At 37.0% G+C, this 71,785-nt stretch overlaps 5 protein-coding genes across 5 annotated transcripts; 3 read left to right on the forward strand and 2 right to left on the reverse strand.

Annotated features, from left to right (window-relative positions):
• The first annotated feature begins 5,492 nt into the window (after positions 1-5,492).
• On the forward strand, positions 5,493-8,399 carry LOC137717466 (serine/threonine-protein kinase SAPK2). Its single transcript, XM_068456852.2, has 9 exons — positions 5,493-5,849; positions 5,959-6,033; positions 6,473-6,574; positions 6,744-6,797; positions 6,904-6,996; positions 7,087-7,176; positions 7,255-7,359; positions 7,479-7,577; positions 7,790-8,399. Exons 1-9 carry the CDS (start codon positions 5,730-5,732, stop codon positions 8,066-8,068), a joined length of 1,017 nt encoding a protein of 338 aa, XP_068312953.1. The 5' UTR covers positions 5,493-5,729; the 3' UTR covers positions 8,069-8,399.
• Positions 8,400-9,475: 1,076 nt separating this feature from the next.
• On the forward strand, positions 9,476-14,844 carry LOC137717707 (annexin D5). The gene is made up of 2 exons (XM_088698951.1): positions 9,476-9,855; positions 13,571-14,844. The coding sequence occupies exon 2, from the start codon at positions 13,584-13,586 to the stop codon at positions 14,535-14,537; it is 954 nt and encodes a 317-aa protein (XP_088555077.1). The 5' UTR covers positions 9,476-9,855; positions 13,571-13,583; the 3' UTR covers positions 14,538-14,844.
• A 3,488-nt stretch (positions 14,845-18,332) lies between these two features.
• On the forward strand, positions 18,333-20,506 carry LOC137717342 (small ribosomal subunit protein eS6). The gene is made up of 6 exons (XM_068456666.2): positions 18,333-18,471; positions 18,578-18,642; positions 19,068-19,125; positions 19,209-19,317; positions 19,422-19,694; positions 20,071-20,506. Exons 1-6 carry the CDS (start codon positions 18,466-18,468, stop codon positions 20,307-20,309), a joined length of 750 nt encoding a protein of 249 aa, XP_068312767.1. The 5' UTR covers positions 18,333-18,465; the 3' UTR covers positions 20,310-20,506.
• A 1,825-nt stretch (positions 20,507-22,331) lies between these two features.
• LOC137717140 (lysine-specific demethylase JMJ21) lies at positions 22,332-30,978 on the reverse strand. Its single transcript, XM_088698952.1, has 16 exons — positions 30,414-30,978; positions 30,157-30,267; positions 30,009-30,064; positions 29,743-29,885; positions 28,589-28,786; positions 28,299-28,498; positions 27,645-27,744; positions 26,983-27,543; positions 26,610-26,732; positions 25,702-25,782; positions 25,301-25,632; positions 24,920-25,177; positions 24,014-24,098; positions 23,659-23,884; positions 23,150-23,318; positions 22,332-22,651 (listed from the first exon to the last, which is right to left on the reverse strand). Exons 1-16 carry the CDS (start codon positions 30,560-30,562, stop codon positions 22,498-22,500), a joined length of 2,946 nt encoding a protein of 981 aa, XP_088555078.1. The 5' UTR covers positions 30,563-30,978; the 3' UTR covers positions 22,332-22,497.
• Positions 30,979-36,605: 5,627 nt separating this feature from the next.
• LOC137717261 (phospho-2-dehydro-3-deoxyheptonate aldolase 1, chloroplastic) lies at positions 36,606-40,584 on the reverse strand. Its single transcript, XM_068456568.2, has 5 exons — positions 39,833-40,584; positions 39,357-39,634; positions 38,309-38,585; positions 37,977-38,222; positions 36,606-37,058 (listed from the first exon to the last, which is right to left on the reverse strand). Exons 1-5 carry the CDS (start codon positions 40,382-40,384, stop codon positions 36,792-36,794), a joined length of 1,620 nt encoding a protein of 539 aa, XP_068312669.2. The 5' UTR covers positions 40,385-40,584; the 3' UTR covers positions 36,606-36,791.
• Positions 40,585-71,785: the final 31,201 nt, after the last annotated feature.

The raw sequence follows: 71,785 nt of genomic DNA on the forward strand, positions 1-71,785 counted from the left end.
GCGAGACACTAAAGATTTTGGGTTTTGCAACAGCCTCCATCCTTGTTTGGCAAGGAGAGCATGTCGGAAACCAAGTCCACCATCATCCTTCGATCGACACATGATTACCCACAAAAACCAGTGTATCAGACGGCTATCATCACTGTTTCCCTACTAGAAGCGGCATAAAATGCGTTGCAAATCCTCACAAAAGGTCTTGGAAATGAGAAAACAATTCATCGAATAAGTGGGAAGTGACTGGTCAACCACCTTAATAAGTATTTCCTTTCCCACAACATTGAGAAGCTTGTCTTTCATCCCTTTAATTTTTTCCAGAAACGGTTCTTAATTTTGAAAAACCACTCTGTTTGATTATGCCCTAGAACGATAGAAAGACCAAGATAGCGATCCTACACATCCACCCTTCTCACGCCCAAGAAAGCATCCAGTTGGTCTTGAATATGCCGTCTAATGTTAGGCAAAAACGATACCACACATATCTGAAAATTGATGCATTGTCCCGAAGCCAACTCATAAGACCTCAAAATTTGTTTTAGATGCCAACATTCCTGAAAATAAGCTCGTAAGAACATGAAGTTGTCATCCGCAAAAAGCAAATGGGAGATGTTAGGTGCTCCACGGCAAATAGATACACTGTGTATACGACCGAGTTGTTCTTGTCAAGCAATCAAACTCGTTAACCCTTCAGCACATAGAAGAAATAAATAGGGAGACAGAGGGTCCCCTTGCCTGAGCCCGAGTGATGGGGCAATATATCCGGTAATCTCACCATTTACCAGAAAGGAAATATCAGTCCATCGAGGATCAAATCCAAGTTTCAACATGATCGTCTTTAAAAAAACTCCACTCCACATAGTCGTATGCCTTACTCATGTCGAGTTTTAGAGCTAAAAACCCATGCTTCCCCCATTGAAGATTGTGGAGATAATGTCCCACTTTAGAAGTAACAAGAGAGTTACCCCAAATTAAACGCCCAGGCATAAAGCTCATTGCTGATTGGAAATAATTGCATCCATCATACCTTTTAGACGATTCACGATAACTTTGGCACCAATTTTATATAGTACATTGCACAAGGCAATTGGTTGAAGCTGAGTCATATCTTGCGATTTAGCAACCTTAGGAATGAGTAAGACCAAAGTGTAGTTAAGTTGCTTCAGGATATGATCAGAAGTGAGAAAAGATCTCAAAGCAGCAACCACATCAACACTAACAATATCCCAAAACTTTTGAAAAAAAAAATTAGGACATACCATCCGGGCCCGGAGCAGTGGTAGATCCATTTGGAAGATAGCCTCTTTAATTTCAGCATCAGAGCAAGCGGCACATAGGCTGTGGTTCATTGCGACCACGAACTGAATCCAAAATCTTATCATATGATGTGTTGCCATTAAGAGTGAACATATTAGTGAAGTACTCAACCATAACATGCTCAACATCCTTAGAACTAGTCTACCAGACACCATTCACATTCACCTTTATGTTGTTTTTTCTAAGCCAATTCGAAGCTTTTTGATGGAAGTAACGAGTGTTCCAATCACCATCCTCAACCAGGCTACTTTAGATCGCATCTTCCAGTGAAACTCTTCCTAATTCAACAAAGACTTAAGCTTACTGTGCAAATTGCTCCCAAGGTCCCATTCCACCGAGTCTGAAGGGTGTAAGAATAAAACTTTCAGCTGATCACACACAACCTTGATTTCATTCTAAACAGATGCCAATGAACGTTTCCATTTCAAAAGTTCTACTTGAGCTGCCTTAATCTTCTCACAAACACGAAAAAATAGTGTTCTGAAAACCTGTTTAGACCACCCAGTAGCGACAACTTAGTGCAATCTTCCTGCTGTAGCCAAGCCTCTTCAAAGCGAAAATGTTTGTGTGTTGCGACTGTTTTGCTCAGGACCTTATATGACTTGAAGAAGAATCAGGATGTGATTTGAGGTGAGCGGGGGAAGGTGAAGGACTTGCAAGTATCTGAAGAGAGAACATCATCCCAAATTTGCTAAACAACGATCTAAACGACACTTCGTAATTGAATTCACCCATGTGAAAACATCACTGTGAAAGCCCAAATCGCCGAGGTTACACGCACCAACCATATCTCGAAACCCCTACATTTGTAAACCGCTAAGGACTCTCCCTCCAAATTTTTCAGATGCTAGCAGAACCTTATTGAAATCACTAAATATAAGCCAAAGGAGAGAACTGATAGAATGCAGATGCCGAATAAAGTCCCAAGAGTTGTGTCGTTCAGAGGTCCCAGTTAAGCTATAAAAACATGTGATACGTCAGTGGAAAGAGTCACCAGAAGCCCCAACTTCCGCATTAATGTAATGGGCCGAAGAATTGAGGGCCACATCATCAGCCCAAAAAAAGGCAATACCACCTGATCTACCATTACTAGGAACATAAAAAACAATTATTGAAACGAAGACGAAATTTAAGGTAATCAATTAGCTTTAAATCACATTTAGTTTCACTAAGAAATAAAATTTAGGGAACTTGCTAGGAAATAAGAATTTCCAGCGCTTGAACTACTGGGTCGTTCCACAGGCCACGGCAGTTCCAGGCTATGCAATTCATGGCGACCGGCAGGGCTGTCCAGGTACAGCTGCCGCCGATGAAGTTGGAGCAGGGGAAACAGATGACAATATATGAGGACGTTTAGATCGTACTAAACCATCAGCCACATAGGGACCAGTAGAACGTTTATCTCCATATTGGTAGTGGGATATTGCAAGCCACCGTGAATTAGAGCTCCGGTGCTTGCCATGACTGTCGCGCCCAAACAACAGCGAGCGAGATGCAGAAACATCAATGCCAGAGCTTAGAACCTGGCGAATTAAATGACTAAGATTAAATGGGTCTGAGCCGGAGGAAACATTAAGGCCCAAATGAGTCATGGACCTCTCATCACTAAACATACGTGGACTATTTAAAACTAGGTCATTCAGATCAACAATAAAATTGGGCTATTCCCAACTTTTGCAGGTGACACTGGGTCTGCCACTTGCTCAATAGTTGGAGGTTCCACACTAACAGGTGGATTGAGCACCCCGTCACCACGAAGTTGAGAATTAAAAATAAGGTTTAAATCCAAAATAATTGGCGGCAAGTCAGTGTGAAGATTTTCCTTATTCAAATTACCTTCTTCAAGAACCAAATCCCAAAACTCAAGGGGCAAGACATGGTCATCAATCTTGCAGTCACCTGAAGTTTCCAAACTCATCACACCCAAATCAAGATCTATCCCCGTACTAGGGTTTGCAGGCGGTCCGTTCGCCAGCGGTTACTCATCATCGGAGTTCACAAACATATGATCATCACTCAGGCCAAACCAACCCCCTCCCAAATTACGCCTGGTTGCACGCTTAACTTTAGCTTGAAGCCAAGACCCATAGGGGGATGTTGAATCAATACTTTCACCAAAATAACGATAACAACCGAGACCAACATGGTTGAAACATTCACAAAGAAAGTAATAAGCAGGCAGCCTCTCGTATAGCAGATCCACATCCACTCGACCCTCACTAGGGAGATGCACTTTGAGAAACCTTCATAATGATTGAAACACATTAATAACACAACCACTCTGATATGTAGGTAGTCACCCAAGCAATATGATTATTCTGCTCAACTAATAACACATAACTCAGATCTTGACCAATTATCTTCCTCATTTCCATAGTTATATAAGTTAAAGGAATACCAAGTGCTTGAACCCAAAAAGTTTGACTCTGCAAAGGGATTTGCTGAGGACTATCCCCTTCTTTCACAATAGCAAGAATCAACATCTTTTTAAAATTCCATGGACCTCCGTATAGTACAGACTTACAATCACTCTCAAATTGAAGGGCAAAAAGAAATCTATATCCACTCAAAGGGCGAATAAAAGCACAGGCTTTCGGGCGCCATAGTTTTTTGAAGAAAGACATAAATGCTTCCTTGTTGTAATTCTTGTGAGCCAGTAATTTACCCATCATGAAGCAACTGGAGATATGAACTTGAGAATCTTCTTTGACTACCACTTCACACTCCTCCTCCTATTCCGTTTACCAAAATCGCAAAGCAAAGGAATGAACGACATCATCCATGGTTTGAAAGAGGCGAAAAAAAGCACACCCAGACTTAATCAACTCACCCTAAATTGTAGACCACCACAGTATGGACATACAACAGGGTAGCGATTGAATCTCTGTAAAACCCTAGAATGCTACCAGGAATATAGAGAAAAAATGAGAACCCTCACACGAAGGGACCATATATATGATTCAATGTGAGGTTTTGATTTTAATAATACAATTCAAGTCTTTCTCCTCATAGTATTATTTCATTAGGGTGGGAAGTCATGGTAATGACGAACGTGTTCTTTGCAAATTTCTTTCATCACTAGTCAGTCAATGCTGATTGTGATTTTATCTTTTGTCTCTATCTTTAAAATCTATAATCAAGAAACTGTTGTAAAGGTGGATGGCATTATGGACTTTCATGTACAAACAAAGTCAAGAAAAGTCGGTGGGTGAAGATGCACACAATTTCCAGGATTTTTATCAATCCTCCTATGCAGCACATCTCACAATTTCTATATAAGAGCCTAATAGCTCACAAATGTAAGACAATTAGTAGAAGAGAAGATATACAATCTATTGTTTCCATTGCTTTTGTAATTTCAATTTATTAATGAGAGAGATTACTGCTACTACCCAAGGACGTAAACACACTTGTCAAATCTCGTAAATATTGTGTATTTTTTTTAGTAAACAATATTATTTACACTAAGGGAAATGGGGTGAGTTTAGTCTCACAAAAAGTTAGCAATAATATTTTTTAGTAAAATTGTGTTTTATTTATTTTATATTTCACTGCATTCATATTATTAATTTCACAACAAAATCAAATAAAAGTGTCATACTTTCACACTTAAGCTGAGCTCATAATTCACTTTCCAATCTTTTCTACGTAAGGAAAATCATCCTCACTTTCTTTTTCTTTTAGTGCACTCTTCTTTTGTTTTTGTCATTTGATTCTTAATTGACAAAACGAAAAAAAGCAAAGCTGACAAAAATAGGATGTGAAAATTAATTTTACACTTAAGAACCGTCAATTTTTATGTACTTTTTATCCTTTGGTAAAGAAAATCCAAAATCATTTTAGTATCTCATAAAGATGATTCGAATTTAAGTACAAAGTACAAGAAGTCGGTTACAGCGCCCTTAACTCATATACAAACCCATGCCCTCCTTTTTTTTACTTTATTTTTTTTGAATATACGATATTATCTATAATAAAAGGGTAGGAGAGTGGACTAAGCTTCGTAATGAACTAGTAATAATTTGGTTCAAATTTGTATTTGACGATAATCGAATCCAAAATCTCTTACTTACAAGTAAAAAGGAATATCACTATTATTTTTTATTTTTTTATTATTTTTATTATTTTATTATTTTTATTTTTTTACACAAAGACTGCATCTACAAAACATACAGTCAAATACCGCGAGGCGGCCTCTCATGTTCTGCGAAGACTTTTTATTGATTAAGTCTCACGCACCAACACATTATTCCACACGTCCTCCTAAACCCTCCAAAATCTGTCAGTGCCTTACCCACCTCCAACCCTTTTCAGTTTCATCCCAGTTGATGTCTCATGATCTGGTTTGTCAACTCTGTCAAATTACAAGAGGAAGAAGAGTGCAAATTTAGGGTTTAGGAATTAGTTGGTGTAATAGTATGGAGAGGTATGAGATTGTGAAGGATATTGGGTCTGGGAATTTTGGGGTGGCAAGGCTGGTAAGAGACAAGCTCAGCAGAGAACTCTTTGCTGTCAAGTTCATTGAGAGAGGACACAAGGTTCTGTCTTCTTCAACTCTTATGTCTTCCCTTCTTCTGAATTCTCTTTTTTCCTCATCCGGTGAATTTTATATTGTTTTTTTAACGTTTAATTTCTTTGGTGATGCAGATAGATGAACATGTTCAAAGGGAAATCATGAACCACAGATCACTGAAGCATCCGAATATCGTTCGGTTCAAAGAGGTCTGTGATCGTAAACTATTTTCATTTTGTTTTTTTTTGTTTTAAGAGAATGAATTTGGGAAGTTCTGTTTCAATTTTGGATGGGGTTGGGTGGCTGAAGGCAGAAGATGCTAAATTTGGCCTTTAATGTGCTTAAACTGGTAGGGATGATCAGAATTGATGTTTTTGTTTATTAAAACGCGGTATTTATTCTCTAAACTCCACCAAGGGGACGGGGGATGGTTAGAACTTTTGAACCCGGGATGCAGTGGGACTAAGAGAGAAATGCTCTACACACCCTACACACCGGGGCAATCCACCACTTGCCGAATTGTTGTTAAAACACCTCTGCTTAAAATATGAGCTTTACTTCCTGCACTTTATACATTTGCTTATGTGTGATAATTGATAACGAGGTTTGTGTTTAGGACTTGAGAGTAGTGTGGTCTCTTTCTTGCAGGTCCTGCTGACACCAACTCATCTGGCCATAGTGATGGAGTACGCGGCTGGGGGAGAACTCTTCGGGAGAATATGCAGTGCTGGCAGATTTGGTGAGGATGAGGTAAAGTAGTTTTGAAGGCAGAGGAAATTTCATTGGATATGTTTTTAGTGTAGATTCTGAAATATGGGATCTCTGAATGTCCCCTGAAATGGAGTCCATCTCGCTTCAGTCAGTCATAATATAACTAGAACTTACATACTTTTTCGATTTAATTGTTGTTTTGCATCAGGCAAGGTTTTTCTTCCAGCAGTTGATATCAGGAGTTAGTTACTGTCATTTGATGGTATGTAGTGTGGCGCTTGTCTGTTAACGTGTTGTATACTGTTATTTCGTTCTCATTTGATATTGGAAGTGCTGGTTGTAGTAAAGGAATAATTCGTTTGTTGCAGCAAATCTGTCATAGAGACCTTAAGCTTGAAAACACGCTCTTAGACGACAGTCCAGCACCCCGTGTAAAAATATGCGATTTTGGATACTCAAAGGTAATGCACAAACCCTAGAGTACGGATCGACATTGGGGATTCAAGTTAATTAGACTTTGAGTGATTAATTTGTTCACTTTGTTTTTGTAGTCATTATTGCATTCTCAGCCTAAATCTACTGTAGGAACACCGGCTTATATAGCACCTGAAGTCCTATCTAAAAAACAATACGATGGAAAGGTAAGTCCACTTCCTGCGCCCTTTCGCTCGACGCTAAAACTTGTTATAGCATCTTTCGGTCTAATCTTGATATTATAGATTGCAGATGTTTGGTCTTGTGGAGTCACCTTATATGTGATGATAGTTGGAGCATATCCCTTTGAAGATCCTGAAGACCCTAGAAACTTTAGAAAAACAATTGGGGTAAGTTGCATCCGCAAATTTTTCATCGATAAAATGGAACAGAAATCAAACATCGTATATATCAAAACTTGCTAATTCGTTTTTGAGTTGTCATTAACACACTATGTGTCATATTGCAGCGGATTCTTAGTGTGCAGTACGCAGTTCCAGATTATGTCCGAGTTTCAATTGAATGTAGACATCTCTTATCTCGTATCTTTGTAGAAAACCCCGAAAAGGTAACGTAGTTTTTAATTTGGTGCTGAAAGTATTAGATGACTAGTGTTTTGATAATCTTGTAACCTATTTGGTAGCAGCATGAAGAGTTTCCTTGAAGTTTGTTTTTCCTTCAAATTATTGCAAATATCTGGTTTTCGTTACACGTTTCATTTTGAAATTGATCTGTTCGGCTTAGCCTTCTCACCAGTCTCTGCTTAATATCTCTTTGCAGAGAATAACCATCCCAGAAATCAAAAACCACCCTTGGTTTCTAAAGAACTTACCCGTGGAAATGATGGAAGGAGGAAGTTGGCAGTGCAAAGACATAAATAATCCATCGCAAAGCGTTGAAGAAGTGCTGTCCATAATACAAGAGGCAAGAAAACCAATAAGCGTCCCGAATGCCAGTAGGCCTCTCATCGGAAGCAGCAGTATGGATGTTGATGATCTTGAAGATGTTGAAGATATTGAAACAAGTGGTGATTTTGTGTTGCCAAATGGGAGTAATTAGAGTACAGATACATATCATACTAGTGAATTTGTGTGTGTTGGGATGTTGTTAGGCTTTTGGGGGCCTTCTTGAGATGTGATATGATACATGGCCCTTGATGTATGTATCATTTTGGGTTTACTCTTGTTGTAAGGTTCTCTCTTTTTAGAGAAAAAAAAAAAAAAAAAAAAAAAGCATAACTTTTTCGTGTATGACGTGTTCACTTATCTGGAGCCACAATTGGGGAGTAATGGAATAGAGGACTTAAAATCCGAATTCTCATTGGAGTTGTTTACTAAACGATCTAGAACGGAGTAAGCCTGGTATTGATTCTAAAAAAGTTATTTGCTAATTTACTAGTTCAATTATTTTTTTTTATGCTAATGGGTTAATGTTTGTTGAGTTATAGTGAATGGACAAACTTGAATTTAAGATATCATGTGAGGACACAATGGCCAAAAATAATAAAATTTTGCAATTTTTCTTTGAGAGTACAAATCACGAGTGGCTCGGAAAATTAACGGTTAGGCTTTGCATATAGGGGTTTAATGGATCTTCAATGGTTAGATGTTGCATAAAACATGTACTATTAAGTGAGATGTATCATTGTAGCTGAACTTGAAATTTTGATGTGTTTTTTTTTTTTCCTGAAGCCATAATACCACTAAAATTATGTTTATGTGAGAATTTTTTTTATATGAGTTTGCTCATAATTTTTAATCCTTGGAGAGTAAAAAAAAAAAAACTAATATTTCCTAGTTCTAATTACGAAAAAGTCGAAAAGGAAATGTATCTTACGAGGAGGAAAGCTTGGCTTCTTAAAATTGAGGAGTTCATGCTCAAGATATTTTGTAATTAGTTCACGAAACTTTGTGCTTATGATCACAATTGTTCAAAGTAAGATCATTTAGTCAAGTAATCATAGGAAATAGATAGACAGTTGGTAATATTTTTACCATATTTGGCCATTTGTTTTTGTACAATTTGATGATTAAACAATCTCATATTTTATTGATTGTTTACACAAATGATCTTTACAGAGTGAATTATAAGAATAGTGCCGATCATAAACACAAAGTCTCGTGAATCAAAAATAAAATATCTTGAGGAGGGACTCCTCTCATCCATCCATTGAGGAACGTATCTTACTAATTACAATCATTTACGATTAATCCAATTCTTCTAAATCGAAATATTAAATTCCTCATTTAGTATGGGTCCAAACAAACACAAATAGTTCGCAATCGGAATCTTTCTTGTCAAACCATTTTCTTAAGGTGATTTCTTGTCAAAGCTTAAAACAATACGAAAGTTCTAGGAAAGTTACTCCTTTACTAAGAAGGCAAAATAATGGGAATGTTAATGTGTGCGACCGTTACAAACTATGCCAAAACCTCTATATAAAAAGGTGGGGGAAGCCATTAAACCACACTGAGAAGTTTTCCATCACCCAATTTTCGTGATTTAAGGAGATTGGTGTAAGTCTTTTCCTTGTTGTGAACTTCTTGATTTAAGAAGATTAGCGTATGGTCTCTAGACTCCTTGATTAGCGTATGGTCTTTTCCTTGTTGACGTAAGACCACTAGACTAGCCTTTGTGGGATGTTTCAAGGAGTTTTCCTGGATGTCTACGTGCATTGCAATGTGCACCCAATCTTTCTCCTTAAATATATCTTCCTCTTTTTTGTAACCTTATGATTTTACTTTGCAATACAAGATAGAACTACACTTAAAAGTCAATAGTTTGTGCTCGCACCCGTAGAGGCTCGTAACAAGAAGTAATCTTCTACTTTGGGGCGATTTAGCCAGGTATACTCTAAACTCGATTGCATGAAGTTTATATATATCTACTGATCACGTTTATAGAATATGAAAAGAGATTCAAAGTTTAATCTTGAATTTTGATGATAGATTTCACATTTGGTAAGATTTGACTATAATACTTACAAATACTTAATAATATCACTCTCGGACGATCAGATATACTGTAATAACATTAAAGGACCGTATACGTACACTAGCTGTAAGATTTCTTCTTCTTTTGAAAACCAAAGGGCCGGTCAATAAGAGCAGATCCACCCCACAGAAATCTGCCCAGCACCCAGTCAAATTACCAGCCCAGCACCCAGTCCACACCCTCCAGCCCGTGAAACAGCCCGGCACCCAGCCCACGCCAGGCAGCAGCCCAGCCCAAAATGGACAGACCCAGAGGCCGGTCCGTTTGTTGGCGCGTGCACAACACGCGGGGGAGATGGCGAGTAGCCGACAGCTACTGCAGGCAGTGGGGCCAGCGGTGCAGGGCAAGTGGGTGAGTCTGTCACAGGGCTACGTGGCCCTCCTCAGAGCCGTTGGATTTCCAACGGCTATTTTTTGTAGACCGTTGGATTTCCAACGGTAAAAAAAATTTAAATTTAAATTTTAAATTAGACCGTCCGATCACAGATCAACGGTCCACGTTTATTTGACCAAAAATTAAAAAAAAAAAAAAAAAAAAGGCCCAACGGTCAGAAATTTGACCGTTGGCCACGTGGCAGCGTGTTGGCTGTTGGATTTGATTATTTTTCAAATCCAACGGTCCAGATTAATTACAACATTAAAAGTTATTAAAAATTAATTAAAAAATGTCAAAATTTTTTTAAAAAATACAGAAAAATTTTAAAAAATTAATTTTTTTTTCTATAAATACCTAACCCTCATCTTCCACCTTACACCACATTTCAATATTTTCTACACTTTCTACATTTGAATATTTTGTACACTTTGAGAGAAAAAAATGACTTCGTGGAAACTCATTGAAGATGTTACGTTGTGTGAATGTTGGGTTAAAAATCTTATCGACATCTTGCCTAAATTATTGTAAACAGGAAGTGACACGTGGGTTGTCGGGATTGGTTGAAAATCTTAGCGGAAATCTATTAAAAAAATAGTACGTTCGGATAATGACACGTGGCGTGACGAGATTGGTTAAAAATCCTATCCGAAATTAAAACTATTTTTTTTTAATTTTATAAAAAAATTATTTAATATTTTAAATGGACTGGGTGCCAGCGCATTTTGTAGGGGTGGAGATCGTTTGTGCCAGCGCATTTTTTTTGGGGTGGAGATGCTTTGGCCTATTACTGTTCATTGAGTCTATTACTGTTCAATTAAGCGGATAAATGCGCTGAGTACTAGCGCAAAGTGGATAGGGGTGAAGTTGCTCTAAGAGAAGTCCTCTGCCTTTTCAATTATTAAGAGACAACCAACCCACATTGCATTAATATTACCAACAAGTGGAAGCTGACAAGGTGCAATTATTGACGTGGTCCTTTGCTCTATTCTGTATACACGTGGTGAGAAAACTGGCGTGTGCTTTTATCTATTCTGTATAAGGTGCAATTTTTAACTACTTCTTTACCTTATTATATTTGCTTTTTAAGACAAAATTCTTCTCACGATGAGTTATGCTATAGTCAATTGCGATTTTAAAAATGTGTTATGATCCTTTATAATTTCTAGCTATTGATGCACGGATGATCAGAAATCTTCTTGGTCGACTTGATGTTAGCAAAATGCAAATTTTCATATTTAATTAGATTACTGAAAAGTTTTTAAAATGACTGTTATGTAGTATTATCAATTCATTTACGTTATATAAAATATAGGTTTAAATTTTTAACATATTGTTGTTTGCCTTGTACGGGCATGCCTATAACGAATTTCAAGCATGATTAAATTGCACGTTAAACTGCCACATTGCCTGGGATGGATTTTATATATTGAATGCTAAATTAAATTAAGGGTAATTTCTAACTTACTATTCTTAAGTTTCCGAAAATTTTACTTTAGCTATAAAAGTGAGACAAAAAAATAGTTAATTACATTACCTCCTTAAGTTTGAGGTCGATTTCAACTTCTTACAATATCTTTAAAACATTTTAATTTCATATATTTACTTATCATTTTATTTTAATTTTATACATATGTTAGAAAATCCGTTAAGTAAATTCCAAAAAAACCCTGATTATTTTCAAAACAGTAGGGTAGCACTTCCCCAAACGTCCTACAAAACAGTCAAACCATCTGAAAAATATCAGATCGGAATTCCAAACTGGCCGATAATCGATAATCCGACACTCAACCGGCTCGATCGGAGCCGATTTTCCGGTGGATCGACATTCGAACAAAAAACAACAGAAATCGAAATCGGAAAACGGTGCCGTTTCGGTCTGCGAGAGAGACTGTACCTTCAAAGCTTATAGTTGGTTGGTGAGTTAAATGTAAATCCTAGTAGCAGCAGTGATGGAGTGGCACGGGGAGAGCACAAAACCCCAAAAAACCCAGATTATTTGTACCCAAAATCCAGATTTTTTGGTTGCGGGGGAGGTGGGTGTGGGTTTTTTGGATGGGGAGGGGAGGTGGAGAGAATGGAGGAGAGGGAGAAGGTGTCAGGGAAGATGGGTTTCATTTTTTAAAATTTTTTAATAGGCTAAATTATTATATTTTAAATGCATAATTTTTTTTTTTTTTTGTCATTAGCACAAATTTGTCAACTACGTCAGCACAAATGTGGATCTCATAGTTACCACGTCATCACTTAACGGATTTTCTAACGGATGTATGAAATTGAAATAAAATGATAAGTAAATGTATGAAAGTAAAATGTTTTAAAGATGTTGTAAGAAGTTGAAATCGATCTCAAACTTAAAAAGGTAAAATGTAATTTACCCCAAAAAAAAAGTGTATTATTGTACTATTTTTGTGAAACTTGAGTAGTAAAAGAAAATACATTAAAATTTTATCCAAGTTCGTACTTGCACCTCGTTTGTAAGTAATTTTAAATTAAATAAAAATATGTTTGGTGGAAATGTTTTTGAATTTCAAAAGCATTTGAAATGGTTTTGGTTGTATTATTTATGACTATGCTCGTTTGTAAGTAATTTTAAATTAAATAAAAATATGTTTGGTGGAAATGTTTTTGGATTTCAAAAGTATTTGAAATGGCTCCAGTAAAAAGCACTAGTTATGAACTTCTCAAAAATGACTTCAAATAATTTTCCAAGATTTATTATTTCCTGCTCCATGACCTACTTCCCAATGCAATATGATCCTATTCGGATTCTCTTTCTGAGCATCCTGAAGATCACTTTATCGTATCTATTCATATGTTATTTTACGATCATAAATTATTTTAAAATTTTTATTTAATATTAAACGCAACCTGACGAAAATTTAATGCACGACAAGTAAAATGATTCTGGGTCCTCACAAACGGGACTCTTCTCAGCTACGGAGCTACCCTTTATTTGTCCGATTAAGATTTGTTTCAACTTTCAATCCACTGTCCGTTACTTCTCAGCTACCTTTCCTTGTCTCGGATTAAATACGTTTGAAATTTCAATCCTATCCACTCCACTTTCCGAACTTTTCAATCTTTTCAATTAACGTCCATTTATTTGGCGGATCAGCTCTTCATGATATCTCGGTATTTTCCAATTTAATCCCACAATTCTAAAACTTGGTCTGAAAATTTCTTCAATTGTAGTTGCTGAACAACAATGGCCTCTGTGACCATACCGCCGGTGCTTACAACCCCCAGAGACGACGCAATCAGCCTCCACCGCGCCTTCAAAGGGTTGGGCTGCGACACATCCGCCGTCATCAACATCCTCGCCCACCGCGACGCCACCCAGCGAGCCTACCTCCAACAGGAGTACAAAACCATGTACCACGAGGACCTCACCAAGCGCCTCTCCTCCGAGCTCAGCGGCAACAACAAGAAGGCCGTACTCCTCTGGATGCACGACCCCCCAACCCGCGACGCCACCATCATCCGCCAGGCTCTGGCCGCAGAAGGCATCGTGGACCTCAGAGCCGCCACCGAAGTCATCTGCTCAAGAACCCCATCTCAGATCCTCCACTTCAAGAATCTCTACTTCTCCACATTTGGGGTTTACCTCGAGCAGGACATCGAGTTCCACGCCACCGGAGACCACAAAAAGCTCCTGCTTGCTTACGTGGCAACGCCGCGGTACGAGGGTTTGGAGGTGGACAGGGCGGCGGCGGAGCATGACGCTAAGGCTCTCTTCCGGGCCGGTGAAAAGAAACTGGGAACTGATGAGAAGGTGTTTGTGCAGATATTCAGCGGGCGGAGCAGCGCCCACTTGGCTGCCGTGAGCGCCGCCTACCACAACATGTACGGTAGCTCGTTGAAGAAGGCTGTGAAGAAGGAGACTTCTGGGAACTTTGAGCACGCACTTTTGACCATTCTGCAGTGCGCCGAACATCCCGGGAGGTACTTTGCGAAGGTTTTGCACGGGGCGATGAAGGGTTTGGGGACCGATGACAGTACTCTGCTGAGGGTGATCGTTTCGAGGGCGGAAATCGATATGCAGTTTATAAAGGCGGAGTATATGAAGAAGTACGGGAAGACGTTGAACGATGCTGTGCATTCGGAGACTTCTGGGAATTACAGGGCGTTTCTGCTGGCGCTTTTAGGCCCCAATCATTAGGTAATATAAAAAGATTTGGGGAAGATGGTAAGGTTTGATGAACTCTCTGGTTGTTAATTACTTACGTTTTAGGTATTTTCAGAAGCTATAATTTGGGAAAGTTATGTGTTGAGCATGATCTAGAACTTTGGCATAAGCACTTATGCAGCAAGTTATTTCTTTGTTTGAAATGCTTAGTACTGCTTCTTGGCTGATGATTGCCTATCGAGCTCCAACAATTTCTCAATGTTGCTTTTCTGTGTGTAGGTTTGATTTGCAATGATTTGGTACAAAAAATGGACACCATATGCGTTTGTTGTGGTGGTGACTGTGGTTTTTGAGTGCTTGTCAAGTTTGATTATCCTTCCAGTGTTATATTTCGTCACCTGGTTAATCCGAACACGATCCAATTAGAAACGGACTGGATCGTTATAGAGTCATCTGATACGATTAATTAAATAAGTTGGATTAGGAAACAAATTTCAAATTTCTTGTTTAGAACCTGTTTGAATTGCATGAATTATGAGAATCCTTGAGAAGAACCCCTTCGGTTCTAGGGTTTCCCCATTGGCGTTCGCCGGAAGAAGGAATCTTGATTGGTCCTTGAGAGACTGGCTGTAGTTCATATCCTGCTCATTGTTTTGTGCAATGTGTTTGTTGAAACATTTGATCTCTGCTTCTTGCTGAACCTTCATATTTGGGTGCTGAACCTTCATATTTGGGGGTTGCATTGTGCACACCATAATTTATTTGTCTTTTTTTAATTTTTTTTATACAACTACCTGCAAAAGTCAAAGTCGTCTTTGATTTATTCAAGTTTAGTACTATTCTACGCTCTCGTCCTTAGTGTAAATAATATCGTTTGTTAAAAAAAAAAAAAAAAAAAAAAGATTTGTGGAGACGGAGGAGGGTAGACAATTGTCTTTAGTAACCCTCTTACAAAACCACTATCCCTTCTCGCCCAAAGTGCCTCTAACTTACATACCCTTCAATACCACGATACAATAACCACACATATTGATGCAATATGTGTACTCTTTGCTAAGTTTTTTAGAGGCAAATTTGTGTATTCCTTGTGCATCCTTGTTATTGCAAAATTAGGGATTATAGTTGTTATTCAATTAGGGCTTGTTTGCATATGTGGTTTTGTTTTATGCCTTTGTGTTTTGTCGGTGCTGACTGTAAATTGACTGACCTAAGTGGCGTATTGGTGAGGTGAGTGATGTTTGTGACAAAGATGACTTGTGTCGATGACTAAAGTCTACTTGGGTCATCATGTGCTTTGTATGGGCGTCCATGTCTAGTGGTTCTATTTTTTTTATTATTTTTATTATTTTTTTATTTTTTAAAGTCTTGATACATTAACAAAGTTATAATGATACTAATATTGGGAATATTTTAAGACAATATGGATAGCAGTATCGAGCTAATAGCGAGTTGGGTGTATTTTCATTAAGAGAGCCTCTATCGGTGGCAATTTGCACCCAATCCATTTGCCCAAATCAACCAACTCGCTAAAATCAGTTTTGTAGTTGGGTCTTAACGGGTCGGATTGATAACGGTTGAATGAGTTAAGGACCCGTCACTTAATGGTTAGTTTCAGGTCGACTTGCGAAACGTTAAATATCCGTTAACAATGGTGCCTTCGTAACTTCATCCAAATGAAAATCCCAATCTTCTTATTTCATTTGCACCTTTGTTTTTGAAATGAAATTTAGTATTGTTGATCCAAGAATAGAAGAGATTACATTTTCAGAGCAATTACTATTTTTAATTAGTGAGTTTGTAGAAAGGCTAATAAAAGTCAATTTAAAAAAAAAAAGAAAAAGAATTGCATAAATCACTTCTCAATGGACATTTGTGATTGTAGAGAGATTTTTCAGTGTGACTGGAACATGGGTGGTACACCACGTGTCATTATATAAATGATGGGATATATATATATATGTTAAAAAGTTAATAACTTAAATATTAAATTTTTTCACCACTTATATAAAAACGAGTATTTATCAAATCTAGCAAAAAAATTAACCCTTAATTTCAAAAATGTCACTTTTTATAAAACTTTTCAAATATATCCAAAATTTCACTTAAATAGACACAAATACCCTCAAATTTAACAATTGAATAAATTAAAAGCTTTTTAGCTATTGTCGCCTCAAACTCCGGTCCAACTTCACCTTCGCTTCTATACTCCACCACCATAACCCCATCCCCTTTGACCCCCTCATCACCGACATTGAGCGTCGCCACAGTTATCGCATGTGGGAGCAGCATAATTTCAATCATGCCTTCAACGCCTTTTTTCTTACTAATATCATTTTTAGTTTAACATATAAAAATGGTTTTTAAAGTCAATCCACATGTTGTTATATGATTGTATGTGTGAGACCCACGTGGCGCCACATCATCACATTAACAGAGCAATTGACAGATTTTTCACAAAAAAACTAAAATGATCACGATGAGCAAATTCAAAGAAAGACTAAAATGATTCATGATAGACAAATTCAAGAACACTACTATTGATTATCATTAATTATTAAGGATCAGATTAAGGAGTTATGTCAAAGTCACGAACCATATTGGCTAAAAGCCTTTAATTTATTTGATTGTTAAATTTGAGGGTATTTGTGTCTATTTAGGTGGAATTTTGGATATATTTGAAAGATTTTATAAAAAGTGACATTTTTGAAATTAAGGGTTAATTTTTTACTATATTTGATAAATACTTTATAAAAACACATACTGTACTAACTCGTGTTCCGGTCATAATGAAAAATTTCTCAGGATTGTGGTCTAGTTTTTGGATGTTTGTCGGTCAGTCCGAACACCACACGATTAACAAAAAGATGAATTATTGTTAAGTTGTTAAACAAAATTAGGTTCACTATCAAATTGCAAATGTGCAAAACATATTTTCATTGTAAAAGATGAGAATTTTGGATAAGGATAAAAAAATAAATAAATAAAAAAAGCATCAAAACTATTTTTCTTCAATTAAATTTAAATTAACTTTATCATTTAATATTATAGTTTAATTGGTACTCCACTTTACTAAAAGCAGCTACCTAACGTTAGATGTCATTGCGTCTGATTATCAACGGAATTCAGCTGGGGTTGCGGTGGGATGCGACACAATGAATTATGGCTGCCTAGCTTTCTCAAAAACCAACAACACGTGGTGGGCCCAACCAATTGTTTTGGCCGGGCCTCTAACCTAGCCATATATGGCCAGCGCACCACCCCCTTGGCTCAAAATATTTTTACAAGATTCCATTTAGCCCACTATTGAAGATGAGTTTTGTCGAAAAATGGGCTATAATGAGCCATTTGACTCTTCATTGGAGGAAACCTAAGTAAGAGGTCTTAAGTTTGACTCTAGTATAGAACAAGTTAAATGTCAAAGGATAATTTTAGGAAGACCAAATTTCTATGCAAACCAAATGATGTGTGATCAATAAGAAATAAGCACGTTAATTAACAATTAAATAGTAATCTAATCATCTACATCCTCATCGTTTTGGTTTATAAAATTTGAATTAGAAATTTAATCTTCATAACATTACTTAATATTAAATTAATGCGGTTGGCTGTCATGTGATTGAACCTAGTAGGCATCCTCTTAGAATAAATAACATCGTGGTATTCAAAAAAGAAGAACTTTAGTATTGTTATGGAAAAAAGCAACCTATTTACATCATAAATTATCGGGCTTTTGACATTGAACTGAGCGGAACCCAACGTTTTAGCCGAAGCCCATAGAGCACAGCTTTCGGGCCTACATCCAAAAAAAGCGTCCATATTAAACTCCCAACCCCAGAATATAAAAGCCTCCAATCCATCACTCGCCCCCAAAAACCCTAGAGCGAGCGAGAGAGCACGATATAGCTTCACAAATCTTCATTCTCTCTCAGTCGCGGCCGCCTCTGCAACCTGAGACCCAAACATGAAGGTTTCTCTCTCTACCCAACTCCCATCCTCTCCCTCTCTCCCCTTCTATCTATCTCTTCCTTCTCTGTTGTCGCTGTTTTCTAATCCTGTTTGTATTTTCTTTGCAGTTTAACATCGCCAACCCCACCACTGGGTGCCAGAAGAAGCTCGAAATCGACGATGACCACAAACTGTACGTCCTTTTCCATTTGGGTTTTCTTGAAATGCTATAAATTTTTCAACTTTGTGCAATTTCAGCCATGATTTAGTTCTTAGTGGCTCCTGTTGTCCCTTTTAATAAGTAGCTACAATGCCATGAGCATTTTGCTTTGCATTTCTGATTGTTGTTCGATATATTTAATTGGATTATTGGGTTGTTTTGTGTTTAGATTTATTCTTGAATATTCATTTTGTATTTCAGATTTGTTTGTAAGATCAGTTTTATTGTGAACGCTGAGCTCTTATGTTTTAAACTTTGGTTAGAATGTTAGCATTTTATGCCTGATTCTTTCCCAGAAGTAGTTTAATTAGATTTTGGCTCGTATGTTTTAGTCCTGCAGTTGGTTAGATAGTTCATCGGGCAAAGAGTTTGATTTAATTTGCTTCTGTATTGTGTAGGCGGGCCTTCTTTGACAAGAGAATCTCCCAGGAGGTTAGCGGAGATGCCCTTGGAGAGGTATTAAGCTTGCCTTTCTTTTGCGTCTTTTTTCTGTTTCTTCTTTTGGTTCCAAGTTTTATTGATTGTTATCTGTGAAACAGGAATTTAAGGGCTATGTTTTCAAGATCATGGGAGGTTGCGACAAGCAAGGTTTCCCCATGAAGCAGGGAGTGTTGACCCCTGGCCGTGTTCGCCTCTTGCTCCACAGAGGTAGTTTTAAACTCATGCTTTATTCCAGTATTTGTTCCATTCATGAATAGATTCCCCAGAAGCTTGTCTTCATTTTAACTAACTTGGTAAATGTATTTGGTTAGGCACTCCTTGCTTCCGTGGTTATGGAAGGAGAAATGGTGAGAGGAGGAGGAAGTCTGTTCGTGGGTGCATTGTCAGCCCCGACCTCTCTGTTTTGAACTTGGTGATTGTGAAAAAGGGTGACAATGACCTCCCTGGGTTGACTGACACTGAGAAACCTAGGATGAGAGGACCCAAGAGGGCATCTAAGATCCGTAAACTCTTCAATCTTTCAAAGGAGGATGATGTTCGCAAGTATGTCAACACATACCGTAGAACATTCACGAACAAGAAGGGTAAGGGTTCTTAGTGGTTGCCATTCTGTGTGTTATCATGTTTGATTAATTTGGCTTTTTAGGCAATATACTATGATTCATCATTGTGCTATATCTCGTATGGTGGACAAACTGGTCATGTCGTTATAGGAAAAGCATGCCTTTGTGTCTTTAGCTTGATAAATTGATGGACTTGTTTTTGTTTTTTAGAAAACGATTGCTGGGGTTATTGCCTAAAAAGCAATAATTATTTTCTCGGGTGCTTTGCTTGTGCATAAAGTTTGTGCCTTTGGAGTGTTGGATTCATATGCATTCCCTGTATTGTTAAATGTTGGTTGTAGTTCGGTTTGATGGTTCCTTCAATTTTTAAGCTTGGTGATCTTATCTGGTTTCGCAGGCAAGGAAGTCAGCAAGGCTCCTAAGATCCAGAGATTGGTCACCCCGTTGACCCTGCAAAGGAAGAGAGCTAGAATTGCTGACAAGAAGAAGAGGGTTGCAAAGGCCAAGTCTGAGGCTGCTGAGTACCAGAAACTCCTTGCATCAAGGTTGAAGGAGCAGAGGGATCGCCGAAGTGAAAGCTTGGCCAAGAAGAGGTCCAGGCTGTCCGCAGCTTCAAAGCCATCCGTTGCAGCATAGATCTGTGCTCGAGTGATCTAATTTTGGTTAAAAGTAAGAAATGGATGTTACTGCGTTGTCTTAGTGTTTTTTTCTTTTGCAGTTTTTGTGCTACTTGATGACTGCTTGAAGTGTTTGCTCTATTGCTGTTGAGGTTATTGGAATTTTCACTATGAAAACTTTCCCGTTTTATTAATATATCGGAGCTTTTTATTCAAGAGCATTAATAATTTGCTATTTTCCCTTTGGTTTTCTACGTAATTATGTCTGGTTTTCCCTAGCCGTTAGCAGTCTCGGTTTTAGAATTTGGACATGAGTAAGGAGCTCCCCCTCTGCCCGAGCCATTGGGCGTGGCCGTTCCATCTGCAGTGTTTTTCTATATAACAGAGCATCTCCATCCACTCTTCTGTCCATCCCAACTCCGATATCTTTTCCAGCATCTGCAGCTGTTTCGCTAACCAACGTCCCTTGTACACCAACACCATGTCTACGGCAACAACTCCATTTGATGTTGTTGGCTTGACCTTCTTCGTCCTCACTCATCTGTAGCATCTTCTGCCGCGCATCTAATTCGGTTTCAGAAGTAACTAGGGTCCGATTCCGATCAATCTCGCTAACCCCTGGTGGCGACATTGACGGGCACATGATGAACCCATACAACAAAACTATGCTTTAACTCTTCTTCAGCCACGCCCCAGAAGAGAAAAACGCTCGAACCGAGCTTTTCGTTGCAATTTCTCTTCTGGAGTGCGTGAGTTCCCCTCCAACTCCAAGGAAAGGCGTGACCACCTCCTCTTATTTAGCGTTAACATGAATGAGAGTTTCAGCATTAACAAGCAACGGCATGTCTACTTACATGGCACGGGGGTGAGATTGAGAATGTATATGGGAAAAAAGCCAATACCTTCCCCAACCCACCCACTCCATTTTTTTGTTCCTTGGTTTTTAGTAAACGCGTGAATTGGAATGATACCCATTTCTTCTCACTTCATTTCTTATAAGTAAACATGATCTAACATAAATCGGTTGAAATGAAAATCATCCAACCAGGTTTGGGCACAATCACAATAAGGTATCAAACTCATTACCAACAGAGTCGCCTCCACATTGGTCAAACTTACAACTCTGCATATATTTTCCCTTAATTTGCATCGTTTTGTTACTCCATACACCAAATTGTTCCTTATGTCGATGCACAAACTGCCCAAATCCTTCTTGTAGGAATTAAATCTTCTCTTCTCTGGTATTTTGCTTGTTTGAGTACCTTTCAAGTGTTGGATGCATACTTATTCTCTCAATTATTGTTTAATGTACTATGTTAAACTTGGTTGTTTTGTTATCAAGTGTAAAAGTCAAAATCATTGACCCGAAAGTGTGTTAGAATCAATTTTTTCGTTAATGATTTACCTGTTCAGAAACCATTATTAAGTGTTTAGGGTTTGAGTTGGAGCATTATTTTATCAACCCGAGTATTGCGTGGCATGTTTAATAGCGCGTCTCATCATACCAAGCAAGCAAGAACAATGCCCTCCAACAAAATGAAAACCCAACACAAATACATGACAGTATCATTTCTGATTTATTAAGGTTACACACTCTTGACGATGGCAAATTTGTACCAAAAGCCCAACCGAAGTGAAAGATGAACATGCTTATGTACAACGAATAATGGTCATCCATACTAGTTGTGACCTCCCACAAATATGTAACGGTTTGAGAGAAGGGGAGGGAGATTTGAACACCAGCCTTAAATTTTGCGAGCTTTTCAATCTTTTCCTGAGCACCAAACGTTACCTAAATGATCAAGTTCGGGAAGGATTGGAATGGATAACTTTTATTGAGTAATCCATTTCTTACCTCCAAGTTGATAAAAAAGAAATTCATTTCTTCTTTCAAAATACCTTGAAAATAGTAGCTTATCCATTCCAATCTAATCATGTATAACAAACGAGGCCTATGTTTTGATTATTTCTACACTGAATAACATGAATATAATGTTTGACAAAAAAAGAAGGGAAATAAATCACGTCAGATACAACAAAATAACCATGAAACTCCTATTTTAGTATATATAAAGTGGGGGTACATTGGCTTCTGCTCAATTGATATCATGATTTATGAAGTGATAAAACAACAAATTAGCAGCAGACAGTGCTGCAAACAATGATCTTGGTACGGATAAATCATGTCTATTCTACTCCAAAAAGTGTTAAATTTTAGGATCCAGGGGAAACCCTTTGTAATTATTCAACTCTCCCCACACTACTTGCTCAACTTCTTCCCATGTTTTCGCCGTCTTGAGTTCGTCCCAGATACTAAAAATGGCTCCCAATACATTCTCGTCATGCAGAATACAGTAGCACCTACACACAAAATCATCCAAAATAAATCCAACTCTCATTTTTTGGGGAACAGTTTGCACCAAACACATTGATGCAAGCTCGAAAGATGACAAACTGACGATACTGATAGAGACATGAAGAGAGATAAGAATTTTGTAATTTTCCTATTGAAACAAAGGATATACTTGTTCTAGATTCTGGAATCCTTCCCATGTCAAGAGCCAAGACCCATCTCAAGCACCAAGACACGAGCGACACGATTGAGTATCGGTTTGGCTCTTTATTAGATGTATTACCTAGCAGAATTTCAAAACTCATGGCATTGTCAACTGGCTTTACATCTAAGTCACTGCAACCTCCCTACAGACCTTTTGCTCAAGTTTGCTAAATGTTTGGATAACACACGGAAAAATGAATACAATAGAAAACGCCTAAATTCTTCTAAAGTACATTAAGAGCATTAAATGGTAAGTTTCCAACTAAATTGATAAAGCAGCATATACAAAGATCGTTACTTACATCGCGTGGTAGGAAAGCTGTCCAAACTTGTCTCCACCCTTAACAGACTTTTTCTGTGATTCTGCACTCACTAAAGGAAGTTTATAACTTTCTAAAAGTTGCTTAAGGAGACGTGCATCACCTCTAAATACATCCAAATATATGGGTATTATATCATAAATGGGGTCACCTGTGAAAGCAATAAAAGAATCAGTTTGGAAACAGCATGTACAAGCAAAAACATCATATTAGAAAGCCAACCGAGCGATGTTGGAATGTGATTCGATATGAAGACTTAATCCAATTAAAGATATATATTAACTATATAATACTTTATAAATATGCGTTATGACGATCATTAACAAGGATAACTATGCACATGGTAAAAATAGCCAGCATCGCATAGTAAAGAATGCAGTGGAAAAAAGATTAACCATGGAAAAGATAAAAAGAAATAACATATAATTTAAGTAATGCAATGAAGCAAGTACAGAACAACACATTGAACACTAATTCAAATAAATACCAACCTATAGAAAGATCACTGAAATCAAGAATGTGGCTAGGACGCCATGATTTAGTCCCTGCACTGATGCCATTTCCATTCACTGAACCATTGGTTACCAGGCCATTGTCTTTGGTGTTCTCAATCAGGCAAGAATTAGCACCACATGGTTCCATGTGAATATTATCATCCATAATATCTGAGTGTATCCAGGAACAAAGTTTACCCACCTTGTTTAAGCCATTTTCATCCTGAAACCGTATATGGTCAAATAAGACCAAGCATATGTATGGTTTTGAAAGAGAGTGATCTACATTAAATTATTATAATTGAGAAACCGATCTTGACATGTTTATGACAGATTGGGGTGGGGTAAAAACCTCGAATATGTGAAGGAACTTGGCCAAATCATCTGGTAAGTATTCATCGACTTTCTCGATTAGTGTGGTAGGAATTGGATCTCCCCTGCATATTGAAACCCAGATACTTAAGAGCTGTCCCAGTTAGATAATCTCGTACTATGTTTTAAAACATATTGGAACTCAGATTACACTAATAAATACATTTGACCACCACTACATGTACTGAAGAACAATAGATTCAATAAAATCTCTCGGTCGGTAAAACCCAGTTCTGGAACATCACAAGACATCAAACCTATACCCACTAACGCCCAAAAAATACATGCAATGCAACACGCAAAAACAGGAAACAAAGAACATGTGTGGCATGTGTAAGATATATAAATCTGGATGAACCATATGCATAGGAAAACAATGTGCTTTAGCAATTAGCACAGTACTTTCAACTAAGTCTGAAAGTGAAAGATTTGATTGAAACACCATGCGCTTACTCAGGCTATTGATAATCACCATCAAGACTCAATACCTTCAACTTGAATATCTAATAATGTCCCTAACCTTTGGGATAATCCAGCCAGTCAACCTTTTCTAGACCATCCATCAAAGTAACCCAACCCTGTCACCATTACTATGACAATATGACAGTCAACACCTGCAACTGATTAACTAAAGCTATGAATTGAAAATCTAAGTTATAGTATGCTATCAGAACTAATTGACAAGACCTAGCATCTACAACAATCACACCTATTAAGAATGGTGTCTTTTTATTTGTACTAGTTCTCCAATCGCGTTTTGAGTTCACCACAGGTAGTATATCATCAACAGGCACAATAAATAAGGTGTAGAGTAGAATATTATCAGTACAGTAAATTAAACAAATTCTGAAAAGTAAAACCCGTCTTGTGATAGGCATAAAAATACCATTTACTCAAGCGACTTGAGGCATCCTTCTTCTTCCTGAATAGAGTTCTGATGAAAATATTCCATTCAGCTGGAACTTCTGATTTATCCTGAACAGCCTCCATAAAACCATTAGTTAAAGGCATATCTATTTCTTGTTCAATATCCAAAAAAGTTGAGATGCTTAGAGGTGGTTGAGGCAAGAGATGGAGGTTGCGGAGCTGCTCTCCCAGAAAGGATGCTAAGTTCAGTGCGCCTTCCAATGAAATCGTATCTCTTCTGTGAAAACAAACCAAAACCAATTAAAGAGCTATGCTAATGTATCCTCTAACATATCAGGAATGAAAATTCTTGAGCAGCAGTTGAACTACAAGAATGAACTTATACACTAACTTCACTTACAACTCTGCATATATTTTTCCTTTGCATCGTTTTGTTATAAGATATGGCCATATTCTTCTGCATTCAGGTGAGCCGATGGTTTCATTTGTTGGCATCCCGGCCTTTCTGTAATTAAACTGTTTCTTACTCCATACGCCAAAAGGACAAACATCTGCATTTAACTTCTCAGGAATAAGATTGCATCTGGCAATCACATCAGGAACTGTTTTGGCATCCCATGGCATAATTCTGTAAATTCCATTCTCAAGATAAATGATCCCACTTTCCAAAACATCAGGCATGTGATTTTTCAGAGGGGAGTTGACTTTGCATAGGAGATTGTAAAACTCTAGCTGCAATGGCGTACTAAAATGTCAGATGTATGTAAAAAATGCTGCAAGAAAACAATTAAAAGATAGTACCTCTGTGCCTAGACCATAAAGTGATCTTTCCAGCCCTTCTTCAACAAAAATTTTGACTACGCAGTCGCTGAAGAGATAAACCTGTTGGAAATGATTAAGAGGCATAAGGAGAGAATCTCCAGGCTGGACATAATCATCTATTTACCTAATACTCAACACATTTTTTTTCATGTAATACCCTAGGACTATATGAACTCCAAAACTTCGACTCTAATGAATCGAGAAAATTAATAATAGAAAGTTTGGTCCTCCCCTAATACGATTTGTCATCTATCATAATCTATGATCCCCTCAGCTTAAGTTCCAGGTGAAATTATTCGCATTAACAATATGCTTATAGGTAACAGATACAGTACTGTGGTTTCCAATGGCTACTTTAATATGCTCTGAGGCCTACTGTAAACTGATTTCTTCTGTTGGGACATGACTAGCCATTGGTCATATTATCTCATATAAGAGGCAACAAAATAACTGACAGCTTCAAGGGGTTAAGTCAGAATTCAAACTTGAGAATACGAAAAATAGAATTCCTTCCTGGTATTTGAGCTTTGCTAGTGATCCAATCCTGAACCCCTGCTCACCCACAGCTTAGTTGACCAACAAATTCAAGGGTATTCGCGACCTTATCATTATTCTTCATGAGTGTTCATTCTTTAGGGTTTAGGTCTTTTTGTCAGATAATATGTTATTCTAGCTCCACGTAATTCGATTATGGATTCCTTATTCGCACATTGTACAAAGATTTCATGCTTCAGTATCGTTTCTCTTTAAAATAAGTGAGAGAGCGAGAGTTAAAACTATGAGTTCAAGATACTAACAACAGTAGTATAGGAGCAATATGTTCACTCCACAAATGAAGACATTAACAGATATGCAGAAACTTTCCAATTTAATAAACTTCAACTTACAGGATTGCTACCCGTGCCAACGGGAAGCTTCTCATCTTCTGCTGGATGAGGCAAATTATGGAATGCACAAATTTCTGACAGGCATTCAGACCATCTCCCCGCGTTTAATGCAAGACAAGCTCCCTAACATTCACAGCAAGAAATAAGTGGTTTACCATATATGTAAAAGTGCAAGCAAACATGATAGTTACGGACTGTGGAGGGGAATGTATGTCACTGGCAAAGGATCTACCACTTTATAAATTAAATCCCGTTTAGAAATCTTGTTATCTTCTTCTAGGACTCTTAAATATATTATACCGGCAACCACTTCATTAATTGGTATAAAAGCCAATAAGGAAAGCATGAAGAATAGGCTAACAAGTAGAAGTACCTTCCAGATTAAGTCTCTCATTCCTGCTTTTGCAAACCAAAGCTTAAATAACCATTCTCTCATTTCTCGTTGTCCTATGCAATTGCCAGAGCTCCAAGGAGAGTTGTAGTGATCTCTCTCTTTATCCAGATACATGGCTAAAAATTTTATGTCATAAGAAAACCCCTGGTAACTTCTTTGTTGTAAATCATGGTCATTAGAATCAACATCAGCATTCTTTTTTTCTCCAGGTTCAAGAGTCCTGACTCTTTTCACTTTCCTAATTGGATCAGAGATACCAGAATCCTCTTTATTATTTGTGGCATCATCTGAAATTCCTTCTTCATGTGCAAGTAATCCAGCACGGCAAACTCCCTTCTGATGATAACCAGGTGCCATGTCTAAACACACAAATTCAAAATTTTTGGGATTTACAAAGTTCTGGGTAACGGCAATACTTGGTTCCAGATTTAGGACACAGTGCCACCATCCACTTGGAACGAAAATCGTTTCCCCTGGAAGTTGGGTACACTCTATTGGTTTGTCTTTATCAGCAAGAAGTGGATAAAAATCTAGCCACCACTGAAACACACAAAAAAAAAAAGAACCAATAACAGCAAACTTTAAAACCACAATAGAACATATGAAAAATCACAGAGGATTAGAATATCTGAATAAAATACCTGCAGTGAAGATGGAGTTTCGATATTGACATCACCATCTTCTTCGTTTACATGTACCGTGACACCTAGTGGTACTCTTCCTGGAGGATACAGGGCCCACCTTCACAAAATGCAAACTTGACCTCAGTTATTTAATTCAAAAAGGGCAAAAAAGAAAGAAGAAAAGAATCGAAGAGAAAAACAGTACTCGGCCGATTTGACAAAAGGGGAATGATATATGGTGTAATAACTATGAGGACAGAAACTATGTGGTTTATGGGATGCATTAAATAAATATGTTGATGATATTCTCAAGTCTTGTTGAGTTAGCATATCCTCATGCTTTAGATGTAAGATCATGAGCTATCCTATCCATTAACTGTAAGAGTGAGTAGAACTTGGGAGGAGTTGGAAAACAACAAAATAGAATATCGTTAAGTCAAATTCAACCTGGACAAAATAAAAAGCAACAAAGAGACTATGTAATTGGTATAAATTTAGAAACAGTTTTGGACTAATGGAGGAACTTGAACAGGGAAGAAGCAGAACAAATGCAGTAATTACACAAAATGGAACAGTATTATTAAACCCAGGCCCCCCAACTAGCACAGCATAAGCTGTAAAGATACCATATTCTTAAATGCATGAGCTTTTGAGAACAAAGTCGAATTTTACCTCTTACGGCCAACTAGTAGCGTATTCCAGGCACTGGTCAGAGCTGGATCAACATGCCAGGAGGCACCAGACCTCTGTGGCCCAATAATGAGCCACCTAAATGGTGGTCGTTTGTCTCCATCTAAAACATCAAAAAAGTCCTCTTGAAATAGACAAGGCACGCTGTAATCTTTCAACAAGGCAGGTGCAACCTCTCCAAACTGCTTTAAAAAGTTACATTAAAGATAAAAAAAAATATATATATATATATATATATATATTCAATACAGACACACAGAACCATTGAGCACCTTGTGGTCAAAAATATATAGGGGATCCTCATCATGTTGAATTTTCAAGTATGAAACATAATCCTTGAATTTCATTGAGACTTTACGAGCACTCCTTTGAGAAATTTTGAAAGCTGTATCTCCATATTTCTGCAATAACTGGTCAAATGTCCATGTATGCCTTGCAGGCCAAGCATCAGCTAATCCAGTAAGCAAAACCTGATAAGTGTTGACAGTGACCTATGTGAATAACACAAACAACCAATGTGTAGAATAAACAGCATACTAATCTTGATTACCGATTTGCAACTCAAAATTCTCAATAGTACAAGAACATCAAGAATAAGAAAAAGGTCAAATTTGGACAAACCCCAGGTTTTCATCTCTGTTTCCCTTTTATTCTCTGAGAATAAAATGAATACTGTAGAAAACACTAACAAATAGTGACCACAATCAAAATCTGAATCTTCAGGTTCCAAGTGTAGTTAAAAAGTTAAAAACTGCTCAGGGGAAAGAAAAAAAAAAAAAAACTAATTCAGACATGCTATAACTTGTGAAATTGGTTGATGAGAGAGTGGTGGGAAACTTTAGGTTATTGGGGGAGAGTGAATATTTTTAAGCTGTGAAAATAGAAGCATGGCCAATGCAGGCATAGAGACGCTGGTGATTTAAGGTTTAAAGGGGTTTATTGGTTCCTTTGCCAACAGACGTGGCAGGCTGTGGTAGTGAATAGTGACATCCAATGCAGTGTGTAAAATGGTATTATGGTAATGACTGTGGTAATGTGGTCGGTTATAGATAGGGGTTAATGTTGTACACATGCTAGTGATGATGCCGAGGGGATGGTAATGGAGGGTATGATATGGTAGAATAGAATTAGCAGTAGGGTAGAATGGTGGGGCAAAGTTTCAATGTGCAGTGGCCAACATGAAAATCAGTTTCTTTAAAATAGAAAAGAAACTATTTCTCCTTTCATTTCTAAAAACTCAGCACACATTCGGGTATGGTGCATCCAAGGGGTCCATGTGAAAGAGCATCCTTTTTTCTCAAATCTAAAACTTAACAGAAGACTGCGTCCGCATATGATCAATGGGAAGAAGATAGAACTATTTTTCCACTGTTAATTCCGCCTATATTATGATTCAAAAATGAATCATCATTATTCATCACTGTACCGGTTTCTTTCCATCATAGTCACGAGAAAAGTCTTCCAAAGTGAGGTCTTTCTTCCTTTCCACATTCCCATCGTCAAAAGCAAAACCATCCAATGTGGTATAGCACCTGTATAATCTTCTGTACAAGAACAATGAGTTGAATCCTGCATAAAATACGAAACGACCAAAACCGTCAGCGGGAAATTATAAAGGAGCTCATCCTGAGAAGATTTTCAATAGCAGAGAATAAAAGGGGACTTGTATTCGAAAGACATGACATCCATTACCATCAAAATAAAGTGGTTTTCTGCCAGCCTTGTCGCATTCATATGGTACATGCTCCCTGCATCCAAAAATACAGTAACTCGAATTCAAATTCCGATAAAAAACAATGCACAGTGAATAGATAAGCACAGCATAAACTCCCATTCGTACAAATCAAGTGCCGTCTTCTTCCACGAGCCTTTATACTGGAGCGGACAATTTACTTTGCTGAGGCATAAACTCATCCAAAGTGGCTCTTCATTGCATAGTATGTACATCACACTGCAAATTCCAAATGGCAGAAAAAAATCCAATAAAATTCGATTAAACTAAAATCAAAGACCAAAACGCTAACTTGAAATCAGAACAGAAACATTTCACATCCAATTGCACATCAAAATTCCAAAATTCAAAATTCAAGCGGGAACCTGCTAACGCAAGCGAGGCGAGCGACGTCGCGATGAGGGAGGTATTCCAGGATGTCGCAGATGAGGTCGTCAGGGAGGACTCGGAAATCTCCGAGAGCGGCCGGCCGGCGATCCGTGAGCCCTAACGCGTGGGGCTGAGAATTCTCCATTGGAGATTGGAGATTGCGGAGAACAACAAAACAAAGCAAGTGAATTGGAATTCGGAGGAAGAGAAGGTGTGCGTTCGTTGAAATTGCGAGTGGGCGAGTATGCAAATGGAACGAGGGAGAGGCAAGGGGCTTTGGGTTTTTTGTTGGGAGATTTGCAATCGGATTTTGCCGCGTCGACGTAGGCGTGTGGTTTTTCCTGTGTACGCGCTACGCGGACTTTTCACGCCATTTCGAATTTTCCCTTCCCTTGCCTTTTTGTTTGATCCGGTTTTTGCCCCTGTTGGGTGGACCAAAGATTCGCGCGGCGGAGCGGGTGGGGTTTCAGATGAGCGAGAATATAGGTGGTGGGCTTATTTTTACTTTTTATTCATTATTTTTAATTTTTGACTTTTAGATTAAATGATTTGGACAAGAACAACGATAAGAAATTAATAAAGATGTATGAGGTAAAAATAAATAGTGTTATATACACATCATATTTTTGAATCACATAAAACGGTGTTGTGAATAAAGTCGAATGAACTACGTAGTAATTTTTCTTGAAAAAATTTCAGAATCGGAATTTTCTTGTTTCATTAAAAAATATTTCAAATGATACACTAATGTAATTCAAAGGCTTTATATATAGTGACAATAATTTTTAATATATTTCAAGGAATTTTATTATTTTTTAAACATGTCAAGCATAGACACAAATATAGAAATAATTAAAACCTAACCCAAAAACATGAAAAAAATGTTTTAAAATACCAATCATACCCCTAATATTTTAGGCTTTTAATAGAACTCAGCTCTTACAACTCTAACAAAATTAATATATGTCATAAGCTCAACCAATCATCGACCATTGATGCAGAACAAGTTTTGAAACTATATGTATTGTATCATTTATTACTATAATCAGTTAAATCAGTACTGGATCATTTTTGCAGAATCAGTTTAACCCGTTTTTGACAATTTTTGTAGAATCAGTTCAGCATGTCTTCGACTATTTTTACAGAATCAGTTCAACCCGTCATCGACCATTTTTGCAAAATCAATTCAATCTGTCCTCGTCCATTTTTGCAAAATCAGTTCAACCTGTCTTTGACCATTTTTGCAGAATCATTTCAACTCATCCTCGACCATTTGCAGAATCAGTTCAACCTGTCCTCGATCATTTTTGTAGAATCAGTTCAACTAGTCTTTCTTGCAGAATCAATTCCTCGACTATTTGCAGAATCAGTTCAATCCATCTTCGACCATTTTTGTAGAATTAGTTCAATCCGTCTTCGACCATTTTTGCAGGATTAGTTCAACCTGTCTTCGACCATTTTTGCAAAATCAATTTAGCACGTTCTCTACCATTTTTGCAGAATCGGTTCAAACTGTCTTTGATCATTTTTGCAGAATCACTTTCAAATACATGTAAAATCAGTTTTATATACTTTTTTACTTTTAAAAAAACATTATGCAACTTAATTGACTTTAATACTTTTTTTTTATTATAAAAATATGCAACTTTCTTACTCATGTGAGGGAGGTGAGGGGTACAGAAGAATCAAGAGCATCGTGGAGCACGAAATTGAATCAATTATATATATATATTTTTAATATAATAAGTTTATATAGTTTTAGAAGAATTAGTAAATGGGGAAGCCTAGTTTGTGTTGGGTTGGGTTAGATTGATATTTACTCGGTGTTTGTAAGTTCCAAAGAATTTACTTTTTTATCAATCAAATTAATTTTAAAGTTCAGTAACATTCTCCTTCAAATTAAATTAATCACTGTGTATTAATTTAATTTCTCTTGTGTAGTGTCACATCCCGGCCCGGGGTCCACCACATGCCGGGTCCGCTCCACCACTGTAGCATGATATTGTCCGCTTTGGGCCCAACCACGCCCTTATGGTTTTGTTTCTGAGAACTTACACGAGAACTTCCTAGTGGGTCACCCATCATGGGATTGCTCTCGCGCGCTACTCACTTAACTTCGGAGTTCCGATGGAACTCGAAGCCAGTGAGCTCCCATAAGGCCTCATGCTAGGTAGAGATGGGAATATACATATAAGGATCACACCCCTGGGCGATGTGGGATGTCACAATCCACCTCCCTTAGGGGCTCGACGTCTTCATCCGCACACCACGGCCAGGGTTAGGCTCTGATACCAAATTGTCACATCCCGGCCCGGGGTCCACCACATCCCGGGCCTGCTCCACCACTGTAGCATGATATTGTCTGCTTTAGGCCCTGACCACGCCCTCACGGTTTTGTTTCTGGGGACTCACACGAGAACTTCCTAGTGAGTCACCTATCATGGGATTGCTCTCGCGCGCTACTCGCTTAACTTCGGAGTTCTGATGGAACCCGAAGCCAGTGAGCTCCCAAAAGGCCTCGTGCTAGGTAGAGATGGGAATATACATATAAGGATCACTCCCCTGGGCGATGTGGAATGTCACATGTAGGCTCCATTATGTATTCAGTCCTTTGCGAGTTGATTGAACGATGTCCAAATTTATAATGATATAAGATTGACGCTTGTTTTGTAATTTGGTCTTTTGTTCACTTGGATTAATTTTTTTTTGTTTTTATCATTTTAAAAAGTTTGAGGGCATATTTGATGTACCTGATGAAACAAATAAATTTGAATTAGGTTTTCTAAAGTCTCATTCCCAAGTGTAACTATAATTGTTTTAGCTTTTGTACTAATCAACCTCAACTAACGATGAGAAGCTCATTCTTGTGGCAAAAAAGGGTGTGGATGCCCAACCTCCACATACTACATCATCTCTTTCAAGTTTGAACCCCGAGAAATAAGGCGCCTAGGTGGCACAAACAACTTCAATGCTGGAGAGATAGGTGTGAAAAGATACAAAAAATAAAGGGTATTTTCGTAAGTTAAACTCCAGAGAAAAAAAAAACAAATGATGTCATCTTTCGTATTTATTATTTTTTGTCTCCCCTTGAAATATTTAAAAAGTGTTATCTCAATATAAAATTAAGTATTAAAAGTATACTCTATGTGTAATTTTTGCTAATTCAAATATGTGATATTCCTAACGTTTTCCTATATTCCTCTTATTGCACCTAAATTTTTGCTCACTATCCCCAAACTGTTGTAGAGTTTGCGAAATTTGCCTCATCTCTTATTTATCATTATTTTTTTTGAACAAACGATATGATTTACAGTAAGGGAGAGGGTGAGCTTAGCCTCACAATGAGCTAGCAGTAATGTGCTTCAAATTCATCTTTGGTGAGAATTGAATTTAAAACCTCTCACTTACAAGTGAATAGAAATACCACTAGACCGTAGTACTAAGTAGCCTCATTTATTTTTTAAACCTCTCGAAAAATGGGAAGGGAAAAAACGTTTGTTCGTTTAGTATAGATAATTGGATTGGAATTAGAGGTGCAAGTTGCAATGTTGTTTTTTTTTTAATTGTAAATTTTTTTAATCGAAACCTAAAAATTTTGAATCTGAATATTTTCAAAAACTTTGGAATGGAAATTGAAATGTATTAGATATTCTAAAATTCTGAATATTCAATTTTTATTTTTTCAAAGTCTTCCGAACTTATTCTGATACAAAAAAATTTATGAGATTATTCTGATTCCAAAATTTCTGAATTTAATAATTGTGATCCACTTTGATCCTATTGCTAAATTTTGTAACGAAATTGCAAACGTTGTTTCTGATCTAATCTTTCTGAAAAACACTTCTAATCAAAATAGAGAACTCTCATTTGGAAATCTCAAATTCCCACTTGTAAAAAATCATGTTCGGGAGAGAAACACCATTTTTGAGTTACCCATATTGATTTGAGGATTGCAACTAAACGTAATGCCAGCCCAATCTCATTAGAAGTTCTTTTTCTTCCATGGACCCTCCCCAATCAAGAAGAACAAAACTTACCACATCCGGCCCAAAGCCACTTGGATTTCAATTAAAAGGACTCAAAAGTCAAACTGGTGTGTCGGGCTTAAACTTTGGTGTATACAACCCACCACTGACCACCCATAAGATAACCATGGTTAACCATTAACAATTAAAAATGAGTGCTGATAAACACTTCCAAATCCAGTTTTTAATAAAAATTCCGATACCAATTTTACCCTCTTGTAAAATGACATCCAAGGACCAAAGCAAAAAAGAAAAAAGAAAAATTCTCTTCTTTGTTTACCATCTCTCTACAACTCTCTATTCCTTTCAATAAAAATTTCCTCATTTTCAATGTTTCTTCTTTAGTATGCTTGGAATACAGAATTATATACCACATATTATTATATAAATAGAATAAAGTTTATCTTTAAAATTTATCTCTACTTATATAATGCTATATAATGTAATGTTCTAGACTGAAAAATCTCTCCACAAGTAGGATACACCGATGCACCCGAACAAATTTGAGCTGGCAAACTGATCAATGATGATTATAATATTATAACAATTTTTTTTTTCAAAGAAAGAAAATTTTTAAACACAATAACTTAGAAAGATCAATAACACCTACAAGAAAATGACGTCCTCGTGAAAATTTGGGGAATTGGCTACAATGATCTTTTAGCATATCCTCGATATGATATTTACAACTTGGACTCGTGTCGATATTTGATTTTAATTAGTTCAACAATTGATTTTGATTTCTAATCATTTTAGCCATTTTTTAAAAACATTTTTCTTGACTTGTCACATGATAAATCTTAGGAAAAATAGCTACAGTAAACATATTTTGACATTTGATTTACATAAAGGAAAGTGCTAGTTATGTACCCATTTTTACCTCCCACACCTTTGTTAGTTTTCGGCAATTGATCTTCTTCAATTCATTCGATCCGATGAACGAAATTTAAGAGAAGTAAAAATGAGTGCGTAGGTAGCACTACCCTTGCATAATCATTTTCATTAACGACGACATGACATAATGATAGCACAACAATTATATAATGACGACATAATAAACACTAACGATGTAGTGAAGATTTAGATAGTGAGTACATGGAGAATAGGAAATGGGTAATGCTAAGGAGACCAAATTATGTAAATCAAATGATGTGATTATTGATGATTGAATTATTAATTAAGTGTCAATCAACATGCCTATTTCTGACTAATAACACATTATTTAGTTACAAATTTGATAATCCTAGCATTATTCGGGAATTGATCCTAGTAGCAGGAAACTTAGCCTTGTTCTCACAGAGATGGATTGTCTGCCCTCCTCTTCCCATACCCTCCCCATGCCCTCTTTTTTTGCGTGGTTACGATTAAGACATGTTAATATTTTATATTAATTTTTTAATAAAAATAATAAGATAAAAAATAAATATTAATATAATTTAACCGTGATCGCACAAGAAAGAAGAGTATACAGAGAGTATGGGAAGGGGAAGACAAACAATCTATCTCCTTGTTCTCACAACAACGGTCAATTTGACAAAGTACCAATCAACCTGACATGACATCAAACGTATTTAAATAAGTCTTAAAGAACGACCAGAACGCGACGGTGGCGGCGAGCTAGTTACACGTAAGTCCTCCACAGCTCTTTATGCCAAGATGTAGGCTACGAAGCTGAATTTGAAGCCTTTCACCTACCACAACCAAGGTTCATAAACTTTGCGGTCTTCTTCGCAATTCAACTTGTCCACCTCTATGCATACATATAAGTGTAATTTTTTTTTTTAATATAAAATGTTTAAAGTGTGAAACAAGATTTTTGAAGTGCTAATAACAATTTCCTATATATATATATATTCAGAGAGAAGCATATGAATGTATGCATCACACATGGCATTGCGGTCTTCTTCGCAATTCAACTTGTCCACCTCTATACATACATACATACATACATATATATGCATAGTGAACTGTTATTGACATTTTAAAAATCTCATTTTACACTCAGTATTTTTTTTTTTAATATAAAAAATTTAAAATATGGAATAAATTTTTTGAAATGCTAATAACAATTATATATATATATATATATATATATATATATATATATATATATATATATATCAAAGAGGGGCATATGAAATGTATGCATCACACATGGCAAAGTCAAAATCATACGCATTATTTAATTTATTTTTCCTTCCCTTGAAAGTTCAAAGTCTCAGACCATCACTTCCAGTACGTACAACACACAACATAAATTATCTCTAAACACCAGTGACGTATGAACACACTGCAGTTTGGAAAAGATGAATAAAATAACTTCCAGGGTTCTCAACCCTTGAGACCATTCTACAGACCTAAAGTGGCGACCGGGTTCTGTGACTTGATCCTTCTTTTCCTGAGGCGCTCGGCTATGATAAAGGCGAGCTCAAGAGATTGTGAGGCGTTGAGCCTTGGGTCGCAGTGAGTGTGGTAGCGTGAGCTAAGGTCGTCGAATGTCACAGTGCGTGAACCTCCAATGCATTCTGTCACATTCTGGCCTGTCATCTCTAGATGAACACCACCTGGGTGGCTTCCTTCTTGCTCGTGCACATCAAAGAACGCTCTCACCTCCGCCTGAACAAATAGCAAATAATAAAGTTTTAAGTACAGGTGAACCATCCTTGTTATCAGATATTTCTAATTCACAAAATTAAATAGATAGATATACACGAATAAAATGTCCCACCAATCCACAAAAAACAATTTTTTTTTTCCTGCTAAGACAATTGGTGCTTTGTGACGCAAAACAGGCTGCTAGCCGATTTTGAAAACAATCCCTTACCTACCAGAATTGTCATTTTAAAACTTCTTGCCAATATTTTCCCCCATTTTCTCTTCTCCTCCAACCCCGCCAACAAAAATAAAAAGAATAAAAACCCGAAGCTCGAATATGCTTTTCTAATGCTTCCATCGACTGTTATACCCAACACCCCTTACAAGACATTCTACTCCCACCTACTACACCTACACATTGCGCCATCAGACGAGTCAATTTGCTAGGAGATGATCATTAACATGTCTTTGAAGTTACAGAATGGCCACCAAGTGAGACACTTGAGCTGGCTGCCCCCACCCCAACAAACTTAAAGAAATTTTCAACAATGTGGATTATAAGGTTGAGGAATTTGGCCTTCTATTGAATGCAAATGTTGGTGGATGACAAAGAAGACAATAGAAAATTGTGACAAATAGTCACTCAGCGGGTTGTCATGATTCATGAAAGCTTAGCTGAAATAAAATATGGAAAGTGCCATGACAATGAGGACCTAATTAGACAAAACCAACAAATGCGTACGAAAGCAATGTGCAAGCCAAATCAAATTTATTTTTGTTCTCATGGCTGCTATAAGCTTTCAACAAAAACATTTATTATTTACTAATTAGGTGCTCTGAACCAACATGTTTATTAATTACCACATGACTAATCTACACCAAGTGAGCAATAAACCTAACAGTTGAATAAAGAAAAACGCTAAAAGATAAGAATCATACCCTTATGGCATCGAAAGGACGTGTTTTGAGGCCGCAGGGAGCCTTAATGGTGTTTCCATGCATTGGGTCACTGACCCATGTGACAATCTGTCCAGCCCTGCGGACTGCCCTAATAAGATGAGGAAGTTTCACCCTCATGTTCTCAGCTCCCATTCTTGTGATCACTGTTATCCTCCCAGCTTTGTTCTGAGGATTCAAAATCTCAATGAGCTTAACAAGCTCATTTGGATCCATCTTATCGCTGACCTGCATCACAAAAGTGATCCCATATTGATCTCCTCCATTGTAATTAGATTGAACAGGACATATACATCATACGGGAGATGAATTACCTTGATTCCAAGGGGATTGGCAACACCTCTAAGGAACTCAACATGAGCACCATCCAGTTGCCTGGTACGCTCACCAACCCAAAGCATATGGGCAGAGCAATCATAGTAAAGGCCGGAAGTTGAATCCAACCTAGTAAGAGACTGCTCGTAAGGCAAGAGCAAGCACTCATGAGATGTCCAGAACTCAGTTGTTGTCATGATGGGGTGATCGATTGTGAGCCCTGCAGCGGTCATGAATCCTAGGGCCTCATCAACCCTGGAAGCTAGCTCCCGATATCTGACATGCCAAATCAGGATAACACATGTTATTAGGTAGAACTATTACCAAAGCTAACCAAATTAAAATTGGAAGTTTGGTACACTTCAAGTCATATCAATATGACATTCCAATATGCCATTATTGGATAAAAATTTGGTACAAGTCATTAGGTGACATACTAGTTCCCGGCACCGCCATGACAAGATTACTAATAAACATGTAGAATACCAAACCTAACCAAATCAACATTTAGAACTTGGTACACTTATCATCATATTAATACGATTCCAACAATTGCGTTTTAGAAAACAACTTGTTATTCATTAGAGACTAAAAAAGCAGGTAATTTGGATTATTAGGAAAAACACATCAAACACCACCAGACAATGTGATATTATGTAACCATCGCTATCCACACACGCACTAAAGGTTACTCATGCGGTCCCGAAATTCATTGGCGAAAAGAACACTAGATTCCGCAATTTACATGTGCATATCTTTGAGGTACAGAACATAGCACAAAAAGATCCAAAAGGTTAAAAAGTCTTTTAACACATAAATGACGAATATACTCGATGAAAGAACAAACAAATAGGCAAGGCAATGATAATGACTGAGGGCATAGGCATAAACTCACTAACTCGTGATCACCGACACCCAAAAACACCAAAATCTAATGAAATTAGTTTACTTTTTAAGTAATTAAGTATTTCACTTGTGCATGCCACATGATTCTATTTAATTCATCACTAATCTAAGTTCTAACACAGTAAAGCTGAAGAAACATACCTATCACCTTGCTCGCTGTGCTCCGTGAAATCCAAGTTCCACTGTGTGACCCTCTGCATAGCTGCATAACCTCCAGTAGCGAAAGCCCTGAGAAGGTTGAGAGTAGCAGCAGATTGACAATAGGCTCTAATCAGTCTCTGGGGGTCTGGAGTCCTCGACTCTAAATCGAAGGCGTCTCCGTTCACATTATCCCCTCTGTAACTAGGCAGCTTCACACCATTCTTCTCCTCAAAAGAATCCGATCTGGGTTTCGCAAACTGACCCGCCATTCTTCCCACCTATGTAAACAACCACACCCAGTTTCACAATCCATTTCAATTCCCACAATTACACACATATTACTGAAATTTCAAGCAAAAACAATGGACCCAGATTCACAATTCAGTTCAATCCCTAAACTTGCTCACAAATTACTGAACTTTCATTGAAACAACATAGAAACCGGCAAATTTCGTATAATTGGGAAAAAGTGTTACCTTGACGACGGGCATTTGGCCTCCGAACATCAAAACGACGCCCATTTGGAGGAGAATTCTGAAGGTGTCACGAATGTTGTTGGCATTGAACTCCTTGAAGCTCTCAGCGCAGTCCCCACCTTGAAGAAGAAACGCGTTTCCCATGGCGGCCTCTCCGATAAGCTCCTCCAGGTTCCTCGCCTCACCAGCGAACACAATAGGCGGGAACGAATCGAGGGTCCGAAGCACCGACTGGAGATCTTCCTGATTCGGGTACTCCGGCAATTGCAGCGCCTTCTTAGATTTCCATGTCTCCAAGCTCCATTTCGCCGGAACTGCATTGTGCTTCGTCGCCAAAGAAGAAGAAGACGCCGTCTGAGCAGCCTGCTGCTTCGGCGGCTTATCGGAGACAACTGGGTTCTTGGCTGGCTCGGCGGCGTGGACGGCGACGATTGGCCAGACGGACTTGATGGGCAGAGAGGGTTGGTGAGTTCTGGAAAAGGGTAAGAGAGACTGACCTTGAACGAAGCCGGATTTGGTGGGAATCAGAGCGCTGCTGCTTGTGAGCGCCATTTTTGTTAGATTTTCTGAAGATTTTTTCTTTTTTTTTTTTCCTTTTTCTATTTGGTGTGAAGGTACAATGAGATTGGAGAGAGAAATCTCAGAGGGTACCTGAGGAAGGAAAAGGAAATTGGGAGGGCTTTTATAGGAAAACAGGGTGTCTTTACAGAGAGATGCGGTGTTGGGCAGTTGAGGGGACGAGTGTGGGTTGTTCCGGGGTTTTGCGGGTTGTTGGAAGGGTATTTTTGGAATTAAGCGTTTCAACAATTTTGGGTAAAAGTCAATTTACTTTTGCACAGTAAGTAGTAGGTGGTTTTTTTTTTTTTTTGGTTTTTTTGTTTTTGCTAATTTATTAAAAGGCTAAACCAATTATCCTTCCTCTTAATATAAATAATATCGTTTATAAAAAATAAAAATAAAAAGTTTTTTTCCTTCAAATTTTTGATGTATTTTCACTCATCATATTTTAAAATTTATTTAAATTTATTCAAGCATGATAAATAGAGTGATGCACATTTCTTTCTCTTAAAAAGAGAAACAAGAATATTCCCTTATATTCTTTTACGATTCGACAGAAAAAAAGAGGGTAGGTAAGGTGCATGTTTTGGGTTTTGGAAGCCGAGCTGAATTAGATTTTTAAACATTCATTCATTAATCTGTACTATTATTTGTTTTTGTGCGTGGAAAATGTGCACCAAAAAAGAACCACATGGGTAGCTCTTAATAATTACAAAAGTGAGCATGGAACAAAGCTCTCTCAATCGAAATGTTCTTAAATTCGAATCTATAGGTGAATACTTACACTTACCTCAACCTGTTTGAAATATTTTCGAAAAAAATTGAGGGGATTTTATAAAAAAATGTCAACTGAATTGGTAAGTTACTTTTGAGAAGAGGAATACCACTTGCGATTTAGCTCTCTAACATTTCAGTTGATGATGTTGACGTTTTTATTTGCATTTGAGCATTAATAAATCAGTTTATCATTTGAAATAATAAATGTAAAAAGCTATCACCTCAATTTGTTTGAGGTATTCCATCGAAGACTTTATCTCTAAAGATGAATTACATTATTCAACTGATAAATGAATTAAAATCGTGATATATGGCTAATTAAGATTTGGGTCATTTTGGTTCCGATCTTTAATCAACCTAATTGTTAAACTAAAACCTTATTTGTTTAAATATTTTGATTGATGTCCTTAGCATCATTTAAGAGATTTAACTTATGCATTTATGCATTTAATGTCCCACAAATTATGAAATTTAAACAAATTCAAATAATATTTTTAAAATATAATAAATACTTAAAAATCAATAATAGAGTAATATTGTTCTTCACAAAATTATAGAAAAAAAAATGTACCCACATAATTATTAACATATTTTAAAAAATAACTATTGATATATTTTAAAACATAAAATAAATACATATAATTAGCATGGGTACATTTAGTAAAATTAAAAATGGGTACAAATAAGTTAAAAAAATATGGGCAGAAAAAAAAAATATATGGGTACAAATTAAAACTAAATTAAAATTGGTAGAAATTAAAAAGAGTTGCAAATTAAAAATGGGTACAAACTAATATATATATATATATATATATATATATATATATATATGATTAAAAATTTAGCCATAAATATAAATATACCATATGTAACATTTCTAACAATAAATGAATATATTTAGAAATAAAAAATATTTTGTTATTGAAATAATTAATGACATCTATTAAAACCTAAGGACCTTGATAAAAAATTGAAAAGGTTAATCAATGGAGTAGCAAAAAGAGCAATGAAAACTTAATTTTTCCTTAAGATTTTGTTCCATGGCTAATTATGGACCAATGGATGCTCCATTTGCATTTGGCAGGACCAATGGCTTCCGCAGTTCCACTTGTTTCGACCTCTCTGTTCCCGCCCTGACGGATGTGCTATTGAGTGGGTCTTGGATCTGATTGATAAAGAAACATCACCGTGGAAGGCAGATTTGATCAATGCTTTATTTCCTCCAGGTGATGCGGCTTTAATTCTCTCTATTCCGTTAAGCGGAAGGCTTCCCCTGGATATATTAATGTGGCACTATGATTCCAAATGTGTTTTATTTCGAATAAGAGTGCCTACAAAGTTGCCTATTATATGCGGGATTCACTATCTACACTATCTGCAAGTATTCCAGCTGGTCTGATGTGGAATTCCATATGGAAAGCTAAGGTTCCTGGGTAAAATCAAGATGTGCGTTTAGAGAGCTTGCCATAATGTACTCCCTATCCATTCAGCGCTGTTAACCAAAGGGGTGGCGGTGGACAACACCTGTATTTTTTAAAGTTCATCTCCGAAGTCGGTGCTACATGTGTTTAATTCTTGTCATTTCACCCGCATTGTCGACCTCGTTGCCAACTTGAACCTTGTCGTCCCTCATGGCGTCTCAACCTAGTTTTGTGAGTGGTTCTATCATTGCATGGCCTCACTTTCTGCAGATCAACACAATCTGTTTTTGGTGCTCATTCACTCAATTTGCTAGGCCAGAAACACGCTACTATGGGAGGATAAACTCGAGAACCCTGCTTTGGTTGGCTATATGGCCAATCTTTTTTTGCTTGATTTCCTCAAAGCCCAACCTGCTCTCCCTCCCAAACCTTTGCCCTCACCATCCCGCTGGTGTCCTCCCCTTCTGGATGGGTAAAAATAAAGATTGATGGATTTTTTTTGTTTTGCTGTGAATTTGGTGGGCATTGGTGTAGTTTTTGTGACGAAGTTGGTAGCTATGCTGGAGATTTTGTCTGAAAATTACCACACGCGACTAACCCCAAAATGGTTGAACTTATGGCTGCTCGGGATGGGATTCTATGGGCTGTGCAGCGACACTGGTAGCATGTCGTTTTAGAGACTGACACCCTGTAGGTGGTTTAAGACATCGGTAACTTGAAGAAGGGCTCATCGCCTACTGATCTTTTGGTTGAGGACATCAGAGAGGGTATGAGAGTCTTTGTTGAATCTAAGGTTTGTCATGTTCATCGATCTGCAAATGTTGCGGTGCTCTGTATGGTCAAGTTGGCCTTGTCCTCTGATTTCAATTCTTGTTAGTTCGAGGAACCTTCAGATTCATTGTCAGATGTTCTTCTACAAGATTATATGCTTTCTTGATTTTTGATGAATAAATCACTATCATTTCTTCTCAAAAAAAAAAAAAAAAAAAAAAAAAAAAAAGTTCCATGGCTAATTATGGATTGCAAATTGTATAGTTTATGTTGTATTACGTTATAAAAAATGTGTTTCATATGTATACTTTACAAACCAAGGGTGCGGTCCTCATGGTCAATTTAGGTTTTAATCTAGAAATAGTTTTTATGTTTCAATGCTTATGGGTTAAAATTTTGGCCCGCATTATTAAAGAAAGAATTTAGGATAATTTTTTTCTTAAAGTAACTTTATTTCAGGAAAAAATTGTGTAGACTATCAAAATTTAATTTTATGAACATTTTAATCTAAAAATATTTAGATTCTAATAAATATTGAAAAATCACTGAACAACACCATGAAACTCGTGGAACACTATGAAAGAATATGAAACACATGAAGATTTTTTTTTTATAAATATTTTAATCGTGGGATTTAAATTTGAATTGTTAGATCTTTTTTTTTTTTTTTTTTTTTTTTTTTTTTACCGTAGGATTTGATTATACTAGATTTTAACCATTGGATTCAATGAATTTATAAATATAAAATTGAACTTAAGACTTCTCACTCATAATGGGCTTGCAATAATGTGATTCATATTTGTATTTGGTAATAATCAAACCTAAGACATCTCACTTACAAATAAAGAGGAATACCATTATGCAGTAGTACTAAGTGGGTGGGAAAGCTTATTAAAAAGATAAAAAATGGTAGTAATTGGAAAATTTTATTTTATTTTTTGTGAGAGTCTTGGTCAAGTCTAACCATGTTTTATTTCCTCAAGTGAAAAAAAAAAAAAAAGGTTTGAAAGTTAAAAAAGAAATGAAAGGCAAATTAAAATAAGCTGAGCCGAGCCGAGCCAAGGAAAAACCATATGGTTCTGTAGAATTTACATTAATTTAGGAAATATTTAACAATAGAAATAAAATTAATGTTTATTTTTTCGGATTGGAATAAAATAAAAAGGTGTTTAAAATAGAATGAAGAAATGTCCAGGTCACCCACCTCAGAAGTTTTAAGTTTAATTTTTTTGTTAAACACGAATTTAAATCATATTATTAATAGTATATTGTGAGATTTAATCTGTTTTTTACATTTTTAATGTAATAATATCTTTCGTTAAAAAAAAAAAATAGAATAAAGAACTGTCAAAGTCACCCACCTACCCTCCTCGACTTCCACGCTACAGTCCTCTCGGTCCGACCTCTCCTACCCCATCACACAACACCTCTCTCTACACTCGACACGTGTCCATCAACTTGGCACATGACTTGGCATATTCCGATGGCTTTCGTTATAAGCGTGCAGGAATTCTTGAGGTTTGGGTTTGGAAGGTAGCTTGGTGGCAGCGCGACAGAGCGGTGTTGGTGATGGCACGAGGTCGATCTCACCAGCTTGCGTCTCTGATTGGCGTACATGTTGGAAGTCTTCCAACGGTCATGAATCTCGTCCATGCTATTTGCCGTTCTACTTTACACGTGCGCAAATTATTAAACGAACCGCACGGAGCATCGACCGATATTCATAACTATTGAATCTCCGGTCAAGTCTGTAAAAAATTCAATGCCTAACAATCTGAAGTCATGAATCTCAATTGGAACTTGGACAATGTCTTCACACATTAGGAAGAAAATGTGTGTCACTAGTTTTCTAAGTAACTTTTGACACAAGTTTTTGTGGAGCCTATTTTCGTAATGTATTTCAACGATTTGAACAATCTATAATTTAAGTCTTCTCTCAAAAGTCATGTGTACCAAAAATCATCTAAATTTGAAACTATATGACCATTTCCAACCCATGAGATAAAGCTTAAATATAAGCTCTAAGGGAGATTATATTCGCACACCCGAATTACTTCCCCCACACCTTTTTAATTTTTTAATATTTTTCTATCAAGTGTTAGTGATGTGGGCTAGATTCCCACCAGTTTTCCAACCACTGGGCTAAAATAAGTCATGGGGAGAAAATATATCTCTGAGCTAGATTTTTCCCAGGATTTAAGCCAACTTAAATTATTCTGGACCCATCAAACTGTCATATTTCAAACTTGTTTTGTTTTTTACTTATAATCTTATGGCTTTGATCAAATGAGATCAAATTTAATGGTAAAAAAAAAGATTTGATGGCCAAAATTAAATCTAATGTCTAAAATAATTTTAAAAAATTATTAAATCAAATTTCACTTAAAACTTTATAAATACCTATATATTTGTATGATTTTTAATTACTTATCGAAATTTAAATATTTTTAGATTAAAATGTTCATAAAAATAATTAGGATAATCTACATAAATTTTATTTTCAAAAAAGTTACTAAAAAAATAAAGGCTAAAATCATTATTTAATAATTTCGGGCTAAAATTTTAAGCCATAAGGGTTGAAGGAGAAAAACAGTTTCTTAGTTATGGCTTAAAATTTTTTGGCTTAGATTTAGGGTTCATGGTTTTCTTGTAGAATTGTATTCGCTTATTTTCTCACTTTAAATGAATGTCCTAATGGTTTGGATTTGTCAAATTATTTGCAAGGATGATCTATGACTGATGTTCTAAAAGATAGACAATTTAGATTGTTAAAATACATTGCCCAATGGACCCACAAAAACGTGTGTGAAAAGTTGTGCACAAAAATAGTACCACAGATCTACGACCTATGAAAAAATTAAGACTTTTTAGCCAAAATGGTCTTTGAGATTGACATAAGTTCTCACTTTGGTCCCTAAGATTTGAAATTGTTACAAGTGGTCCCTAAGTTTATCAACCATCAATTTTTTTGGTTATTCTGTGAAAAACCTCCATTAAATAAGGATAAAATGGCAAAAATACCCTTAATTTTTTTCAAAACATTTTGGGCGATTTTTTATTAAATTAAGGCTATTTTTGTTATTTTATCCTTATTTAATAGAAATTTCACGAAAGAACCAAAATGATTGATGATGAACAAATTTAGGACCACTTCTATTGATTTCAAATCTCAAGGATCAAAATGAAGAGTTTGTTGATGCACAAAATCGGTGAAGACTTTGGAACAACGTAAAGTGTCAAGTTTGTGACCTTTACTCGGTTGCTCCGGTCACCTAGTGATGATGATGTGAAAAGAGGTAGAGATAGGGAAGCAAACACAAGATGTACGTGGTTCGCCCTAAGTATGGCTACGTTCACGGAGTAGAGGAGTTCTCATTAATAGTGAAGAGTTTACACAAATACATAAGTTTAAGCATAATTATCATTAGTGGGTTCTAATGACTAGTTTAAGTACAATAATGACATTAGCCCCTCATTGTAGGAGAATGGTCTTCTTTTATAGTTGAGGAGAGTCTGCAACTTTTGTTCACGACCAATGTGGGACTCTATGAGCCTTATTCTGATGTTGACATGTGTTGTGCTGTGATTGGCCTCCTGGTTGGAGGGAAACTCTTGTGCTTCGGCAAGGGTGTCTCAGCATAAACCCCTCAATAGGTCCTTAAAGGTATGACGTTGACTGGTGCTCGGTAGTTTCGGGATTGGTCAAGTATGGTACAAACAATGCTCCCCTAAGTTCCCGAGTGAGGAAAGCTTCTCGGTTGGGGACTTGCAAAAAACTAAGTCACTGAATAATCATGAAACTTCTAAGTACTGAAGTGTAATAGCATATAGTGGGAGTCCCCCAAGTCTCCAGGCGATGAGAGTTGCCGAAGGAGGTGCCTTGATATTCTTGAATGGTTGAAGCTTTTTTCTTTGGATACATAGCTTGAGTAGTTGAAGCTTTGTAGGTGAAACTTTTTTGTTGAACTTTGTAGGTGAAGCTTTTAGGTTGAAGCTTTGTAGGTGAAGCTTGTAAGTTGAAGCTTTGTAGGTAAAGCTTGCATGTTGAAACTTTGTAGGTGAAACTTTTAGGTTGAAGTTTTGTAGGCGAAGCTTTGTGATTGAAGCTTTGTAGGTGAATCTTTTAGGTTGAAACTTTGTAGGTGAAACTTTGTGGTTGAAGCTTTGTAGGTGAAGTTTTGTGGTTGAAATTTTGTAGGTGAAGCTTTTAGGTTGAAGTTTTGTCGGTGAAGCTTGTATGTTAAAGCTTTATAGGTGAAGCTTTTTTGAAGCACATAAATAGATTTTGCTTCCAGGCTTTTTGAAATTTTTTTTTTTTTTTTTTTTTGTTAAAGTTTTTAGTTAAAGCTTTTTTGAAGAGTACATAAATAGATTTTGCTTCCACACTCCTGAAGAAGTGTGTGGAAGACTTATTGAATTTGGGTGTGGGAAGCTCTCTTCCTTAGGTGTGGGAAGCTCATACCCTTGGGTGTGGGAAGCTCATGCCCTTGGATGTGGAAGGCTCTCTTCCTTGGGTGTGGGAAGCTCATGCCTTTGGGTGTGAGAAACTCTCTTCCTTAAGTGTGGGAAGCTCATACCCTTGGGTAGCTTTTGCTTCCACACTCTTGAAGAAGAGTGTGGAAGACAATCTACATGTTGTAGTTATCTATTATGTGTTGATGCTTTATTGGCCTTCTCCACATGTCACAATTAATAATTAAATAATTGCTTAATTAATAATTAACAATTAATTAAATAATTAATAATTATCAAAATAATTATTAATTAATTAATTTTGATTTCTTTTTTGGCAGATTTTTTTTTGTTTGTTTATTTCTTTTCTTTTTTTCTTTTTTGTTTGTTCATTTTTTTTATTTTTTATTTTTTATTTTTTTTTGAACTAGGGACAAGAAAACGTGGGAGAGACAACATATATAGATTTTGCTTCTACACTCTTGAGCAAGAGTGTGCGAGGTAAACCATACATTGTAGTAGTTGAAGGTTCAGAGGAACCATATGAATTGATTTTGCTTTGCACAGTCTTAAGAAAGAGTGTGCGAAGCTTTCTACGAGTTGTGGTGTTTTCATTGTTGCAGAGGAGAAATGTTTGGAGTAGATGCAAGAGGTCTGAAGAGTTTGATCTTTGTATACCATGCACTGAAGCCTTTGTTGGCTTGCAATAAGACTTTGTTGGTGACTATAACCCTTGTTGGGCATAAATACTCCCTTAGTTGGGTTGAGTTAAGCTTGCTTATCCCTATTTTGAGCTGTAAGGCTTGATGGTTTTTTTATTATTTGTGAATACTAAGAGTTCACATGTACGAGTTGTACCATTTCTCACCTAGTTGGTGGGAAGAATGGTGAGTTGCTGAGGCAAAAATGTTTATTAATAGTACTAGTTGCACTCTTCATCGCCTGGTTGGTGATATGAAGGTGAGTTATTTCATTACCTAGTTGGTGATAAGAGTGGCAAGTTGTCGAATTATATTTAGAGTACAGGTTGTACCTTTGATCACTTGGTTAATGATATGAAGGTGAGTTCCTTCATTACCTAGTTGGTGATAAGAGTGGTAAGTTGCCGGATGATATTTAGAGTACAGGTTGTCCCTTTCATCACCTAGTTGGTAATACAAAGGTGAGTTTCTTCATCACCTGGTTGGTGAGAATAAGGGCAAGGTACCGAGGCACATTGTAGCAAGTGCCGAATGACACAAAGTATGTTGACCCCTTTCGAAGCTTAGTTGGCTTATGTATGAATGTGTTGAAATGTATGATGTTTATGTTGATTGAGATAAGTGATGCTTATGAATGTTTTGCTATGCATAAAGGAATCTATGCTTTGGATATGTGAACCATGTTGGTTGTAACACTTAGTTTCACTTACTTAGTGTCAAAGTATGCATGTTAACGCTCTGAGTTAGAATATAGAGGTATGTCATCGTAGACCAAGTGTTCCAGTGCTAGGAATGTACAAAAGTTGGGACGAAGTTGTCTGAATCACCTCTTTAGTAACTTCATGCCAGATGGCATTCCTTACAAAATATACTGAATGGCTATAACTTAACATTTGTACCATGTGAGTCTACTTGTAATAGTACTTTAGGTGATCAGCGTTCCATGGATGGCCAAGGGTTTCGCCATCAAAACTTCTGAGTTTGTAGGAGCCAAGGCGACTGATGCTGACAACTTCAAATGGTCTATCCCAGTTTGGGCTGAGTGTGGCTTCACTCAGGACTCTGTCACAGAGCAATATTTTCTTCAATGCCCAGTCCCTCACTTTGAAAGAACGAGGTTTGACCTTAGAGTCATAATAGTTAGAGACGAAATGCTTGTAAGCGATGTTCCTCAAGTGAGCCTGGTCCGTATGTTCCTTGACTAACTCTAAGTTGAGGGCAAGTTGTTTATCATTTTCACTTTGCCTATAGTTCTTAACTCGATATGTTGCTTGCTTGAGCTCAACTGAGACAACTGTCTCTGTACCAAAGGCAAGTGATAATGGAGTTTCTCCTGTTGAAGTCCGATAAGAAGTTCGGTATGACCAAAGAACTTGGGGTACAAGTTCTGGCCACAAACCTTTAGCCTTGTCCAAGCTAGTATTCAAGGTGTGCTTGATTATCTTGTTAATTGCCTCAACTTGTCCATTAGCTTGAGGATGAGCTAGGGAGGCGAAACATAAGTTGATTTTGAATGTAGAATAAAAAATCCTGAACTTCTTGTTGTCAAACTGTCGCCCATTGTCTGTGACAATCGCATTGGGAATGCCGAATCGACAAAGGATGTTCTTTCATACGAAGTCTTCTATCTTTGCCTCAGTAATGGTTGCCAAGGGTTCTACTTCGGCCCACTTTGTGAAGTAGTCAATTGCAACAATCGCATAACGGACCTTGCCCTTCCACGTAGGCATTGGGCCAATCAAATCAAGTCCCCACTGGGTGAAGGGCCAAGGGCTGATCATAGGAGTGAAAGGCTCATGAGGGGAGTGATGAATAGTTACGTAACGTTGGCACTTGTCACATGAGCGAGATATTTTGATGGCATTCTGGTGAAATGTTGGCCAATAATATCTCTGGTGAAAAGCCTTTTGTGCTAGGGATCGAGATCTGGCATGATCTCTGCAGACTCCCTCATGTATCTCTCGAATGACCATTTCCCCCTCAGCAGGTGTAAGACACCTCAAGTATAGCAGAGTGAAACCTCGCTTGTAGAGTTGGTCATTGATGATTAGGTAGCGGGTAGACTTGTATCAAATTTGCTTAGCTTGGACTTTATCATCTAGGAGGGTGCCATGAGCAAGGAATTTATAAATTGGGGTGATCCAACTATCCCCTTGTTGTAAGTTATACACTTCCATGGCCATGGTGCTTGGTGTTGCCAACAACTTGACATGAATGTTTCTTCCAATCTCGTCTTCCACTGCTGAGGCAAGGCGAGCCAAGGTGTCTGCATGACTATTTGCTACTCGAGGGACTTGGGTGATCTGGTAGTGGAATTGCCTGAGCAAGATTTGTGCTTGTGTAAGATACGTTGCCATTGAGCTATCTTTAGCATCAAAGTTATTTGTGATTTGGTTGACCACCAACTGAAAGTCGTTGAAGATGTCAAGTTGTTTAATTCCAAGGTGTTTGGCCAAATGTAAGCCTTCCAGGAGGGCTTCATACTTGGCCTCATTGTTTGACGCCTTGATTTGAAACGAAGAGCATACTCCATTGCAACTTTGTCGGGCATAGTAAGGACCAGTCCTGCTCCACAACCTTGTTGGTTGGATGAACCATCAACATACATAATCCATACTGGAAAGGTTGGTTTTACTTTCTGAGCTTTCGAGGGTAATGAAGCCAATGCCTTAGGTGTAGGTGAAATGTCAATAGGATATGTGAATTCGAAGATGAAATCTGCAGCTGCCTAGCCTTTCTCAGCTGGTTTTGTTTGGTAAGAGATGTCAAACTCCCCCAATGCTATCGTCCACTTGATCATTCGTTTCGAAGTGTTAGGACTTTGGAGTACTTGTTGAAGGGGGTGATTGGTAAGCACAATAATGGAAAGTGCTTGGAAGTAAGGGCGGAGTTTTCGAGCAGACATGATCAATGCTAGTGCCAATTTCTCAATGTTAGAGTACCTTGTCTCTGTATCTTGTAAGGTTTTCCTAGCGTAGTATACGGGTCCCTCAACATTACCATCTATTCGAATGAGAACCGAACTGACTGCTGAAGCTGATACAGATAAATAGATAATGATAATGTCACCAATTTCAGGTTTGGAGAGTAAGGAGGTTTACTTATGCACTCCTTGAGGTTACTGAATGCCTCGGCACATTCATCAGTCCATGTAATGCACTTCTTACTTCCCTTAAGTGCTTTGAAGAATGGAGCACATTTATATGTGGCTTTAGAGATGAACTTGGTTAAGGCTGCCACCTTGCTAGTAAGGCTCTGGATGTCTTTTGAAGTTACTGGTTCCTTCATGTTAAGGATTGCCTTGATCTTCTCAGGGTTAGCTTCAATGCCTCGTTGGCTATGAAGCCCAAGAATTTGCCAGAGCCCACGCGAAGGGTACATAAGGATTTGGTTGTACCCTGAGTAAACATCCATGAAGCTCAAGAGTTCACACCCTGCCGTTGAGTCAATTAGTCTATCAATGAGTGGGAGGGGAAAACTATCCTTAGGGCATCTTTTGTTGAGGTCAGTGTAGTCAACACACATTCTCCACAAGGTCTTTTGGAGTATGAGGCTTTCTTTAGTCGAATTTTTCTTAACAATGACAACATTTGCTACCCACATTGGGTAATTGACTTCACGGACGAAGCCTATGTCTTTGAGTTTTTCAACTTCTGCCTTTATTGCCTCGTATCGTTCAACATCATATAATCTTTGTTTTTGTTTCACTGGCTTGGTGTTGGGATCAATGCTTAAACGATGACGGATGATATTAGGAGAGATACCCGGCATGTCCTCGTATAACCAAGCAAAGACCTTCGCGTTCTCTTGCAAAAATGAGATTAATGCCAACCAAAGAGGTGGTGACAAGGTAGTGCCAATCTTCACTATGCGATCTGGATAGTCTTTTGAGATAGAGACATTATCCAATTCTTCAGCAGGATGTGCTTGTTGGGTGAAAGAGTCATCTTGTGTATCATTAGGTTGACCATTGCCATTATGAAGAGCCGAGTTGGCTTAATCCGGGTTGGTTTTCATGACTTGGTCATGTATATAGAAGGTTTCTTTGGGCACATGCAAGTGTTGTTGCTTGACTGAAGTGTTGTAGCATAATCGTGCACTAAGTTGATCTCCTCTGATGTAACCATTGCTAGAAGGTCTTGGAAACTTCATCAGCAATATATGTGTAGATACCATGACCTTAAGATCGTTGATGCATGTGCATCCAAAGATGACATTATATGTCGTCGGGTAGTCGACCACAAGGAAATTAGTGGTTATAGTAGCTGTGTAAGGGCATGTACCAATGGTAAGTGGTAAATGTATGCTCCCCAAAGGTTGCACGATATCACCAGAAAAGCTTATCAAAGGAGTAACTGAGGGGTCGAGCAAATGTTCAGCTATATTAAGTGCCTGAAGGCTTCGAAAAACATGATATTGACCGAAGCACCTGTGTCTACAAGGATTCGTCGTACATTAAATTTGGCTATATGAGCCACCACAATCAATGGGTCGTTGTGAGGGTAGACGATGCCTCTTTCCTCCTCAGGGTAGAAACATATTGGATCCCAATTAGGCTTTTGATACTTGCATCCCCTGATGTCTTCCACATGAAATACTTGGTGGCCAGACCTTAAAGTTCGTTCATTGTTTTTCATGGCCCTGTTGGAAGATTCAGAAAAGGGGTATACCACCGCTGATAGAATATATCATGTTCATCTGGCGTTGGTTACGGTTGTCCCTAGGGGGTGAAGAAGGAATTGATCAATTTTCCCTTAGCGTGCCAAATCGTCGATATGGTCATGGAGGGTGACACATTTTTTGCAGTCATGGCCGTTATACTCATGGTAGTAACAAAACACGCATGTGTTCTTCGTGGACTTATAATCCGGCTGCCTTGGTTTTGGCTTCGGTATCAAATGAGTTATACTGGGGTAAATTGCTGCACAAGTGGCATTCAAAGGTATGTATGCCTCACACCTTGGGGTAGGGCCTATCTTGACATGCGATTAGTCCATTGCATTGACTGCCTGAGGGCAGGCATTATCGTAACGATACCCTTGATTATCGCGATAATGTCCTCTACTCTTCTTATTAAAATAAGACTTTTGAGGATGAAAGTCATTTCTCTTGCCTTGAGATTGATATGTCTGTTGTCTCGGTGATGCGCTAGGTAAAGTAGGGGGAGATGCAACGGTTGTCTGGATGGTCGATGTTTTTTCACTTGGCTGGATCTGGTTTCCATTCCGTACTTGTTGATAAGGGATAGCCATATGGGGTTTCCCCTGATATGTCATTGCTTCAGCAGATGCATGGTTGTAGGCTTGTGCCATCACCTCAGAGTAAGTCTTCCAAGTGTTGGCATTGATCATGTACTTGAAGAAACATTCACGTAAGCCCGCCGTGAAGGCCTTGAGTGCAGTCTTGTCATCTGCCTCAGCATATTGAGAATATTCATGGCTGAAGCGGCAAACATACTCACGTAGTGACTCTTCTGGCTTCTGGCGAATAGTGTACAAGTCATCTGCAGAGTGCAAGCAATTGGTCTGGAAGATGTGTTGAGAAACAAATAGTTTTCTCAGCTCCTCAAATGAATCAACCATCTTAGGTGGAAGACGACAATACCAGTTCAGAGCTGCACCCGAGAGGTTGGAGAGGAAAAGAAGACATTGTTCTTCATCAGTATGTATCCAATATGCCATGGTGAACTCAAAGAGGTTAAGATGTTCAATCGGATCCTCCATTCAGTATATAGTTGTAAGCCGAGCTTCTGCTTTGTCTTTGCTTGGAGGGGTATGTTAAGGATCATCCTTGTAAGGGGGCTGGGCCTTGGTTGATTCTAGTCAAGTATCTCGGCCTAGCGTTCGGCCTTCAACATGTTTACTTCCTCAAGGAGTTATAGGACAAAGGGGTCCTGGGTGGAGTCATGTACTACATGAGTCTTCTTGTGTAAGTTTTCATCACTTATTGGCAGTAGGGAAGTTTGATCAAAGGCATGTGGTTTTTCCTTAAACTCACCGTATTGACTTCTAGGGCGTGTCTATCAGAAGACTTCCGAGTCCCCTATACCTTCATATTCCTCTGGGACTTATCGCTTCTTCCCTGGATTAGTAGCTGACCTGGGTCGCGGTAGAAGACCGAGTCTTTCAGTAACTCTTGGGTCGTTGATCTTTGAGCTTATGTGGATAAGGTTCTCTTGACGTTGCCTCAAGAAGTCTCGACAGTTGCGATAAACAGCCTTTGATCATTCTGCTCCCTCTGCAAAGAGGTGCGTTCCTCCATTTCTCTTACTTCGGGTTGAAACAATTAGATTAAGAAAAGTTTCACGTTGATCAACATATTGATGAGTATCTCGCTCCTCATAAGGAATGTCCATGTTGAAAACCGGTGAACCTTCGCGTTGGGGGATAGCTAGGTGATGGTTGACGTCCACATGGGCAATGGGCTCATGTAACTGAGTATACCTAGCCTCATGAAGCATTCTGAAGAGCTTCTCATCCTGCTCCTGGAAGATTTCATTCTTCATTGCTATCTTGTTGCTCTGAGCCTTCAACTCTTCGACATTAGCTTGAAGAGCAAACTTTTGTCTTTCCTTCCTCCGCTGCCTCACAATAGGCATAAGGGGAGTGTCATTTTGTGTGTTGTGGCTTACTTCGCTCTGCATGTTGGAGAGGGATGTCTAGTCAAAGAAGAGTGTAGAAACGATGGAAAATAGCTTGACAAAGCTTAAGAGAGTAGGAATAAGTGTCAATTTCCCACAGACGGTGCCAAATGTTGATGCACAAAATCAGTGAAGACTTTGAAACAACGTAAAGTGTCAAGTTTGTGACCTTCACTCGGTTGCTCCGATCACCTAGTGATGATGATGTGTAAAGAGGTAGAGATAGGGAAGCAAACACAAGATGTACGTGGTTCGCCCTAAGTCTGCCTACGTCCACGGAATAGAGGAGTTCTCATTAATAGTGAAGGGTTTACACAAATACATAAGTTTAAGCATAATTATCATTAGTGGGTTCTAATGACTAGTTTAAGTACAATAATGACATTAGCCCCTCATTGTAGGAGAATGGTATTCTTTTATAGTTGAGGAGAATCTCTAGCTTTTGTTCGTGACCAATGTGGGACTCTATGAGCCTTATTCTGATGTTGACATGTGTCGTGCTGTGATTGGCCTCCTGGTTGGAGGGAAACTCTTGTGCTTCGACAAGGGTGCCTCAACATGAACCCCTCATTAGGTCACTAAAGGTATGACGTTGACTGGTGCTCGGTAGTTTCGGGATTAGTCAAGTATGGTACAAACATAGTTATACCAACCTTAAAGCCCATTTTAACTAAAAAGCCAAAATTTATTGTAAAACTTAACCAAAATGCATGTGGGAATGATGGATAAAAATCATTATATAACGAGGAGTAGTAGAACAATTTTTCTATTATTAGTGCTCATATTTTGTTTTCCTCATTATTATTTTGGAAGGAGTGGATAACTGTGGCTTACTACTCTTTGTCTCCTTTTAAAAGAAAAAAAAAGATGTTTAGTGATTGTGATTCGAATATTATTGTGACATATATGGCTATAGGGTTGGGCATTTGAAAAAAAAATAAAAAAATTGAGTGAACCGTCCGAACTGCACCAGCAGCTTGGTTTGTTTTTTTTTTTTAATTTTTTTTTATTATAAATTTCGGTGGTTAAACCAAACCACACCAATCTTAATCGGTTTGGCAATTGATTCCCAAAATTCTTAGAGGTGCGATTATTCGAACCGATCCACATACATTTAATTTTATTTTTTAATCATAATTAATACATGTTTAATATAAATGGTTAGTTATTTACAAGTTACCTTGTTTCCACTACATGAAAACAAAATGTGATTAGTTTAAGAGTGCCTTTGGAGAAGAACAGGGGGGACCATTTAGTTTAAGATTACCTTGTTTCCACTCATATTGGTGTTACATTTTGTAGCTTTTGGGAGAGAAATTTGTTATGTGTTTTCGTCATCACACAAACTGAGAATCGACTCAAACCAACCCACCACTGTTGGTTAACTGACCTGATTGGTTTTACATCTAGCTTTGGTCGATTTCAGTTTGCAATTTTGGCCTAACCGACTAGGTCGGTTTGGTTTCGGTTTTGGCCCAAAACTAACCCAAACCAACCCACACCCACCTTTATATGGCTATGCAATTAACTAGTTGGAGATATCTGTTGAATAGTAAGAGGTCTCTTTTCAATGGAACATCTTTGAAAGTTCAAATTTCGTATCCCCAACTAATAAAAATGGAAAATAGTCGAAATACAAAATAATAAAATAAAAACTCGAACTCAACTTAATTGCTCGAGTTAAGCAAAATATAACTAAGCATTAAAGTACACCAACTAGTTTTTGTTCTAATACTATTTCTCTTTCCAGGCACGAGGGGCTTCAAGCTCCATTCAAGAGGAACGACGCGTTGCTTTAGTTAATTGGCTTAACTCACATTTGTTCTATTCGTGTCTTAATAATAGAATAAACTTGCAATATGTCTTGGTCTGGTGGTACTTTTCTTTCAAGACAAAAGGGGATTCAACTCAGTTTAAGAGGAATCTTAGCCAATTGGCCTAACTCACATTTGTCCCATACTTACTTTATTATAACAAAAAACCATTATAAAAATCCTAGTAGTATTTCTGTTTCAAGATAAGAGGGGAATTCGAAATTTTGAAGTCAGTTTAAAAGGGTGAACACATTGTTCTAGCCAATTAAGGGCATGTTTGGTATTTGATTTGGATCCAATGTTTTTAACTCAAAAACAAGTTTTGAGTCACAAATTTAAAATCTTTGTTTGGTAGTGGATTTGAATACAATTCTCAAAACCATAACTCAAAAATATATGAAAACAAGGGCTATTGGATGAAAACGCAAAAAGTGTGTTTTTAGACTTTTTATTTTATGGATTATCACTCCCGTCTCTCTCTCATTCTCTCTCCTCTCTCCCATTCGATGTACTCCCTTCCCTCTTCCCTTTTCAATCCTCTTTTCTCTGTTGCCTTTCCAATCCATTCCCGCTTATATCCACCATAGCCACCACCTCTATCCTTCTCCCTCCGGCCAAGACAAATCGATCTCTCTGGCCTCTTCATTCCTCTCTTCTCTGTTGCCTCTTCAATCTTATCTCTTCTCACTTGCATCCACCATAGCCACCACATCTTCCCTATGGTCGTTGGATCTCAGGTTTAAGACTGCCAACATGATTAGCCTTTGTCAGCGCGAGTTTGGAGTAAGGAGTTGGTAAATAGCCAAAGGAATCACCACTAGGGAAGTGAAGGATGCGGTGGTCAGGAAATTGGTCTTTAGCCACTGGGGATGGGAGGGATGAAGTGGTCGGGTAATTGCTTGGGCTGGCCGTTTGACTTTTTCTGTTTGGATTAGTTTTTAGAAAATGCATACCAAACAAGGTTTTGAATTTAAAATTTTTAAATCAAAACATGTGTTTTTAGAAAAAATTAAAATTTTTAGTTTCGTTCTCAAGTTAGATACCAAATAGGCTCTAATATTCTAATCCCTTTTTTGTAAGATTTACATAGAAATATGCTACCGAAGTGAGTAAAGCTAGTGTGCATGAATTCTTCAGGTTTCGGTTTGGCAGATGGCTTGATGGCAGATCACATGAGGCGAGGTCGATCTCACCAGCTGCCCTGTTGCCGTACATTTTGGAAGTCTTTCATTGGTCATTAATAGTGTCCATGCCATTTGCCCTTCTATATTACGCATGCCAAAATTTTAAAACCGTCACATTGCTAGACCGAAATTCATGACTATTGAATCTTTGGTCAAGTTGGTCAATAATTCAATGCCTAACAATCTAAAAGTCATGAATCTTGATTAGAATTCGGAGAATGTCTTCAAACATTAGGAAGAAAATGTAATATTTATACCATGTCAATAATTAATTAATCGTAAAACTTAATCAAAATACAGTGTAGAAGTTGTACACGCAAAATGCTGTGGGAATGATGTTCCGTGCCAGTTTCTTCTTACCTATACTGCAGTTGAAGCACGTAATGTAGAAGTTGGTAATATGGTAGGGAGTAGTAGAATAATTTTTCTATTATTAGTGCTCATATTTTGGTTTCTTCATTATTTTTTCTGCTTGAATGCATGAGATGTTCAGTGAGTGCACATTTAACTTATTTTTTCGTTGGAATTCGAATATTATTGTCACATAAATGGCTGTGTGGTTGATTGGTTGGAGAGAGAGATATATATATATATATATATATATATATATATATATATTTTTTTTTTTTAATAAACGATATTAGCTACATTAAGAGGGAGAGGGTAGGATTAGTCTCACACTTTGTTAGTAATAATGTGGTTCAAAATCGCATTTGGCGAGAATTAAATATAATATCTCTTACTTACAAGTAAAGAAGAATATTATTAGACCGTAATACTAAGTGGTAGTTGGAGATATCTTTTGAATAGGAAAACGTTACCAAAATCACCAAATGCAACTGGCCCTTTATTAGTCTAGAGGTCTATTTTCAATCGAAGATCTTTGAAAGGAATCCAGATCCTCTCCGGATTCTCTTTGCGAGGATCCCGAAGATATGTGAATTATATATGTTCATCGTATATCATGCGGTTAGAAATCATTTTAAATATTTTTATTTAAAATTAAATACAAACAATACTTGACAAAAACTAACCACACGATGTACGATGAATAAATACGATTTATGAATCCTCAAGATCTTCACCAAAAGGATCCGGAGAGGATCTTGTTGGCTTTGAAAGTTCAAATTTCGTATCCCAACAAATAAAAATGAAAAATAGTAGAAATAAAAAATAATAAAAGAAAAGTCGAACCAAACTTCACTGCTCGAGTTAAACAAAATATAACTAAGCATTAAAGTACACCAACTAGTTTTTGTTCTAGTGTTGTTTCTCTTTTTAGATAGGAGGGAATTTCTCTTAGTTTAAGAGGAATGACGCATTGCTTTAGCTAATTGGCTTAATTCATATTTGTTTAAATAATGTTTTAATAATAGAATAAACTTGTAATATATCTTGGCCTATTGGTACTTCTCTTTCAAGATGAATCCTAGCTAATAGGCCTAACTCACATGTGTCCCATACCTACTTTATTATAACTGAAAAACCATAAAATAAAATAAAAAATCTTAGTCTAGGTATGTCTGTTTCAAGATAAGAGGGGAATTGGAAGTTTTGAAGTCAGTTTAGAAGGGTGAACACATTGTCCTAACCTAGGCAATTAATAACCTAATCCTTTTTAAGGTGTTCATAGAAATATGCTACTGAAGTGAGTAAGAATAAAGCAATTGTGGTATTTATATCATTTGTGGGTGAGGTTAACTCCCCATGAGGTAATTGTACGATTTTACAAGATAAAAGAGCCCTTGATAATTTTGGAACAATGAAACACATTTCCAATAAAGTGAGCCCCTAGAAAAAAGAGTAATCCACATAGGCCGACTAAAGGCTTTCACTCCCGGCCTTCTTGTTCGTAAGCATTGAAAGATGTAATTTCCAAACAAACCCCTTCTTAGATAGCTTCGTGCCCTCATACAAAATCTAAAAATAAATAGGGCTCATTTGGGAAGTATTATTTATAGCTGAAAGTGAGCCTTTTTATTTTAAAAATGAACAATAACTACCAAAACAAAAATAAAGTAAGGTATGTTGCAGTCCTAAATTATTTAAGAGTTTGATTGTGTAAATTTTCATGGGATTCTAAAATATTTTTTAGATAATTTCCTAGTTGTAACGTATTACTTGAAAAACATAGATTCTCTCATCCTTACTATTATAAATAAAGACACGATGGATGAGAAATCATCACCACAGAATCATCAGATTCTCTCTTCTCTTTACTTGCCGCCCCTCTCTCTCTGTAATTCCTCAGTAAAAGTAGGCATACAAAACGTTATCAGCATGCTCCCATTACTACTACGGAACTGAAGGTTCTTCTACAACTAGCATTCAATGGCTTTCTTCATTTCCATCCAATCCAGGTTCTTCGAAAACACGAAATCGATATTTTATAAGCATTGATAGCATGAAAACATTCACCATGATGTATGAACCCAAAAAAGAGGAGCTTTCACAAAGGCTGGTCTTGTGAAGCCTCAATATGTGGTAGAACTCTAGGAAATGGAGGCACCGGGTGCATTCAAAATGTAGCCACGAACCTTTGGTGGTCACTTTGAATCTAACTTTCAGATTCCTGCAGTTGGTCAAATTTTCTTTTCACATCCGTCTAGTAATTATTTGCAAGTTTGTGTAACTTTCTATTATCGTGCTTGAGTCCTCTAATATCTTGTTTAAGACTTGCCACCTTAGCCAGTATTGATTCAACTTAGCAAGTTCGATCAAGTAGACGTATGCCTATGTTGAATACAGAACTCACAAACTTAACACTGAAAGCTAGAGAGTCTTGAACAGCCAATTCGTCAGACCTTTTTGAAAGTATTCTTTTATCTTTGTAAGTGAAAAGGTTCCTAGCTACTACTATGACGGTTATATCATTTTTCATTGCAGAGTACCCAATCGTAAATGGACCATTAGAGGATAAGAAAGATGGGCGCCATATATTATCCTGAAAAAGGCACATGTCCATCTTCTGCAACATTCAAATCAAAACAACGGTCAGATGCGTAAGCTATTTCCAAAATATGATGAAACAAAAAGAAGTCAGATAAACTGAAATCTAAAAAATACAGCATATGCAATTTTTAGAGGTGAACAATTTTCCGAGTGTGCATTTTGGGTGCAATTGATGCCTCTATAAAAGGAGATTCAACACGGTCGTTGTTCAAAAATCGAAGGGTTACCCCTCTCTGAATTTCAAAAGCTTGAGTTTTTCTGAATAAAGTTTGTTGGTATTTCCTAAACACAATCTTAACTTTTCAGAAATCGATGACAACTCTATCAAAATATCTCTAACAAAGTTGAAACACGTGAATTTTACTGTTTTAACTACACCACTATTGTGAACAAGTGTGGATGACAAGGCCTCGACGACACCACCAACCACTGTTGAAAAATCTTTGTATTTGTCAACCTATCCTCCATGGCAAGGCAGACCTCCAAAAATACCTAACCCATCTTCCTTGCCGAGAATGCATTTTGAGCCAAGCCTCTCAAAATACTCAGCCTTCATTCCCTCTTAGAATACCTTTTCAACTAAGTCCCTCAAAATGCCTAACTCATTTCCTCAACAAGAAAATATTTTTAACGGAAAAGTTCTACATTAGCATCAAACTCTTCTACTGTTTTTTTTTCTCATGAGCAAAAGTATCTCATATCATCAAGGTCGAGAGAAAAAGTATATATCATGCTTTTTCCTTGTCTTTTCGTTTGCCTTTGCTCTTGCTTACAAGACAATGAGAAAGAAAGCAATCAGTCGGAACCTAAAATGAAACTTCTGGTTTGAAATTAATTGCCTGGAACTTTACCTGATTGCTTACCTTGCATTGCTCATGAATAGTCATCTTCAATTGTTGTTGGCGCAGGATTACAAGTCACCAACACCTCAGAATAGTTGGTACGATGTTGACTTTTTACACTGAAGCTGTTAAGTATGGATGAGTCACCGAGAAGTGATGTTTTGAAGGATCATTCAAAGGCAAAAGGTTGCGTAACATAACACTTACGTTGTGCAGGAGGCTAGAGCAGAACAATCAACGATAAAACCATAGAAGTTCAAAGAGAGAAAATGAGTGGATGACTAAGTGAGTGAAAGATCAAAGTTAAATGATGATAATCCTACTCGTAGCCCCAACAAATTCTACCTGAGTCTATGACCACCAAAGGATAAGAACAACTTCAACTATTATTCTGTCTCATCAATTTATATCATTCAAATCATGTACAAAAAGGTAATCCAAATTTTGAAAATTACTAACTAATTACCAAATGCATTAACAAGTTATAAAGATGCCACATGGATTGAAGTCTGAATATGACTATCCATAAACTTGATACTACTAAAATGTTACATGCCCAAAGCATGACATTCGCTGTTTGCATTCAAATCCCAAAAGGATAGTTCATGGACATGGCAATTTATTATCTCTTATGCTTGAAGCATGATAGGCATATAGGTTTCAATGATTCAACTCCATAGAAGTGGAGATTAAAAACCTAAGCTTTATAATGCTCTAGAGAAGGTTATGATCCAAATTCTCCAAACAAATCATTTGATAAGAGATGACTGTCCTAGAAGAGACAATGCAACGTCCCTGAAGAGGTAAAGATATTTAAAGCAATGAAATGCTTATAAACTGTGATGCGCATGCACATGAGAATTATGGGATCACAAATTAAAGGTAACCAATGTTTATTTTGGTTTTACAGTAGCTACTAGATTCATTAATGAGTTGTGTTGATATTGAGCAGTGTTTCTTTGTTTGTCGACGAAAAGAAAAATTATTGGTCAAAATGGAAAAGAGGCAATTCCATTACAATTTAGTAAGAACATGAAAAAAAAAAAAAAAAAATAGACCCTATAGTTCAAATCGCCAAATTGTGTTAAACCCAGAAGGTAACATAAAAGCAATTACAGTGAAATACACTCCCATGATATGACACAAGGTTCCTAATTGAAACCTAAAATTTTAATACACTCCTCCTGTAAACATGATTTCCATTGTGAAACATGTTCACTTCAACATAGAATTATATATATTATACAAAGGCTTATGAAATGCCCGAAGCATATCTCCATAAGTAAATCTCTCAAGTATACATGGAAACAAATTGCTCTATATAAATTCCAAAGGATAATTATGTCATGAAGGTAGAAAATCTCTAAAGGATTCAAATTGCTGAAGATAAGCCATGGAAGGGGAAATCACAAATTATGTACTCAATACTAGTAGATAGTATGAATTGCGCTAGTAAGTACTTTCACTATGATATTGTTACAACATATTAAATCTCTTGCAAGAGTTGATAAAATTTGGGACTCCAGAAGAGTTTAAAAAGATTATAAAGTGTTGAAAGGAATATTATCTCTAGTTGCAGATCGAACAATATGCCAACAAGATTTTATCAACTCAAAGACTTATGATATTAAAGAACCATGTGGATTGAAGATCATACGTTGAACACTCAAATGACTGATCAATATTTAGACACTAAGAAAGATTCCATCCTCGTGACGAAAATGAGGAACTGATACTTGGTCCAGAAGTACCATATCTTAGTGAAGTATGTGTCTTACTCAATTTAGCATAATACGGTGAATCAGATGTTACATTTCCTTTGAAGCACAATACCAACATATAGGTCTCAGAATGACATCAAGCTTATCTATTGATATCTCGGAGAAATTACAGACATGTGCTTGTTTTATTCCAATGAAATAACTAAAGATATGTACTTGTTTATGCATAAAGATCGCTCATTGAAATAATTAAGCAATGGAAGCTGGAGAAAACGTGCTCAAAGATAATACGGTACACAACCTCACCAACTATACACCAAAGTTTTCGCTTCAGAAGTTCAAGAATTGCACCAAAACACATCGGCTTGATGACAAGTTAGTTAATCCAAGCTTATTATAATCAGAAGGAGATATCATCAGGCAGGCCCGGCCCAGGCCCAGTGCGGGCAGGGTGACCCTCCGAGGCCCAAAAAAATTAGGGGCACCAAAATTATTAGGGTGATATATTTATATATGTTTTTATAAGAGTATAAATTTATAAAATTTGGTTTACTGATAAAGAAATTTAACTAGAACTGGTGATTTTGTTGTTTAAAATGAATGAGGATGTCTTAGGTTCAAAACACCATGTGTGCTTATTTACATTCCAATTTTTACAAATTTCTTTTTATAACAGTATAAATTTATAAAATTTGGCTAAATGATCAAGAAGGTTAATTAGAAGCAATGGTTTTTGTTGTCTAAAATTAACAAGAGGTCCTAAGTTCGAAATGCTATGTGCATGTTTATTTTTTTCAATTTTTACATATTTTTGTTTGGTTGTTAATTTATTTACTAGCTAGTAGCTATGTGGGTTGCTATTTTTTAAATATTTGTTCCAATTCAAGTCTAATCTTCAGCAAAGAGTAATGAGTAGACTAAATTTTTAGACCAAATTTGCAAATAATATTATGACACATCCCGACCTGGATTGTCCACTAGGACTCTGAATCGAGTTGTGCTAGCCGACACCTGAAAGGTGATGAAGCCATAAAGTGTGGTGATGTGGAATATGTGAATAAATTTAAATCTAAAGTCCTAAACACGAGAGTGCGCTGTGAGCGGGAATGAACCCATTTCACACGTGACATCAAAGCATAAATAAAGTACAACAGAGTGGATTGAAAATCATACCATCGAAGGTAATCTCCAATACCAAGACTTGCCACGAATCCTTGTCGATACAAAAACTATGCCACTAGAACCTGGAGGGATAAAAAAAACAAGAGCGAGTGGGCTTGAGTATAAAGCTTTAATAAAGACCTTCTAAACAATATAAACCCTCGCTGTACTACATGTATAGTTTCCAGGAAATCATACTACATATAAGTATGAAGTCAAGTGTAAATCAACATTAAATCCAAGAATAATCCAAAATCAGTACAAATCGGCAATAACATAATAAAATCAGGTGCTCATCAATCCATGATAACCCACGAGTCGGAGTTGTCTAACGTAACCTGTACGACTCAAAAATCAATCTATGATAACACATGAGTCGGAGTTGCCTAATGCAACTTGTACGACTCATAGGCAACCTGTACGACAATGTCGGAGTTGCCTATTATTGCAACCTGTACGACAATGTCGGAGTTGGCTATTATTGCAACCTATACAACACCGCCTATTATTGCAACCTGCACAACGGTGTTGGAGTTGCCTATCATTGCAACCTGTACGACCTGTACGACGGTGTCGGAGTTGCCTATCATTGCAATCTGTACGACAGTTTCGGAGTTGCCTAAAACATAAATATAGTCATGCCATCAATCAATCATTTCGAATAACACCATAAACTCACCTGAAGTTACCTATGCGTCCATCGTTCACCTTAGCATTTCAAAGCATTCACAACAATTATATGTAGGTAATATGCATATGGATATGCCATAATGCAATCTAAAACTCAATCATATCATAGTATTTTAGATTATATAAATAAATAAATATATATATATGACGTGGCATAAAATGCATAAATCAATTTAAAAGCGTTTGTGGAATTATCAATCATATATATATATATATATATATATATATATATATATATATACGATAAAAAGGGAAAGACCCACTCACCTGAGGTCTGCGCTACGATTCCCTAGCACGAATATCGAGACATCACAAACGATCTTCACCTAGAACAATTATTCATTCACGTCTCAGAACTCTTATTAATAGAGCACGTAACTTACATAAAACACATCCCAAGGACGTTTTAGAATGATTTGAGACCCATTGACCAAAAGTCAACCGTCGGTCAAAGATCAACGGTAGGGTCCACAAACCTATGTAGCTCAATCCGGAAGATCCGCATCTCGGATTTCTGTTCCGTAATTTCAAAGATCCACATTGTGCTTCTAAAGCATCATACTAAAGTTTCATTACGATCTAATAGTTGGATCTTCGTCAATTGCCAATTCAAGTGGTGGTCAACATTTTATTTTACAAACTTACAAATCCAATTTGGGAAGATCCGTACTTCAGATTTCCAATCCGTAAGTTTCTAATATCCTCAAATATTACGTACTATATTGTATTAAAGTTTGGTGACAATCCAACGGTCGGATCGTCAATTCACATAATATTCAAGTAGCGGTCTTTATCAAAACTATGCTCAAACGATGAGATTTCATCAATCGAACTTCACCTATGGAATTGAGGTGTCAAAATTTGCTTAAAAAGGACAGGGGATGACTCGGATTACATGCCGCCACACATGGCGATCGGCCACCTCGATTCACCGGAAAATTCAACTATCTCCAAAAATTCTCAAATTTTACAGAAATGAAAATATCAAAGAGTAAAGCAAGTTCTATACCTGTGGCCACGTCCAATTTGGCCGGGAAATGCTCCAATTTCACTCAAACCCGCCGGAACCCTAAAATGGGTGAACTTCGATTCTCCTACTCCGTGTTCCAATGTCTCTACCACTGGCTGGGTCATGTTCCTGGGTCTAAGGGGAGTTGATTAAGGGTAATGGTGGATGGTGAAACTCACTGGATCAGAGGAATCACCATCGAGAACCTCCGGGTTCTCAGGTGAAGTTCTACTCGATTTAGGCCTTAAAACCCTTTGATTTTTGGTGGAAATGGTAGAGGAGAGGTTGTGGAAGAGGAGAGGTTGTGGAAGAGGTTTCAGGTGATGGATGAGTGTAGTTGGCCTGAAAAAATGGTGGAGATTGGCTGAAAATAACTCGGGTCACCGGTGAGTTTTGGTGTGCACGGGTTGAAGAAATGGGCAAAGGATGTTTCTCTCTCTCTCCTCTGATTGGTTGCTTCTCTTCTCTTATTTTTCTGATTGGTCCTCACCCTTTAATTTGATTGGTCAGTCTTCCCACAAGGTGGGAGTTTAACACTTTATAAACTTAAATATAAATAACCACTTTCAAACGTCCGTAACTATACCGTTATAATCTGGACTCAGAAACGACTTTCACCTATGTGTTTGTACCAACGAGTACTGCACAAATGCGCTAAAGGAATAAATCATACGTTTCTCTAGACGATACTCCACGGAAGTCAAAGTCTGTGCCTCTAGGGGCATTTTGTCAATTCTCTCGATTAAAATAAATATAAACGTAAATTTAGGGACGGGTTGTCACATATTACGTGTCATCAAAAGGTTTAATTTAGTGTTCATTCATTACTTATACATATCCTTAAAGACTCAAAAACATTAATATTTTTTTAGTCTTATATTGACGAAGTTAGTAAATAAGAAAAAATAACTCATGATTTATATAAAAATACTTTAAAAGTTCAGATGGAAAACAAAACTCATAATCTATCGATTTAAAAGCCCGAAGTTTTTTAGTTTCTTTTTCTTGATACAAAATAAATTAATTATTTCGTGTTTCTAAATTATTGAGTTTGAATTCTAAATTATTGAGTTTGATGTGTTTTTCTAAATATAATTTTATTGATGTCTTACGTGTGAAAACAAATAATTTTTTTATATGAAATGAGGGCACTTTTTTTGACGTCACTCCGGACCTCAAAAATCTCTGGACCAGCCCTGTCATCAGGGGTGTTTAAGAGTATGCTACATGGGCCACATGAGCAATGTATTTTTGTTTTCTTTAGACCATTTATTCAACTCATGAGATTATTGGAGAAGTTCTAATGAAACAATCAGTCGAAGACTTGTGATCATTCAAGAGGAGTGCTGTAAATACGGATGTTATTTTGTTTGAGGGATGCTCTTACATGGTCAAAGAAAGTGGCTCATACTTATACGCATATGATATTTAAGCATGGTAAGAGCAACTCACATCCAACTTGTTTTCAGCTATGTAAAGGAAAATAAGCGCAGAAGAAACAGAAGTAGTGAACAGTAAGCTATAAGACTAGAGAGGAGAGAAAAATAAGGAGAGTTATTTTGTCTTTTTATTATTTCAGATAATGAAAAAAAGTACTATTGTTGTCACGAGGATGTAGGCATACTTGCCAAATCTTGTAAATATTGTGTCTTATTTACTTCATATGTACACATATCTGCTATTTCACAACATCAAGAATATTTTTTCTATTTTAAAATTTAACACCCATTACGGTGTTTGATATGCTTGTAAATATTATGTTTTATTTACTTCATATCCTCGCAAAGCTGTTTGATATGCTCTAAACCCTGTAAGGTGCTAATTGTCAATTCGTACAAACTTGATGGCTTATGGTCTAATACATACACAATGATGAGTAAAAATCACGACAATAGGTAGTTGGATCACCTTTCCGAGGACATGATTGAAAAGACAATGGATGAGCTGAGCATATCAGATTCACGGAGGTTCTGTGTAAGGTTTTCTATTTTAATTAATGCAACACATTTTATTTCTCTGTCCACGTTGTTAGGCCCATATTCTGATGATTTATTTATTATTATCAATTTCTTTTGTAATGAAGGTCATCGTTTCATTCATGCACATGTGTTCACAGTTTGGTTTTTGATGTAATTTGTATCATGTTTCTGTGTTTAGCGATAAAGGAGATGACATGGAGTGAGAACCAATGTCTGTATTTGTTGTGCTGAGTTGCTATAGATGCTCATATTTGGGTGCTTTAACGAAAAATTAACAAGGAAAGATTATGAGTAGCTAAATATCTGATGAAAACTATTTAAATGACTATTTTCTCGTTTAATTTTTATTTGTACTAAGGTACCGAATTATGAGCATCCATAACAACTCTGCACAACAAATATAGACATTAGGTACCAGTCCATGCCATCTAAACAGAGGAACATAATACAAATAAAAAAAAAAAACAAAAAAAAAATGAGAAACTAAACTATGAACAGATATGCGCATGAATGCAAAGACCATCTTCATTACATAAGAAATTGATAATTATAAATAAATCATCAGAATATGGCCTAACAACATGGACAAGGAGATAAAATGTGCTACGTTATATTAAAATAACAAACCTTAGATGCCACCCTTCTCCACGATTTACACCACAGAAGAACCTCTGTGACTCTAATATGCATAGCTCATTCATTGTCTTTTCAATCATGTCCTCGGGAAGGTGATTTGACCACCTGTTGTCGTGATTTTTACTCATTGTGTCTGCACTCTGAATCTCTCGATTTTGGTATATATTGGGGTAAATTAGCAAACTGATATCAGCCGTCAAGTTCGTACGAGTTGACAATGATCACATTATAGGGTTTCGGTTCTATCAAACAGCTTTACATTATATCATAGTAATTTTTCTAGTTTTTTTAGACAATTCTTAAAGAATGACATGCAAAAACACACACATGATTAGAGTGTAAAAGAAAACCCAATTACCGAAGGGAATTGGACAAACATAAATTAAAACCCTAATAATAACTCGAAATCTTCTACTTGATGGCACCCCTGCTCCAAGAATCTCCAATGCATCCACCGACCAGCAAAGAAAAATGATGAAAAACCATACAACACAGAGACATGGCATTCTATATCCTACAGAGAATGATAAATAGCTGGTTAGGAAAAAAAAGAAAAAAAGAAGAAAAGAAGAGATAGTTAAAGTGAATAAATTTGAAAAAAATAACAAAGAACCAAAGCTATTAACCACGAAAAAGCGAAACGACTTCAACCCTTTAGGAGATTCCTAGTTTGAATTTCAAATATGCTTCTGTGTTTTACTAGAAAACTTAATAGACTCTCTCTTACAATCACATACACCCGTGACACTGTCTGCAAGTTACAATATTTCAATATATGAATACATACACTAACAAACAAACACACACTAATCAAAGCAAAGGGTTTAGAGCAATCACAGGAGCAAATGAGATCAAACCCATAAGATTCGTCCTCACAAAAGCAGAACTCTTGCACGGCAGCACCAACCGAGCCATCCCAATTCAAAAATCCCCAAACAAACGTACTCTAAGCACTAGTCTCTTGAATCCCACTCAGTAAGCAAAGTTTTAAATAAAACCCAGACGCCCAAAACCCCAACATAACCCAAGAGGCCCTAAAAACCCTAGATCAAAACGACCCAAACGAAAAAAGAACAGACCCCATTGATACTGATACACTTCTTATAAAGGATAATGCATAATGCAAATTATGGACACAAAATTTCAATAAAATTATAAATAAAAAAAAACCCTTAAAAAAATTAATCCTGGTTTCAATTGAATCTGAAAATGTTGAGAGAGGAATTGGATGGTTAAAATTTTTTTTAAGATTCAATTGAAGCTTTATATCAAATTTTGTAATTCTCTAAAGGAGTTAAAAAGTCCACATCAGCAATAACAGTTAAAAAAAGGCAGCTTTAGTGTTTTCCAACAAAAATGTCAATTCTTATATGGCATGATGTGAATTGACAACAAATGTGGTTACTATCAAATTTGACAGCAACTTCAAATCTAATTTTAATGATTAATAAATGCTTTCATCATTTTTATTTATTTTTTTCTCGAAAATACTTATTACTATTATGAAAAGTAAATAATTAATAAATAATAGTTTAAATTTGATATATCAAGTAAAGAACAAAATTTTATAAAAGGTCAAAGTCGCACGTACCTAAGCTTTCAAATTTAAATTTTATATTTAAAATTTGACATCTCCTATAGAGAGACTATGAAAGATAACTAGAGTGGATTTGGGAGTTGGGGCATTAAGGAGGATTGGAGGAGAAGTTTTGGGTGTTGGTGTATTAAAGATGATTGGAGGAGAAGCTCTAGGTGTTGGTATCATGATTGGGAGATAAAGAGTACTGGAGTTAATCATTCATAATAGATGTAAGAAGGGTTTGGAAGGAAATAGGGGATTAATAAGTAGTGGAGTTAAAGAAATTAGTTGAATATAAGAAGGGTTTGGAAGGAAAAACAGGATTAAAGACCCATTTTTTGTGATTGCTGGCATCACAGAGTATTTGAGAGGAAAAGCACCCCCCAAAATTTTCATTTCCTGCCCCCAATTCTTAGTTCTTACCCCTTGTTTGGCGACATGGCTGGACAAGAATAGGCCACATGTAATTTTGTGTTTCCACAAGAAACCGTTCCTAATTAAAAATTCATAATAATAAACATATAAGGTGAAAAATATAAAACAAAATTATGGCAACGTTTGGGATTGCATAGTGTCCGCTTTTACGAAGGTTAGATGGTGGTATGGATTAATGAAACCCTCGAAAATCTCGTCATTAGTATTTTTCCTATGACTTTCAAAAAATTGGAAACAATGAAATAATTAATTTCGAATTGTGAAAAATATTAAATTTTTTTCTAATATGCTCGTAGTGACAAGGGCTGCAATTTCGAGAGGTGATCAACTCCAAATATCAGTACCATAATCCAATTCCGTTAGTGACAAACTATAACCTTCGGATTGTGGTTTACGCTTGAATTTTTCATCAACAAACACTGATTTTCAGAGTTTCATTTATGAAAACATGATCCTATAGTTGATTGAATAAGATGAACGGTTTGAGTTGTTGACATCACTTTTTGATTGTTAAGGTTAGTGTAAATATTGCTCGATGATCTATAGTGTCTAGAGAGTTTATAAACATCACCTTGTTCATCCCTTCCGCTTGTTCCTCCCCTTCTTCTACACCAACTTGTTCATCATCGTT

The sequence above is a fragment of the Pyrus communis genome, chromosome 8 (genome assembly GCF_041283825.1).
Source record: "Pyrus communis isolate YQ-2024b chromosome 8, ASM4128382v1, whole genome shotgun sequence".
NCBI lineage: Eukaryota > Viridiplantae > Streptophyta > Magnoliopsida > Rosales > Rosaceae > Pyrus > Pyrus communis.

Excerpts from the sequence above, each read along its gene's own strand:
- LOC137717707 (XM_088698951.1), top strand. The coding sequence starts at position 13,584 with ATGGCCTCTGTGACCATACCGCCGGTGCTTACAACCCCCAGAGACGAC.
- LOC137717466 (XM_068456852.2), top strand. The coding sequence starts at position 5,730 with ATGGAGAGGTATGAGATTGTGAAGGATATTGGGTCTGGGAATTTTGGG. Across the intron at positions 6,997-7,086 it reads GCGATTTTGGATACTCAAAG|TCATTATTGCATTCTCAGCC; the intron begins GTAATGCACAAA and ends TTGTTTTTGTAG. Across the intron at positions 7,578-7,789 it reads TTGTAGAAAACCCCGAAAAG|AGAATAACCATCCCAGAAAT; the intron begins GTAACGTAGTTT and ends ATCTCTTTGCAG.
- LOC137717140 (XM_088698952.1), bottom strand. The coding sequence starts at position 30,562 with ATGGAGAATTCTCAGCCCCACGCGTTAGGGCTCACGGATCGCCGGCCG. Across the intron at positions 30,065-30,156 it reads AAGAAGACGGCACTTGATTT|GGAGCATGTACCATATGAAT; the intron begins GTACGAATGGGA and ends TTTTGGATGCAG. Across the intron at positions 29,886-30,008 it reads AAAACCACTTTATTTTGATG|GATTCAACTCATTGTTCTTG; the intron begins GTAATGGATGTC and ends TATTTTATGCAG.
- LOC137717261 (XM_068456568.2), bottom strand. The coding sequence starts at position 40,384 with ATGGCGCTCACAAGCAGCAGCGCTCTGATTCCCACCAAATCCGGCTTC. Across the intron at positions 38,586-39,356 it reads CACAGCGAGCAAGGTGATAG|ATATCGGGAGCTAGCTTCCA; the intron begins GTATGTTTCTTC and ends TTGGCATGTCAG. Across the intron at positions 38,223-38,308 it reads CCAATCCCCTTGGAATCAAG|GTCAGCGATAAGATGGATCC; the intron begins GTAATTCATCTC and ends TTTGTGATGCAG.
- LOC137717342 (XM_068456666.2), top strand. Across the intron at positions 19,126-19,208 it reads GCGGAGATGCCCTTGGAGAG|GAATTTAAGGGCTATGTTTT; the intron begins GTATTAAGCTTG and ends TCTGTGAAACAG. Across the intron at positions 19,318-19,421 it reads TCGCCTCTTGCTCCACAGAG|GCACTCCTTGCTTCCGTGGT; the intron begins GTAGTTTTAAAC and ends GTATTTGGTTAG.